This window comes from Adiantum capillus-veneris, chromosome 3 (genome assembly GCF_014529385.1).
Source record: "Adiantum capillus-veneris isolate H3 chromosome 3, ASM1452938v2, whole genome shotgun sequence".
In the NCBI taxonomy this organism is placed as follows: Eukaryota; Viridiplantae; Streptophyta; class Polypodiopsida; order Polypodiales; family Pteridaceae; genus Adiantum; species Adiantum capillus-veneris.
The window spans coordinates 97,859,420-97,924,964 of record NC_140933.1 but is presented as its reverse complement, the minus strand read 5'-3'; the positions used below and the strand labels follow the sequence as shown (position 1 = coordinate 97,924,964).

The 65,545-nt window shown below is 44.1% G+C and overlaps 1 protein-coding gene across 2 annotated transcripts; it reads right to left on the bottom strand.

Annotated features, from left to right (window-relative positions):
- Window positions 1–5,937: 5,937 nt before the first annotated feature.
- LOC147461364 (folylpolyglutamate synthase-like) lies at window positions 5,938–48,089 on the bottom strand. 2 transcript variants are annotated; one of them, XM_086508934.1, is made up of 15 exons: window positions 47,779–48,089; window positions 22,607–22,672; window positions 21,548–21,657; window positions 21,389–21,449; window positions 9,158–9,241; window positions 8,953–9,009; window positions 8,637–8,697; window positions 8,520–8,566; window positions 8,330–8,407; window positions 7,967–8,131; window positions 7,532–7,864; window positions 7,369–7,447; window positions 7,090–7,248; window positions 6,693–6,874; window positions 5,938–6,592 (listed from the first exon to the last, which is right to left on the bottom strand). In XM_086508934.1, the coding sequence occupies exons 1-15, from the start codon at window positions 48,055–48,057 to the stop codon at window positions 6,476–6,478; spliced, it is 1,878 nt and encodes a 625-aa protein (XP_086365060.1). In that variant the 5' UTR covers window positions 48,058–48,089; the 3' UTR covers window positions 5,938–6,475. The 2 variants fall into 2 exon arrangements, with proteins under 2 accessions (XP_086365060.1, XP_086365061.1); XM_086508935.1 differs by lacking the exon at window positions 47,779–48,089 and adding an exon at window positions 47,268–47,594.
- Window positions 48,090–65,545: the final 17,456 nt, after the last annotated feature.

The window sequence follows — 65,545 nt, the reverse complement described above, 5'->3', positions numbered from 1 at the left end:
TTTGCACTTGTTTGGAGAATGTTTTCAGATTAGATTTGTCCATGGTTCAAGCAAGTGCCCTGAAGTATGCTTTTTGTTTTGGTGTGAACTTGTCTAGAAAATGTTTTCTTGCATAAATTAGCAATGATACCTGTGCTCATGCTGATGCACGTGTGTGTGCAAGTGAAGCACTTTAAAAAAATGATCATTTTTTGGGATTGCAATCTTCTCATCACTACAAACTTAAAGGGTTCTCATTGAGAAGTCGGAGAAAGGAAGAAGAGATGATGGTGTTGAGGTGTTATGTGGAGGACTAGGTAGTCAACATCAAACACACTAGAGCGCAATGGTTGGACATATCTCGTTGACTAGTGGTAAATAAGACGTAAGAGTGTAAAGGAGCTATAATTGTCCTAGGTATTGCAAAGAAGATTAGGCCACCATGGCACGCCACAACCTATGCTAGTTGAATGACCTGAGGACATCTAGCAATTTTGTGGTGATGCTAATGGTGCTACTAGACCACAACTAAAGAGCATGAGGAGCCACCTCATGCATGAGATAAAAGTATAGATAAAATAGGTTGAAAACAATGTAGATGAGTAGGATCACAAAAGAGCTAGCTAGCCAAGCTGCAATGTCAGAAATTGTGGTGCTAGAGAAACAGTCGAGGTTTGAATCAAACATAACACGCAAGTTAACCAAAGATGGTTGATGGTCAAAAGATAGGGATGTGAAGACCAATTACAATGGCTAATGACAACTTTGCATTAGATGATGGTCTTTACAATTCAAAAAACGCTCGAAAGACATTGAAGCATTGATTGTTCCTTACTTGTAGATGTTACCACTTCAACCTCATAGGTTTGCGATAAATTGCAAACATTGTGCTTAATAGATCATACTACAAGGCAACAACTCAAAATGTTGGGGAATCATGGAAGTGACCCAAAACGTAGATTTTTCTAGACTTACAAGAATAACTTGTGAGACCTGTGCATCGAACAGAGACTGTTCGCGATGTTTGGCTAGAGCTGATCCACACTCTCAGAGGACAGCTCGAGGGACTCCAGGGCAGCTCCGACCGCATGCGGGAGCGTAGAGAGGCTTTCCTTCTACTCTGGCGTCCTGGGCCTTTCTACACCATGGTCGAGGGTGTACTCCGTTGGCACTACCGACCAACTGTGTGGCTTTTCCCTCCCCCCATTTCTTGATTTAGCCCCATTGTACACATGCTGGTTTTTTCATTGGGAGAGTCTCCCACCATGGTTGTTGTAGCCCTCTCTTGAAGAGGTGGTTGTAGCCCTATGGGCAGTTTCAGTAACTAATAGAAGGATCTTTTTCTCGGAAAAAAAAAACTTGTGAGACTTGAGAAAGTATTTGTACCTTTTGAGCATCCATTACTTGCCTAGAAAAAAAAAACAATTATCAATTCTTTTTATTTTAGTATTTCTAGTGTCATATAGACTGATGTTTGTTGCAAGTGTCTTGAAACATGCGACAGTACACAGCTACAAGGTGCTTCTCAAGGGTGCAAAGTTTGCTCATTTCTTGATAGCCTCACTATAAGTTTGATGAAAGAATCGGAAGTTTCACTTGATGTGGTCTCAACAAGATTAGATACTCTAAGGCAGTGTGTACAAAGAGGTTCATGCTTCTTTGCATCAATAATTAAAATCAAGAGCTTGATTATGTAGCTTATCCAATCCAAAACTACATGAAAACTATATGCCATGGAGCTTAACACACACACATGACCCCTAATCGGGGGGGGGGGGGGGGGGGGTGATATATATATATAGCCCTATAAATTGTTCAATATACGCATTTCCATCCACATGTTGATTCACATTATTCAACCAAATCTTCCCAAAATAATATGATGTCATAAAAATTTGGTCAGTTAAAAGCAATTCTACAAGTCATTGGGATGGATTATGAATCATATCATGCATGCCCAGGTGATTTTGCTTCTTTTTTTTAATGTGAATATATAATTGTCCAAAATGTAGGTACCTCATTTATAGGGAATATATTTAGCATGAACTTGTTCCCCAATGTGTCATTTTTAAATAATTTTGACATATAAGTACAAAAAGATAGCCTCTCTTGTGACATGACAGAAAAGGCACAAGATTCCTAGACAACATTATGTGAGTGCAATACATTGATCTATTTGAATACCTATGCACGATACATAGTAAGCTCTAGAGCATCAAAGCCTTCATTCTAAGATGGATGGTGTCAATTCACTAGTTTCATGAAAATTTTCCTTGTCAAGTTTTGTCTTGGCTTGCAATAAATAAATGAAACATCATTCTAGCTTTGATTGCCCCTAGAAAATGCAAGGTTAAAATATGAATGTATACCTACAACCTCTTAAGAGAACATTGCAACTGTATATGAGATATTCACATATATAATATAAATAATTTGAGCAAAAAGACATGACTATTCTTAGAATCCTAACATGGATTATGCATTCTTTGCAAGCCTATCCTAAGAAGACTGAGGCGGTTGAATAGACTATAGTAAGCTTGAAATAGTATATTTGTGGAAATTTGTGCATCTCTTGCAAGATTCACATGTCTAACCTCATGTAGATTCTTTGGTTGAGGCCACTCTTCTATTACCAGGCTTGGATATAGTATGGCCCAAATACTCACTTTGTTCGCCATTAATAATCTTATCGTGCTTGAAAACTTTGCTAATGGCTTAATCTCAATTTCCTTAGAGAGTATTTAAACCTTGCTTCCTAACCAAGGCATAGAAATAGCTTTCAAGCACAGTAAGAGGTATGATTAGCTTTAAGAGAGATTTTATGGGAGTATTAGCATTCATCCAAAGCCACAAGGAAGGCCTACATGAGCAGCAATGGACAGAGTGGAAGGGGGGCCTCTTTTCTCAAGCAAAGAGCTCTTTTCCCTTTTTCTTCCCATCTACTCTCATTCTAGGCCATGTTCCCCTAGCTCTTTGTGGATTCAATTAGAGAGAGGAAAGCCACTCATCCTTTCCTCACTTTGGGCCTTGTTCCATTTACTCATATGGCTACAAAGAGAGCAAAAATGCTCAAGCTCATTCCTAGAACATTTGGTTACCAAATACATTTCAAAGCCCTCTGAAATTTTCTTGGTTTTCTTTGAATGCTCCAAAAGACTAATCTTCTTAGACTGTGGTTTTGCTATTGACACCAAATTATTTTACTATTATGAGCGAGAGAAGGCTCGTTTTTAGGTTGTTTTTAGGTGATTTTGCCTTCTAAAAAGCGTGTCAAAATTCCTAAAGAGTTGCCTAGCAACTTATGAATGCCTTTGGAAAATTTTTAGACTTACTAGCACCCTCACTACCCATGACCTAGCAAGCAAAAATTTAGTGCATTTTATTTATGTTTCACTTTGCAGCATTCATCTCCTAATATTCTTTGGCAACCACTTGTGTGTATTAAAGTGCAATAAAATTGTAGCATAAACCACATTAGCCTCAATGCTGCTACTTGAAATTGTAATGGATCCATACACCTTGATGTGGCTGCTTTTGAGGATAGTTTCACTGGGAGGGACATCATCTTCTACTCTCAAACACATCATGCCCCTAGGCAATCTATGCCACATGTCAACGGATACAGATGAGAGACATCTTGCAGATAGGAGACTCGATCAGAGCACAGAGGACAGGGCTCGGGGGGGAGTGGCAATTTTATTCAGGGAGGAGTTGCAACCATTGGTACATATAGCTCGCAGGAATGAGCAGGCTAGGTACATTTGGGTGAGACTGAGGACAGTCCCCCTTTTCTATTTTGGATGATGACATATGGGAGTTCTCTCTAATCCCGGGGAACTTCAATGCTAGGATTGCCCATCACTAGACGATATTTTATGATACTTTAGAGGAAATGCTGAGGGAGCTGGATATTGCAGAGATGTGCCTATCTAAACTATCACAAGATGTGGAGCATACTGAGTATGGACAACACTTGATAGACATGGGGATTGCACATGGATTGGCCATTTTAAATGGCCTACAGAGATTCCCATTGCGAGAAGTTTTACATGCTTTCCACACAAACATGGAGCTAGCATAGTGGACTATGTCATGGCACAGCCGAGCTTTTCCTCTAGTATTAAGGACCTCACAGTTGGACCCAGCTGTGGGTGTAGCGCTAGATCATGCCATGGTGTCGATGACCATCTCTTTCCAGTTTAGTGTAGCACACATGCCACAAGTAGCAACCCTCACTAACTACACCTTTACACGGGAGACGGACTCTACATAGATGGGATCTACAGACGCTTGTGCACTAAGGAGCCATGACGACCTTTGGAGGACTTGATATTAGACTGACACAGACATTGCATGATGCAACAGCATAGGCATACCCACACAGCCAGCTTGGGTAGAGACGACATTCTCGGAGCATGCCCCAGAACAACTGGTATAATGAGGAGTGTCGCAAGACTAGAGCCAAACTTCAGAGGGAGGTGCCTTTGGGGGACATCACTCAGACAATCTCGACCGACGCCTAGTGCAACACAAGAGGGCTTTTTTGGCTCAACTAGAGCAGGATTTATATCAGCTTTTCTTGAGTCAAGGCTCACGTGAGGCATGGCGACTCTTTCATGAGCACTACTTCTACAGAGGCCTGGACAGTATGCATCATCTCTATTCGCCATTCTTGGACAGCCGCCTCTTCCCGATCCCCCTGAGCCATGCCCATACCTGCTTTTTCCACTGCTGTGATGGTGGATGAGGACTGGGAGATATGATCATGATGGGTTAGTGATTGGGCATTTTATACATGCCAAGGATCTACTTAAGAGCTTCTAGTAGTGACGTTCAACCTTACCATGTGTGAGGGCATTGCATGATACTTGTAGTTTATCTACTATTGTACCTATCTTCAAGTTAGGAGACCCTATGGAATTATCGCACTATCATGATTGGACACACATTGGCACGGTTGTACGCATCCATTCTTGAGCAATAATTGAGTAAATGGATAGAGAGGGAGGCCGTACGCTTAGTTGAGCAAGCAGGGTTCAAGAGAGGTTTCTCTACTCTTGACCACATTCTGACACTCAGAGCCATTATTGAGGTGGGCACATCACATTAGAGACGGATCTATTGTAGCTTTGTGCAAAGCATTTGACAAAGTGCCTACAGCTAGATTGCGCTATTGGCCAAATACACACATCATCTTCACACCAGCTTTGAGTCGAGACTGGTAGATACGACAAAGTACCAACAGAGGCCAGGACATGCCCCCTATGTCACGAGCCTGAGACCGAGTTGCACTACGCATGTCACTGCCCAGCTTACTATGAGATACGAGCCCACTTTCACTGCCTGCTCCGAGAGGGCTTTGGAGAGTCGTGAGGTAAGAGGACCATAGATGACTGGGACTGTTTTTTGGCTCGAGTTGCGCAGACACGGAGAGAGACTGATGAGAGGAGAGGCTAGACAGTCTCAGAGACGGATCACGGACTTCTTTAGAGCGGACATTGGGCAGCCCGAGGAACAGCTACCACTACAGTGCTCACATCCTTACACCAAAGGCACACTGATCGCTCGAGCGACCAAGCTAGGGAGATCCAAACGCCCACGACTGCGGAGGACTACACAGCATCGCCGGAGGCTGCATGTCACTTTGGTCCGACGTGCACACCACCCGGTCAAACTACTGACCATAGAGGAGATTGATGAGAACCGTTAATATAACATTTCATATCTCTCTCTCTCTCTCTCTCTCTCTCTCTCTCTCTCTCTCTCACACACACACACATACACACACACACACACACACACGCACACATGTGGAGGCCCACACAAATTACACAATTTGATCTCACCCCCACCCCTCACTCAGGTCTTTAGGGATCAACACTTCAGGTAATTCAAAACACAAAAGAAACGTGCCAATTCTCGTGAACCAAGGTCTAAAAGAGATTTAAGGAGCGAGAAGAAAGCAAAACTACTTGAGCCAACTTTTGTATCTCAAGAAACTCCCAAAGCTGTCAGCCTGTTTGATGCCAATGCATTTGCATTATAAGAAAAGGCACTCTTATTATAATAGGGATGAGCCAATTCAAAAAACTGTTTATGGGTTACCCTCATCAAAAGATTATCCAAACTTTTGCTCATCAAGAAACTTTGTTAAGGTTAGTGCTTGACCAGTCGTTGCCTTCCTCGTATACTTTCTCAGATTGTTATTCAAGAATTAGACTACATCTGTCATCCGTGGAAACATGCTCTTGCTCACATCAACCCACTCTAATTGCTGTGAGCTCCAAGCAAAAGAATTATAACCTAGGTGCAGTCAACCAGACACCTGGAATACTCAGAAGAAACCCTGCTATTAACTTGCAACCAGCCAAGTCTTGACCCTATGTCATGGTCTTGTCCTTGCTTGGGAATTTCTAGATCCCCGACCACATATATCAAACAGGTAACAATCGCCTGCAAAGAAAGACGGCATTCCTCAACAAAAAAACAATGAAAGCTATGCAGTAGGCTGCTTGCATCCATTAGCAAAGTCCGACTCTATGTCTTGATCTTGTCCTTGCTTGCGAATTTTTAACAGATCACCGATCAGATACAGTGAGCCGGTAACAAGCACCTGCAACGAGAGACCACATTCTTTAACAACAAGGGAAGCTATGCAGTTAGTGGCACGAATCCATTACGTTAAAGCGCGATAATAGTGAAAACAGACATACCTGAAGTTCGACAGGATTTTGTGAAGCCCAGAATCTGAGCCAATTCAAAGCTGCTGGGAGAGAAGGCATAACAGCACTTGTAGTACCAAGTACGCACTGATGGAATAAATGGCCATGCTTTTCATCCTGCAAGTAATGCCTCAGCTGTGACAGCCCCATTATTGAAGAGTGCACATTTGAGCCTGTCACCAAGGTAGATAGTATATACACAGCTGAATCAGGAATTTCACTCTTGAAACCCACCGAAGTCATCCGCTAATGTGTGCGGACGTGCACCCACATACAGACTAGCGCACACACATTGGGTAGTCAGTCATCCTTAGTTCACCAAATACATCAGTTGCAGGCCTTTGACAGTCAAATCAAAATTATTCATCATCTTCTAGCCCAAGTTTACCATTATGCAGCGCTTCCCAGGTCCTGTGCAGAACAATTTGCCACGATAAATCGGGCTCTGCCTCCATTGCATTGGCACATATATCTGGCACACTGCGAGTTTCAATTGCATCTGACGTTGATAGTAGCGGCACAAACAAGGCCAGATCTATAGTCAGCCCTAACATGAAAAAACAGAAACTTTCTTTCAGTAGGCTGTAAGGAAGCAAAAATTTGAAGAAGAAACTGAGTTCATAGTAAATTGTCCAGCAGTTCATGTTATCTTTGCATTACAACTCACCATACTGTGTGCATGTTTCAACAAAGCCAGGCAACAGCAACTGAGGGTCGCGCTTTGGCATGCAGCTAAACAATAAGACCTGCAGTAAAATGTATCCAAGTGGGATATTCAATAGGTTTTATGAGAAATACCAATAGCAATACAGCAATGGTCAATCACTCACCCGCTGAAAATCCACCCCTTTTGCAGTATGATGTCCATTGCTTGCTGTGCACCCGTTGCCGTTTATCGTATTCACATCAGTTGTATTGTTGCCCTTTGTGCTCCCTCTCAATGCAGACGATGAAAACCACTTTGCACATGCTTCTAAGCTTTCTGGAGTGTGTGCCCCATCCAGGTACCAGGTCAGCCTTCCAGTACCCATTTTCCCATCACAATGCTCAGAATTAGCTTTACTGAGCTTTTTCGGATAAAACCCTATGTCATGGATAATCTGACCCCTACCAGGCCACGAGGTAGACGCCAGTCCCTGAAAGTAGGCATCAGGAAGTTGACCCTGCAAACAAGATAGCAAACAGAGGACAGGCAACCAAAGATTTAGGAAATAGATAGGTCATCTGACCAAGAAAGCTGGCACACAACCAAACGAGGCACTGACATCTTGAAGCATTGTAAGGTCCTTGCTTGCACAAAGCTTCTTCTCCCATGCAGCACATAGAGCTACAGCCAATGCTGCATTCACACGCTGGTGATCACCATTCAGTCCAAGCTTTACAGATTGTACCCCATAGGACTCCAAAGCTGGTGCTATTTCCAAAGGTACCTAGAGATTTAGAGAAAAAACACGTCAACCTGAAGCAGACATCCAAGTCCAGTAGCCTTTGACCTAAGCACCAATTCACTTAGTAATGTGAATATCAAGGCTGATAACCACTGCATGCCTGGTTACATGTCATTGGTCTTTCATATTTAAGTTTGGATCTAGAAACTACCCAGCCAAAAATAGGGACCTGAAGGTTACCGATAGGCGCCTTGCTTGTCCATAAAGGACTTCCAGCGCTTCAGGTGGTTGGGGAACAGAAAAGGCTGGCACACCTGCCTTCAGAAAACTCCAAATAAATCAAACAGTTCATGGTAACCTCGCCATGCTTCAATAGGAAATATTGGTAACCTCGCCATGCTTCAATAGGAAATATTGGTAAATCCAATACCTTGAAAATTCCAGCTTTCTGAGTTGCTATCTCTGTCAGTGTATTCCCTGCAAATCAAACAAACGTGTACAGGTCAGCATGAATTTTCTTGAAATGGCCGAGTCCTTCAATGCATACCTAAGACATCCATGTGATCATATCCAAGAGAAGCTATTCCGCAAACAGAGGGAGTTCGAACCTGTAGAGTAAGTCAAATCCCACAATGAATAAATATTTTGAAACAAAATAAGAAAGGAATAAGTAAGTAGAGCAATGTAGTACAATTTAGCAAGCGATAGTCTTAAAGAGAAGCTTTAATGAGAAAATTTACAGAATGAGTGTGTGCTTGTGCGCCTCAGTGTGTGTATGCATGCATATGTGAATATGTAGGTATGTCCATTTGGTGTATATGTGTATGTGCACCTACATTAACATGGAGCACCAGAGAACTCACAACATTGGTTGCATCATAAAGCCCCCCAAGACCAACCTCAAGAATAGCCACGTCCACCTGCCAAAGCCAAAATCGCACTGAGAATTTTGGTAAATTCGAAAGGTTTTTACTATTATTTGCCACATCCTATGAGGACAAAATTTCTGACTACCAAAATTAAGTACCCCCAATACTCTCCATACTGTCTTCACCCGCTGTAGCTTACCTTCTCCAAAGTAAACATCTTGAGAGCTAGAAGCGTCAGAAACGAAAAAAACCATGGCATGGGTAAAGTTGAGCTTGTTACAGCCTGCAAGAAACCAAGGCCAAAAAAAAAAGTGTGTCCAAATCAACCTGAAAAGTAATCGAACTTGTTTGCATGTTTGATGTGCAATAACGAAAAAAGTCCCAAACAAGGCATGAGAACATTGCTAAAATTTTCTTTAAGACCAATGAAATCTTCAAGCCAATAAGCAGTCATTTAATTCTAAGTTTGGACATACAAGTTGAATTTCCAAAAAAACCGGATTAGAAGACGGTGTCAGTTATAAAAAAAGGGCCATGTGCCCAACCGACCGCCCAACCACTACTGACCATTCTAACCATTGATTATTTATTATCTCTACAAGCAATAAGGAGCTGAACACTCCACAGTCACTGTCACTGTGATAGCAGGAAAGCTCCGCCCACACAGTCTCACTCTTCTCTCTCTTCCTCTCGCTCTCCATGCGTGCGCCGCCAGTGCCAACAAGAGGTATCAGAGCCTGGAGACGGCTGGACGCAGCCGGGAATTTTGAGCTCAGTGTTGGAAGCTCAGTTAAGAGAGAGGAATTCTCAATACAGATTGAAACATGCTTATCCTGTGGTTATGGGAGCTCTTCTTAAGCTCGATTTAAAGAGCCATCAAGCCAATGAAGAAGACACACGCCTAGTATTTTGTTTGGCAATTGTTGTATCGGACCAAGCAACAAAAGCATAATCCGACAGATGACCGGATTTTCATGCTTATCTGAATTCTCTTTATCCTCCTGTTCCCCATGTGATCCATCAACAAAATTCTCAAATCCCCTCTTCTCTTGATCCTAACCCTTCTCATAATCCCCTTCATACATCTTCAAAGCAAAGCTCTAGCGATGCTCCTCAGTTCTTAGGTCTCTTCAAGCATATGGCTTTGAGAGAGCGAACACTTCCTGCTCAGGAGGTGCAAACGCCGTCGCCTCCTTGACCTCCACCTTTGACATCGCCACGACCTCCTGAATCTAAGTGGTCATCATCATTATTATTATCAGGCTTCACTACCACCTTCTGCACCAGCACCCAAAACTTTCAAAGATGGTGAGTCTACAATGAAATTCTTTACCTTTTCGAGTGTTCAAGGATCCAAGAAAGCTCTCAAATTCCTTCAGTAGTTCCATGCTATGTTCCGCACCAGGAATTTCGCTGAGGAATCCAGATTGATACGAGTTACCTCTTCCCGCACAGACAGAGCTATGCAAAGGTTGGCTGTCTTTAGTCTCCAAACCACATGGCCCAAAAATTTGACAGTAGTTTCTACCAAAACTTCCTCAATGACACCTTTGGGTCAGATCTTGTTTCCACTTGAACTTATGGATGTATCCCATTACCAACTTGGAGACATACGGTCAGAGATTTCATTCACCTCTCCACTTTTCGGGGATATAGTTTAGCTATCAGATCGAGAGATACATAGTGGGATTGCCCCTTTTTTTTGCATGAATACTGCATCAGCAAAGTCATTTCTGATATGCACCAACTGTGTCTCATGCTTGATGGGCTATCACATTGCGAAGGACTTGGTTGTTTGAAGAAGGCTCCTCAACAAAGACACCGCATCGCAAAGGACTTGGTTTTTTGAAGAAGGCTCCTCAACAAAGGCATAACCCTTCCTGGCCCTGCACTTCACCTTCTCCTCAGTAGCGACCTTTTAGACCTCCACAAGCATCTCCTCGCCCTATGCCTTAGGAAGTGAGCCTTGGGAGCCCACCTAGAGTCAGTGCATGGTTGCACAGTTGCAAAGTGGACTCCCCAGCCGTTGTACTCTCTGACTTACTAACATAAAAAGAAGTACGAAAAGGGGTGGCTCAGGGCTGACTTAGGGGCCAATGCATCGGGTAGAGAACTATGCTCTACCGTGTCTCGACTACGACTTTTTTGAAGTTAAAGTGTTATCAGTTTTCAAGTTCCAACGTGTGTTTGCTGTTGATTCACCACCTTGCCAATGGCTTGTCGATTTCAGTGAAACCACGGCTTCAACAATTCTTCTTCTACAGAGAATCGATTCAACTCTTTGCAACACACGCCATGGATTCTGACAGAGAATCTGATAGGGAACATGACAACGATACTGAATCAAAAGAGAGAGATTCTAAAAGAGAATCTCAAGGCACAGCAGAGGAAACTGCCAGAGAAGCTGAAAATGATCAAGTCGACCAAGATGATGAGCATAATGAAGGAAAGCAGGATGGTGAGGCTAAAATGGAGGCTCAACATAGGAAACCTGCAGAAGAACCCAGTACCTGATTGACCTACTCCCATTTCCACATATAAGCAAGCCTAGGGGTTATCCTTGGGCATCAGAAGACCATCACAACTAGTACCCCTTGCAGGGGGCAGTCAATACCCGTAGTACCCAGTACTATCAAGCACCAACGTTTTTAGCCATCTACCATCAGCATTTTCGCCTATAGCATCAGATCCAGCCTCAGCATCACATCAGCGCTAACGTTTTGCATCAGATCAACCTTGGCGTGTAGCGTGCATCCATTTTCATCGACATGGAGCCATTGGAGATACCTCCGAGCACCCTTTCCTTTCATCTTCACCCGCAATGTTTTTATGGCATGACTATTTGGATGGCAATACTTGCTCGCAAGGCAGAGTCAACATCAAGGTTGATATTTTGCGATAGTAGTAAGGCTGCCTAATAACTCGTATGGTTGGTGTTTACAGAAAAGCAATACCTACATCTACAATATCCGTAAGTTCGGAGGAGTTTTCATCGGTTTATGCATCCACATGAAGAAGTTCCGCAATTGTGTCTCACCTTTAGTGGGGGGGGGGATATGTCACATGTGCATTGCAATTGAGCCACATGGACAAGCTACCGCTACAAGTCAGCATCAATCTTAGTTGGTATAGCTTAGAATCTAGCCTGGCACCTTTTGAGCCTCTAGAAGGACATGCATGCCCAAACAGGTCAATAGTTGCATACCCTCACTTGCACAATATAGTTATAAAGTCACTTGAGCATATAGGCATATGAACATTCACTAAACTTTAAAGTCATTTATTAATAAATAAACCTAGATGAATCCAGGATAAGCCCAGATTCACCCTTTAAGGAAAAAGCAAGGTATAAATAAGCCTCCTTTTAGTGAAGTCGTGGGGTTCTAGACTGTGCTTGACCTACTCCCATTTTCATATATAAGCAAGCCTAGGAGTTATCCTTTGGGCATCAGAAGACCATCAAAACCAGTACCCCTTGCAAGGGCAGTCAATACCCATAGTACCCAGGCAAGCCTAGGAGTTATCCTTTGGGCATCAGAAGACCATCAAAACCAGTACCCTTTGCAAGGGCAGTCAGTACCCATAGTACCCAGCAACATCAAGCACCAGCATTTTCAGCCATCTACCATCACATTTTTGCAGTTCATCCACGTCAAGCATTTAGCATTCAGCATTCAGCATTTCAGTATTGCATCAGCATTTGTGCAAGTAATCTAAAGCAAGTACTTGCTCTGGCAACAGAGCGTGGAGGCCCTTGAGGGTGTTTGGGACCCGACATGTGGTGTCGTCTCTCTCTCTCTCTCTCTCTCTCTCTCTCTCTCTCTCTCTCTCTCTCTCTCTCTCTCTCTATGTTCAACTCCTCTCAAGTGTAGTAAAGTAGCCTTGTCTTTGTGCGAAGTACTAGATCCGAGTAAAATCCCTGAATCCTTCCGTTGCACCTTACATTGTTCATCTTTGTGATACTCGGGCACGCGAAACGTATGTTGGCTTCTCGCATTGAGAGCCAAAATTTGGAGCAAGGTGGCTCAACTAGTTTCCCAAGGAGTCTCCAACTTTACCTATGACCTATAGCTATTGATGACATGTCCACATGGCATACTGTAAAAGCAAAGGAGCTCTAGCCTGTACGGCTTACAAAGGTTCCATGGACCTTGCCGACACTGATGGTGGTGATGGGCCCTACTTGTTTGTAATTGCCATTGGTGAACAAGATTGTCTATCCTGGTGCCTTGCGGTATTTCTGTAGAGAGGTTTACTTAATGTAGTGGTTACAGAAATACCGCAGGGCGCCAGGATAGACAATCTTGTTCACCAATGGCAATTACAAACAAGTAGAGAGGTTTACTTAATGTAGTGGTAGATTGGACTTGTAGATTCCTTCGTCACCCTTGGATGCCTAGTCCCCTGGGCTTCTTAACTTGAGAGGGGGTTTGTGTCAAAGGTGCAGCGGAAAGAAGGTGAATCAGATAAGGCTTGTTTGCAACTGCAATCAAGACACCTCACTATGACGGGCAACCAATAATCTCGAATCTGTCGCGATGAATCTCCTCGCCGTGTAGGCACAAGCGCGTACCGCCCACCGAATGGGCAATGGACCTGCAGAGGATGCACAACCACTACGGAGCGGTGGTAACAGGCCAGAAAGGGAAGCGCTAGAGCTAGAGAGAGAGATCGCAAGCTGATGTCACCTCCTGCAGAAAACGCTAGAAAGAGAAGGTACAAAACGCTAGAGAGAGAGTGCTCGCCACAAACTGCAAACGCTAGAGAGAGAAAAGCTAGGAGAGGAGAGAGCCCAAACTCTGGTAATCTGCATTCAACAACTTGCCAAAAGTAAGGGGGGGGGGGTGTTGCTTATATAGGACAAACTCCAGTTTGCCCTACTCAGCTAGAAAACCCCACGATTCTGGAAATTGGCTAAAATGGCTAATAAATATGTAAACTCGCTAAAAGTGACCTGGAACACATATTTAGTGGCCTAAGTGCAAATGACTCGAGACTCTGATCCCGGGAAACCCTAGGAACATGGGTCCTGCCTCGTGACAGCCTATCGGATGAGCAATACCATGATGTGCACCGCCGAGAATAGGTACGTCTACCTAAAGGACAAAATGGTACTGAATCTCTATATGCTTGGTCCGAGCGTGAAACACCGGATTCCTCGCCATGCCAATACAACTCTGGTTGTCCGAGTACATAATGGTCGTCTGCTACGGAAAGCCCATCTCCAAAAGTAGCCTCCGAATCCAAACTGACTCACATGTAGCACTACAAAGAGCACGATACTCTGCCTCTGTGGAAGACAAAGCAATTGTTGGTTGTTTCTTGCTGCTCCATGAAACTGCTCCTGAGTAGCTATATTAGCTCTCGCCTTGAGGCATGCTCGTGGCCTACCTTGTACAAGCCTAAACCATTACACCTTCTTACTGCCTTGGGGACAGGCTCCCCTTGAGCATCTCCAGGGGTTATTATTAACAGAAATCAACGGCCAGCCCTATCTTCCTTGCAAGACACAAAGAAAGAAAGAGAGAGAGAGAGAGAGAGAGAGAGAGAGAGAGAGAGAGAGAAATGAAATGAAATGTTATATTAACGTCTTCAAAAGGCCAGAATGACCTAAGAGACCAAATTGATACAAAAGTGGTGAATCTGTTACAATGTCTGGGTACCTTAGTACTAAAGTACTAAGTGTGAAAGTGTGAAAATAAATGTGAAAAACTAATTACAAAGTATTAAATAAACTTCTTAGGAGCATTCTAGGTGTCTGGCTAGAATGCTTCTAATTCTTTGTTGTAGTCTCCTCCGGTGAAGTGTGCTTCTGCATCTTGGTCGTGGTCGTCTCGATTTCCTAAGCTCAGTCGCTCTGTCAATTAGCGTGCCTTTGGTATGAATATGGGTACTCCTTTGTGCTGGCTGTTGGCCTCTTGCTTCTCCTTCCACTCCTGCTTCTCTCGATCCGAAGAAATCTGTGATCTGCCTCTGAGGCTGTAGTGCTCTTTGTCTTCTCATTAGATTATCCATGTGCCGATGTAGTTCCAGTAGGTACAAGCCTAAGCATCTTTGATCTTGGTATTGCATGATTCTATCTAGAGGTCCAAAGCCTTCTTTAAAGAGGCAATGAAAACGCCCCCGTATCTCATAGTATACTGTGCAGTGGCATATATAGTGTAATTCTGTCTCCGGCTCCATTCCGCATAACTTGCAAATTCTGCTCTCAGGTGGGATTCCCCTAAATCTGCCAAATTCAATTTCCAACTGGTGTGAGGATGTACGAATCTGACCAATAGCACATCTCAAACCATGAGACAGGTGGGTATCCATGTAACTCGGGCGAATCACAAATCCATCTTCAGATAGTTGTAGGAAGTTTTCTTTGTAGTCGGCCATCTTCGTGCCCAATTCTTGTGTAGGGTCTACCCATGTCCTCTTAGTATCCAACTGTATAAGATCCTGTCGGATGATTTTATTAATCTCCGTTCGTGTAATTGCCAGTGATGGAGCCTCAAGAGAGTATTGGAAGGGGGGTAATCTTTCCATACTGAACCCGTGTCTCTGAAACCACGAGGACAGTTGCCCATACCAGCATGATGTATCCCCTTTCATTGCTAATTGTCGAGAGGATTCGAGGGCCAGTCTAGTATATCGGCAATTATTTGTATCCCACAAACCATGTATAAAGGACACTGATCTGGTAAGAGCTTCAATTTCTATCGGAGGGGCCGCTAGTTCCGCTCGGGTAATCGCGTGTGGTACGGAGGCCTTGGCTCTAATCATTCGGGAAATCATAGATACCAAAGGTCTCTCCATTGACTTCCAATTATCCTGATCCACAGATGGTCCCCAAATCTGGACCCCATAAAGCATAGCCGAAGCCACCACAGTATCAAAGAGCCAAAGTTTTGTTCGTGGTTCTTGAAACTGCACTTGTGAACACATCCTCTCCAACCCTCCCAAGGCCGCAGAGGCTCTGGATAATCTAGCATCCGCTGCTTTCTTGAGAGAGAGAGAGAGAGAGAGAGAGAGAGAGAGAGAGAGAGAGAGAGAGAGAGAGAGAGAGAGAGAGAGAGAGAGAAATGAAATGAAATGTTATATTAACGTCTTCAAAAGGCCATAGTGACCTATGAGACCAGAAAGTTACAAGGTGGTGGATCTGATACAAAGTCGGAGTAACAAAATAACAACAGTACAAAACAAAGATATATACTATGGGATCCTAGACTGGTCGATGTGAACTAAGCAAAAATGGGCGGCTTGCTGGGATAGCTGAATCACAGGAGATCTAGCATCGGTCGTTGGCGGATCTCATCAATCTCCTCCATGGTTAGTAGTCTGACCGGGCGTCGTGCATGCCTGGCCAGCATGCTCCGAATCTTTTGACATAGCCTCCATCGACGCTGTGTAGTCCTCCGCGGTCCGTGGGCGCCTGGATTTCCCCAGTTCAGTCACTCAGTCGATCAGTGTGCCTTTGGTGTGAGACGAGGGGGAGCTCTGCTGTGGGAGTGGCTCTTGCGGCTGTCCCGTGCCTGCTCTGAAGAAGTCTGTGATCCGTCTTTGAGACTGGGTAGCCTTGCCATTCATCAAGCTATCTCTGTGTCTGCATAGCTCGAGCAAGAACAATCCCAGGCATCTCTGATCCTCGTATCCCATGACTCTCGAGAGTGGTCCAAAACCCTCTCTGAACAAGCAATGGAAGCGGCCTCGTATCTCGTAGTAGACAGGGCAGCGGCATGTATAATGCAGCTCTGTCTCAGGCTCCATGTCACACAAGGGGGCATCTCCTGGCCTCTGCTGGTACTCCGCTGTATCTCCCAGTCTCAATCTGCAGCTGGTGAGAAGATGTGCGTAACTGGCCAATAGCACACCGTATCCCATGAGACAGGTGGGTATCCATGTATCTGGGTCTCATCACAAAACCATCTTCCGTAAGCTGGAGAAGGTGGTCTCTGTAGAAAGCCATCTTTGTGCCCAGTTCTTGTGCTGGTTGTATCCATGTCTTCCTGGTGTCTAGCTGGGTCAGGTCTTGGCGGATGAGCTTGGTGATCTCCGACTGTGTGAGAATGAGAGATGGTGCGTCCAATGAGTACTGGAATGGTGGCAACCTGTCTATGCTGAACCCATGCGCCTAAAACCATGATGCCATCTCCCCATACCAGCATGTTGTATCTCCTTGCATGGCTAACTCTCGAGAGGACTCAAGTGCTATGCGAGCATATTTGTCTCTAGGGAGTTCCCATGTGCGGTTTATGAAGGAGACTGATCTAGTGAGCGCCTCCACCACTACTGGGGGGGCCGCTAGCTCTGCTCGGATAATGGCCCGTGGTACTGATGCCTTGGCTCTAATGAGCCGCGAGATCATAGAGACGAGAGGTTTCTCCATGTTCCCCCATCCATCTGTGCGACCCGGCCTCCCGTGGTGATCCAATGAAGGTCCCCATATCTCAGCTCCATAGAGCAATGTTGAAGCCACCAAACTGTCAAAGAGCCAGAGCTTCATCCAGGGCTCCTGAAACTGAACTTGCGAACACATCTTCTCTAATCTACCCAATGCTGCGTGGGCTCTAGTCAGTCTGGTCTCTGCTGCTCTTCTGAGTGAGAATGCAGTCTGCTAAAAACCACTCCAAGGTAAGTGTAAGCATCTGTGTACTCCACAGACTCCTGGCCGTATGTGAATGTAGGTGCTGACCTCCTGATCCACTATGGGGTGGTATTAAACACCATAACCTTGGTTTTACCAAGGTTGACAGACAAACCACTTTCGTGGGCAAACCTATGCAAAGCATCCAATTGGCGTTGCATTCCCTCTGGAGATTCGGAGATCAACACTATATCATCAGCATATAACAAAAGTAGAATCCATGTCCCTGCCAACTGTGCACTTCTATCACCATCGCTCTCAATGTAGTAAGAAACCTCATCCACATACATACCGAAAAGAGTAGGAGAGAGCGGGCAGCCATGCTTCACCCCAATAGTGGAGTGAACCGGTGTAGAAAGTCCCTCAGGGGTACATACATGCCCTACTACTGATCTGTACAATGCCATGATCCCCCAAATGAGCTCTGTGGGTACTCCCATTTCCTGTAATCTGCGCATCAATCTAGCTTTGGGTACTGTGTCAAAAGCTTTGCGGAAGTCCACAAAGCTACAATAGATCCGTCTCCCATGAGATTTGCCCTCCTCGATGATGGCCCTGAGTGTCAAGATATGGTCGAGAGTAGAGAAGCCTCTCCTCAACCCTGCCTGCCCAGCTGCACGCATTCCTTCCCTCTCTGCCCATCTACTCAGTTGTTGCTCAAGAATGGATGCATAGAACCGTGCCAGTGTGTGTCCAATCATGATAGTGCGATAATTCCCAGGCTCCATGGGGTCTCCTGACTTGAAGATAGGTACGATCGTAGATAGGCTCCAAGTGTCCGGTAGGCCCTCACACATGGCATGGTTAAACATAACTGCTAGAAGCTCTGCTAGTAGGTCTTTGGCATGCATGAAATGCTCAGCGACTAAGCCATCATGATCATATGCTCTCCCAGTCCTCATCCTGTCAATAGCTTTCTTCACCATCTCAGCGGTGAAAAAAGCACATGTGTGTGTGGGCATGGATCGGGGGGGTTGGGAAGGGGCGGCTGTCCAGGTACTGTGTACAAAGATGATGCGTACTGACCCCAGGTCTCTGTGGAGGAAATAGCACGGGGGGGGGGGGAACTGCTCATGAAAGAGCCGCCACGCCTCACGCGAGTCCTGACTCAAGAATAGCTGGTATAGATCCTGCTTGAGTCGAGCCAAAAAAGCATAGTAACAGGGAATGGCCGTTTTCAGGTCTCCGTTCCCCGTTCCCATTCCAAGTTCCCGTTCCGAATCCCCGTTCCGTGTTTCAAGCGTGAGTACCCGTAACAGGGAATGGCATTTTGTTCCGCGTTCCCGTTCCGGTTTCCCGTTCCTAGTAACTATGCAAAAAAGCCCTCTTCTTCCGCCGCACCAGGCGTCGGAAGTCAATGTGACTGTCTGTGAGTGACATCCCCCAAAAGCACCTCCCTCTGAAGTCTGGCTCTAGTCTGGCGGCACTCCTCATCGTACCAGTTGTTCTGAGGTATGCTCCCTGATCGGCGGCTCTGCTCAGGCTGGGTGTGTGGGTATGCCTCTGCTGCTGCATCATGTAATGTCTGTGTTAGTATAGTAGTTAGCTCCTCCAGAGGTCGCCCCGGGTCCTCAGTGCATAGGCGTCTGTAGATCCCGTCTATGTATACAGAATCCGTCTCCCGTGTGAAGGTGTAGCGAGTAGGGGCTGCTACCAGTGGCCTGTGTGCTACACTGAATTGGAAGAAGATGGTCATCGACACCAGAGCATGATCCACTGCCACCCCGACCAGTCTGGGCCCAACTGTGAGATCCTAGATACTAGAGATGAGATTCGGTTGTGCCATGACATAGTCCACTGTGCTGGCTCCATGTCTGTGTGGGAAGCATGTAAAACCTCCCGCAGCAGGAAATCTCTGTAGGCCATTCAAGATGGCCAATCCATGTGCAAAGCCCATGTCTATCAGCTGTCGCCCATACTCAGTATATTTCACATTGTGTGATAGTCTGGACAGGCCCGTCTCTACAACATCTAGCTCTCTTAGCATCTGCTCTGAAGTATCATAAAACACTGCCTCGTGATGGACAGTCCTAGCATTGAAGTCCCCTAGGATGATAATGTCACCATCTCTAGAGAACTCCCATATGTCATCATCCAAAATAGAGAAAGGGGATTGTCCTCTGGGTGATGTATAAACTGATGTACTCGGGGAAAAGTAGCAAATAGCAAGGTAGAGATATTTTCCTGTCTCTGCTTTCAATCTCACCCACATGTACCTAGCCCGCTCATCCCTGCGGGCTATATGTATCAATGGCTGCAAATCCTCTCTAAATAACATTGCCACTCCCCCCGAGCCCCATCCTCGGTGCTCTGAGCGTGTCTCCTGTCTGTAAGCTGTCTCCCACCTGTATCCACTGATGTGAGGCATGGATTGCCCAGGGGCCTGGTGTGTCTCAGAGTAAAAGATGATGTCTCTTCCAGTAAAGCTATCCTCAAAAGCACCCACATCAAGACGCATAGATCCATTACAGTTCTAGGCAGCCACTTTGAGTGTGGTCCCATAAGTCTCGCACCGTCATGTGGAGCATATCTCTAGTATTACCACTTTTCCATCTCGGTAAAAGGCAATCTTGCCTTTTCCCCTTGCCGCTCTAATCTCCGGCATTACTTCCTGCATATGAGCGATCTGCAAGAGGGTGAGATCATCCCCGAGAAAGATGCCAGTCTCTTTAAGAGTTGGTCTTTTCTTCAAGAAGGAATTCTTCGCTTCCATGGAGGTAAAACGGAGGATGAGTGCTCTTTCTTTTGAGGTTTCCCCACTGCTTCCATTTTTCTTTATGTTGCCCACTCTCCATGCTCTTGTGTGTGTCGGCTCATGAACCCCCATCAAGGCTATGAGTTATTTTACCTCTTCGTCCACATTGCCTTTGTCTTTAAGACCGCAAATTCTCACATGTAAAGCGCGCACCCGTCTTCTTTGCTCCTCCTCTAGTGTCTGATTAATGTTAGTGGGTGTGGACGTGGGCGTTATCTCCTTGCCTTTTCCTTTCTTGGCCACCTTGATCCATTTCTCGGCTTCATCGTTGAGTTTTGGTAAGAACATCCACCCAAGAAGTCGTCATTTCTTTGTGTTGCTCTTCTCCCTCTTTGATGGCCCGTACTTGCTCCTTGATCGTGTTGATTTCTTCGATTACTGAGGGTTGCAGTTCGCCCTCTTCCAGTCTGTTTCTTGATCGTGCTTCGGCGAGATCTTTCTTGAGTGACGCAATCTCTTCATCTTGAGTCGTCACTCGGTCTTCCAGCGTATTTATCTTGCTCTCTTGGATCAGCACGCGTCCTTCGAGCATGCTTATTGTGCCCAAGAGATTGCGGTTCATCTTGGTAATGGTCTCCGTCATTTCCTCTTTGCACTTTTGAATGGCATCCTCTAGGGGGTCGGCTTTATCGTTCAGCTTCCTCATGCTTGATCGCCGTCCGAAAAAGAGCCACTAAACGCACGTTGCATCCACACTAGCAGCGGACGTGGTAGCTAGGCGAGTGGGGGAACGCGAGGAGGTATGGCAAGGGGGGGGGGCAGCGATAGAGTACGGACGAGAGAGAGAGAGAGAGAGAGAGAGAAAAATGAAAAATGAAAAAATGCGATAGAGTACGGGCGAGAGAGAGAGAGAGAGAGAGAGAGAGAGAGAGAGAGAGAGAGAGAGAAGCAGCATGATAAGAGTTAAAAGTTAAAAAAAAGTTAAAAGTTAAAATAGTTTAAAAAAAGTTAAAAATTAAAAGTTAAAAAACAATAGAGTTAAAAATATAGAGAGTTAAGAGAGTTAACTAGTAGGTTAAAAAATTAGAGAGAGAGAGCACAAATACCTGAAGACGATTCCAGCACCACCAAAAGTTTTTCGCAAATACTTCTTCTGAAACTAGATTCCTGGAAGGCATTGTCAAGAAAAACCATTTACAAATTTGAGGACGGGGTAGATCTAGCAAACATTGCTATGCTAACAACATAATTGTGATCTTCTTTACCCATTGAAGCGAAATCGCTCGCGAATATCAACAAGATGTGGTGAAGTGAACAAACCAGTTCGATACCCACGAGAGCGCAGGATACTCTCTGTAAACGCACATGTGGACCCCTAGTAACAAAGCAAACAAATAATAGCATCGAGCTAATCATATGCAAATCAGGAGCTGCCACTTCATTTGGCAACTGAGTTGATACGACACATTATGCCTCACAAGAAGAGTGCCACTGCAGAATATTGACTAACCACTACAACAGCATGCATCACTGGAAAATTTTCAGCTAAAATAGTCAACTGAAGAAGTTTTGCATGAAAAAGCCAGATCAATGACTACTGTGCATCAGCTGGAAGATCAAGGCCTAGAATGTTAGCACGAGAGCTTAGATGGCGCTATAAGTCACCCCTTTTTTTGAGTCAATGTTAAACAGATTACTGTGCTCGGAGAAACGAATAGCTACCAATCCTAATCATCACATACTGATGTGCAATATCCAAACTTCCATAATGTGTGGAAGCAATGTTGCACCCACACCTATTCAGGCCCTGCTTACTATCAGAGCAGCAAAACTATGTCAAGCACTCCCTTGGTGAGTAGCTTTTGGCAAATGGAGTTCCATAAGTAGCAGAGCACAGCACACACACAAAAGTGAAATTCATCTGTAAAAAACATAGCCCATCATGTTGATGCTCTACTAAAACTAGTGCACACTTCACACATGTTCAAGGAGAATCAATGCCCGTTTAGGCTGTAGCACATCAATGTTTTGTCTCAATATCTGAGAAAGTCAAAGAGATGTTGGTTTTATCTTGACATGACTCCATGGATTCAAATGGCTCTCAGATGCTTCCACCTTCACCTGAACTCATAGTGCCAGGCCCCGATGGAGATACTAATAAATGTCTCTTAGTCATTTTAAACATACAGAAACAAAGGGATACTTATTGAAAATACAAAAATTATACAATACAGATTAAAAAACCTTGACAAAATTATGTTTCTCATGCGTTTCACAGGTCATGAAGTTGAAAAACACAAGAAACGACTACCTTCTTATCATACCTTTCCCTTGGTGCCTGCGACATGGATTACACTAAGGCGAGAGAGTGGCTCCCGCAACTCCAAAGCCTGTTCACGTTCAAAACAACAGACACGGTACAGATCAGCAATATCCACTGTGGTCAGTTCAATAGGTTCAATACATGAGAACAAAAAAAGTGTAATGCACCAACAAATGATAAACGTGACAAAGATATCATATCACGCAAATATAATCCCTGAAGTTTGTTGGTTCTTCTACTTAGTAAATGTTTCATGACCCTTATGTAGTAAAGAAACAGAAATAAACTAACAAAACAGGGGGAAATGTTAAGAGTTACGACACCTCTCTGGAATCGTTTAGTCAGTCCTAGTCTCTCCCAGGGACAAGTGTTAGGGAGTGGGGGCTGTTTTATGGCTGTGCCCGGCCAGTGTGAGGAAGTTTTCTCATGTTGGGATGTTTTATCCATGTTTAACTTTGGGTTTTGGTTTGTTTCCATGGCCATGTGGGCTCCTACTGCCTTTGGGTATTTTTCCCCCGCTGTTCCCCCCGCTTTCCAGGGCCATATGGGCTAGTAGGCCCTTTCTCTGGCATTTCCCCCTTCTATTGGGGATTTTCCTTGTCATGATGTCACAAAGTGATGACGTGGCGGACAGCAGAAACCCTAAAATTCCTGCAAACCCTAATTTTTGCCAGAAACCCTAATTACTGGAAATCGCGGAGGCTGAATTTTTTATTTATTTTTTTGGAAAATGATGAGCGATGCGAATTTTGCTAAGACTCTCTAAGAAAGAGAGAGAACTGATGCTTTTTATTTTAAAAGCTTTTGGGGCTCTGCTTTTGGGCATCCCTTGTAACCTTTAAATTAGTGGGTGAGGGCCTCACTTCTCAGAGCAACTGGACGCAGAGTCTGAGAGTGAAACCCTAACCGCTCTCTTGTACTTTGATGATTGATTAATACAAAAAGAAATACCGACAGGGGCGCCAATCTTTGGGGCCAATATCTCTAGGCACGGAACTCCGCCGGGCCGGTGTAAATCTATTGTGATCTGTGAATTGTTTTGAAGAGGTTGTTTGGTGCTGTCGCGGTTGATTCTTGACTTGGAGTGTCCAACTCTGTTACAGTGGTACCAGAGCACGGCTGATTTCTCTTCTACGGGAAATCCGATCCCCGAAATTTTTTTCCGCGGCACCTATGGCTTCAGGCAATGATAAGTCGACTCCCTCTGCATCTGGAGATGCGGGCTCGGATCACAACGAAGATTCAGACAGAGAGTATGGCCCGCCTAGGCCTACTCCAGCGGAGCAGCGAGAGATGGAGCGTCGAAAATTGATTGATGATGCAACAAAGATGATGCTCAATTTTGCCAAGCACCCGAAGACGGCAAAATATATGAGCCAGACCTCTTTGGAAGAGGTACAGATGGAGTGGCAGAGAACCACAACACCACTCCCGAAACCCGCTCTCAAGAAACCTTCTGCCTCCAAGAAAATATACGGAGAAGGAACTGGAGAACGTGGTTGATGCACGGATTGCTCAGCTTTTTGACGCGCAAAAGAAAGCCAAAAGGCGCGGCAAAAAGCAGAAGAAAAGCACTAACTTTCTAGGTTATTTGGGTCATCAGTCGACATTTGACAAGGCAAAGAAACAGAAGAAGCGTGTTCGATTTGAAGGAGTACCCAGTTCTTCTTCTTCTTCTTCTTCTTCTTCTTCTTCTTCTTCTTCTTCTGACAGTTCTTCTAGCTCTTCAGATTCGAACGAAGAAGATAGAAAAGGTAAAAAGCGAAGCAAGAAACAAAGCTTCGGAAAGGGCAAGAAGAAGGCTACATCTCGCCCAGAGAATGACAGTTCTACTGAGGACTCGTCTACAGACAGCTCAGATTCCGATGAGGGAAACTTTTATGCGAACAAGAAGAATTTTTACAAAGCCAACCAGTATGACTTTCTCGAAGATAAAAGCAAGAAAGTCCAAGAGTTTAAGGAAGGTGGCCACTCGATCAAGTTTGATACTTTCTCAGGATACTCAAATGCTTCGAAGGCTTTGTCTTTTATACATCAGTTTGACATCGCTTTCGCGGGAGGACGTTTTTCAGAGCACTCCAAGATTCGGAGAGCTGCCTCTTATTTTAAGGGGAATGCTCGCACTTGGTGGTCCACGCTTCTATTAAGCAAGACTGTGTCAGTTAATGGCTGAAATTTGAAAAGCTTTTTATTTCTTCTTGGTTGACGCAAGAATATGAACGAGATATACGAGCTGCTTGGAACCATCTTCGGATGACCAAGAAAGACACAATCAATGCTTATTGTGAAAGATTCTGGAACTCTTTTCTACCCGCCTCTTCATTCAAGAAGATCTCGTTCAGAGAATAGATTGAGCGGTTTACCTTGGGTCTACCTACAGAGATCCGAGATCACTGCTTGGAATAGAAGTCAGCTTCTATTCAGGAGTTGATGAGTCATGCGAAGCGGGGCTTTTCCATTCACTCTGGCAGTCTGACCTACCCCACAGATGAGGCCATGACACAACGAGCCGAAAAGACTTCTGGGAATGAAAGTAGAAAGAAAAAGATCAACCCAGAGAAAAAGGATGCACGACCCAAGCTTACTCCTGAGGAGAGAGCTCGCTTCATCAGAGAGGGGAAGTGCTTTGGATGCGGGGAACATGGACATATCTCCGCGAATTGTCCTAAAAAGGCACAGAAAGAACAGAATGATAAAGACGACGACAGATCCGAGAGTTCGAGAGCAGCTGAGGAATGTGGCAGAAAAGGCAGATAGAAAAGCAAAACTGGTACCACATGGCGTGGGACCTGCGCCGAATCTAATGAATGAAAGTACAAACTTTACCGCTTTTGGGGCAAAGTGAAGGATCAGGAAGCTCTTTTGAAGGAGCCAAGGCCAACTTCTTTTCACTTGGAATTGGCGGCTCAATTTGGAATTACGCCCGACAGACTGACGCCACATGCGGAGGTAGTTCGACTGGCACCCGGATGGGATGTTTCCATTACACCGAGCATTGGCAAACTTGTTTGCAATGACAGGGGTGTTCAGGGCACGCGAGTGACGTTCTACTCAGGATCCCTTGGTACCACAAGAACTACGCCGTGGTTGACTACCGGGCCGAGAAAGTGACTTTGATAAATGAAGAGCTTAGAGATTGTACTCGATGAACTTCAGTGTCTTACTCATTCTTTTGGGAGAGAACTGAACGATGGATAAAGGTTGAATATGTTTTGACCTGATCAAAAGAACGCCAAGTTTTTTTTTCTCTACACTCATGCCGATTGCTTTTCAGAGGGCCTGAAGATCAGACCATTGATTTGATATCTGGAAGCACGCCACCGAATCGGCCACCTTATCGTGTGAGCCGAGTACAGAATGAAAAGATTATGAACCCAGTGAAAGACCTCTTGGAAAAGGGTCTTGTCCAGCCTAGTACTTCACCGTATTGCTCTCCAGTGTTGTTGGTTTTGAAGAAAGACGGATCTTGGAGAATGTGCATCGATTATAGCGCTCTCAACAAAATCACCATCAAGAACAAATTTCCAATTCCTAGGATCGATGATATACTTGACAGGTTACAGGGATCCTCGTGCTTCAGCAGGATTGACTTGAAGAGTGGATATCATCAGATCAGGATAGCGCCAGGAGATGTCTATAAGACAACTTTTCGGACGACTTTTGGGTTATTTGAGTTTTTGGTGATGCCTTTTGGCTTAACCAATGCTCCTGCGACATTTAACCGGATGATGGACACGATTTTTCGAGAGTACAGGCTATTTGTTGGCACTTTCTTTGACGACATCATTGTTTTCTCCAAGAATGAGGCAGAACACAGAGATCATCTGCTTCAAGTCTTTCAGGCATTACGAGATCACACGTTAGTGATTAATGCAAAGAAAAGTGAATTTTTCCTACCAGAGATACACTTTTTTGGGACACATTGTGTCAACGCAGCAGGAGTGCAAATGGACCCGGCCAAGATAGAGACTATCCGTGATTGGCCCGATTTGAGGAATGTCCATGAAGTTAGAAGCTTCGTGGGACTGTGTTCGTACTACATGCGGTTCATAAGAAAGTTTGCAGAGGTTGCTTCCCCGTTGCATACCTTGACACAGAAAGGAATACCTTTTTCGTGGGGACCCACAGAGGTGACTGCCTTTCGGACATTGAAAGAGAAATTGACTACGGGACCTATTTTGACTTTGCCGGACTTGCAGAAGTCATTTGAAGTATATTGTGATGCTTGTGGTCGTAGTCTGGGTGCGGTCTTGATGCAAGAAGGCCATGTCATAGCTTACGAGAGCCGTTTGTTCTCTAGGCCGGAGATGACATCACAGATCTATCAGAAAGAGCTTTTGGCGGTTATCCATGCTCTTACTCAGTGGCGGCATTACCTACTCGGAGCGGATTTCACTGTCTTTACAGACCATCAGAGTTTGCGCTACTTCTTGTCACAGAAGCAGCTTTCGGAAAAGCAGATGCGGTAGGCGAACATCTTGTCACAGTTCCACTTCCAGATTGTCCATGTGCAGGGACAGAAGAATGTGGTGGCAGATGCTTTGTCTTGGAAACCGTTGGTTCTGGCTGTTTCCGCGATACATCATAGGAGCTTCGAGGATATGGTCGATCAGTATGCCACAGATACAGATTTTGCAGATATTTTCACACGGATACGGGATGAGGAGACAGTAGCTGGATACTCCCTTCGGGAAGCCTACTTGATGAAAAAGACTATGTTGTGCGTTACACAGCCGTTGAGGGATAAGGTTATGATTGAATGCCACTGTCCACCTTTTACAGGTCACCGCGGCATTGCTACCACCATGAAGGGGGTAGAGAGAAACTTCTTTGGGCCGAGACTCAAAAAGGATGTGGAAAAGTTTGTGCGCAGTTGCTTGGTATGCCAGAAGGTCAAGTTTGACAGGCATAAGGCACAGGGATTGTTACACCCTTTACCCATACCCACCCGCCCCTAGGAAAGTACTGAAATGGATTTCATTTTTGATCTCCCGATTACACAGAATGATCACGATGATTTTCCGATTACATGGCACGTATGAGACGATTGTCCCTGACGGAGACCCCAGATTTATGAGTTTGTTTTGGAAGGCAATTTGGGAGAACATTGGCACGCGGTTGCAGTTCTCGTCATCGTTCCACTTGCAGACTAACGGGCAATTTGAGATTGCCAATTCAGTGATTTTAGATTTATTGAAGTCTTGTATCTCGGATCAGAAGACTCACTGGGAAAAGAACTTACCTTTGGTGGAATTTGCCTACAATAACACGATACACTCTTCGACGGGGAAGACGCCATGTGAGATTGTTGAAAGTGCTGCGAAGGTTCCATCCTTCCTGAGCACGGAAGATTAGATATTTGAAGCGGATGAATATTCGCGAGATTTGGATACGGCTTTTGCCAAGGTTCGCGAGACTTTGCAGGAGTCTCAAGAACGACAGAAAAAGGCAGCGGATCGCAATCGTTGCGACTTGAAATTGAAGGAGGATGATTGGGTGCTCTTACTTTTGAGAAGGCACGCCTATGAAAGAAAAAGGGAAAGGAGAGGCTTTTTCCAAAGCTTAGTATGCGATACTACGGACCTTTCCAGATCACTGACAAGATAAATGATGTCTCCTTCCGATTGAAACTGCCAGATACTTGGAGGATTCATAATGCATTGCATGTGAGTCTCTTGAACCCTGTTAAGGGTGATGTGTCTGATGATGGGGAGCCTGATGAGCAACCCGAAGTGGAAGAAAACGAGGAGATCCTTTTTCTTGAACAGATTTTGGCACATAATGATACGAAGAAAGGTAAAGTCCGAAGGCGGTTCTTGGTTAAGTTCAAGAACTTTCCTGCATTTGATGCGAAGTGGATGGAGGAGGAGGACCTAGCAGATACTCCTCGGATTGTGAAACTTTACCTCGATGTTTTGGTTTAGCATAGTCTACTCCAAACGGAACCCAGAATTCAGCTTGGCCGGAGATCTGGTGCAGCGGGATGCACAAGAGGGGAGTCACTCCGCTCCCTTGTCAACAGATGCCTCGATTTTGATACTAAAGTCGTTGATGTCTCTTTGAGCTTCAGGGATACTGAGAGCTGACAGTATCCTGCTGGATGACTTTATGAAATGGAATTCCTGATTATGATACTGATTTGTTCTTGACTTCTTGTGAGTGCAAGAACTGATAGACAAAATGACTGCAGCATTTTGGTCTACTTGATCTCAAATAGACATGGTTGCAATAGGGGTTAGTCAGTCGGACATCGATGAGGTCTCGATTGGACCTAGATGTGATTGCTAGCTACATTGCCGATAAATCACGGTCTAAGATCAGAATGAATGTTGAATGTCATGTGATGTCCTGTGATGTCGTGTGATGTGACTGTCGATTTTGTACATGTGCTAGATGTGTGTTCCTATTACGTAGGTACTAACAGTTAGTGTCTGCTAAGACAGTTTATGGCTTTTGTCGGTTTTGCAGGCGTAATCGCGATCGATTACAATGCTGTAAAGAGGGGGGTATGTCTCAAAGTGATGACGTGGCGGACAGCAGAAACCCTAAAATTCCTGCAAACCCTAATTTTTGCCAGAAACCCTAATTTCCGAAAATCGCGGAGACAATTTTTTTTAATTTATTTTGGAAAATGATGAGCGATGCGAATTTTGCTTTTTTTTTTTAAAAAAAAGATAAAAGACTCTCTAAGAGAGAGAGAGAACTGATGCTTTTTATTTTAAAAGCTTTTGGGGCTCTACTTTTGGGCATCCCTTGTAACCTTTAAATTAGTGGTGAGGGCCTCACTTCTCAGAGCATCTGGACGCAGAGTCTGAGAGTGAAACCCTAACCGCTCTCTTGCACTTTGATGATTGATTAATACAAAAAGAAATACCGAAAGGGGCGCCAGTCTTTGGGGCCAATATCTCTAGGCACGAACTCCGCCGGGCCAGTGTAAATCTGTTGTGATCTGTGAATTGTTTTGAAGTGGTTATTTGGTGCTGTCGCGGTTCATTCTTGACTTGGAGTGTCCAAGTCTGTTACACATGAGGACTGGGAGTCTGGGTCGGGCAGCCTCCTTCGAGAGGCATATAGGTGGGGGGAGTTGTGGTGGTCGTGGTGGTGGTGGTGGTGGTGTGTGTGTGTGTGTGTTTGGGGGGGGGGGGGGGGGGGGGGGGGGGGGGGGGGGGGGTGGGGGGGTGGGGGGGGGCGCTTAGGTATTGCATTTTAGCACTAGAGGGAGACGACCTCCCTTGGGGCCCCAGGGGGCTTGCGGTTAGAGACCAGCGGGCAGCAGCCCTAGCGTTTTTGCTAGGCATGGGCAGCTTGTAGAGGGGGCAGCCCTGGTGTTCTTGGGGCAGCCCAAATCTGCGTTCTTTGGCAGCCAGCCAGTAGCAGATGGAGAGTACACGCAGCATGAGGGACAGCCAGTTAAATACGTGACAGTTCTTCCACATATGCTGTAGATGCACTCGGACTAGCAGAACTAGGTCTGGTCATCCTCAAGGCCTATCTTCTCTTTGCCAGGATGTGATCTAGATCTGCTATCCCCGTGCTTTCTTGGTTGGTTCCCAGTTGTTGCCAGGGGTCTCATGTGCAGCAGCAGATGGCAATAGAAGTTCCAGTTGTGAGTACCTCAGATCTAGCCATTCAGACATGTCAGTTCTTGCCAGACCACCCTTGGTCACTTGTATGAGCAATTGTAGCCTTTCCCACATCTCTCTCTTATTTCTCAGATGTCCCGTCTCTTTCTACCTCAATGAACTCTCTTCTCCACAACTGCCTTGTTCATGTATGTGGCATTGCAGGTGTTCTAAATCGGAGTCAAGGTGTTCTAAATCAGGTCACGACCAACTCATCTTCATTGCATCTTCCGTTGCCTACTTTGACATGGTATCAGAGCCCTAGGTGACACGACCACCTTGGATGCTTGGATTTGGCTGATCTAGTCCCGTTTTTATTTCCAGCCTTCTTCTTCAAACAAAAGTGCTTGGATAGTAGCAGGATCTTCTTCAACACTTCTAGAGCAGGTTTCTATGGCTGGGTTTTTCTTCAAGGAGATGGATTGGTAGATTTATTGTGCCTTTTGCAAATGCACGTCTTTCTTGGAATTCTCGACAGAGCTACCCATCCGGTGGATAGCAGGTTGATGATTCGGTTGTTGCACTTTTGTACCATATTGTGGATTATGGATGACAGAGGGGGCTCTCTTTCCTCCTTGAAGCAGAGGATCTTTTTTTACATGATCATTTCCATCCAGAGATGGAAGTTTTAGTTCCCACTTCAGTTGACTCTTATTCATCCAATATGCAGTAGTTCAGGCACATGTTCCAACAGATGTGTTGGAGTTGGCTTTGACAGGTAGAGGGGGATTCTCTCATCTCTAGAACCACTCCTTGTGTGATTATCCAACTACAGTGGATGAGGTTTAGAGGTGGAACATGTGATGCCATATGCTTAGCCAACAATAAACAATTCGAGGAGGTTTTGTTGGAGTGCGGACTACTCTTATCTCCATGTTCTCTCTTCACCGATGGTAGTGTGGCTTTGGTCACTCCTTTGCTATTTTGAGAGCTTGTCAATACCGATTGTGGGATAGGTTTGCAATACTTTTGGGGCGGTAATCTTTATGATCGACACCAGACTTGTCGAGACCCTATGGATGACTGCAGCATGGTGGAAGAACCTCCAAGATATCTGCCTGTAGATCTCTTGCTGCGTGCCTCTCCAGCTGTCGCTCATGGCTGGCTGCCCAGAAACGCTAGGCTGCCCCCCTCCTGCTAGTTGCCCGCCGGCCTCTAACTAGTGCCCCAGCAAGGTAGGGCGCCCCCCTCTGGGGCTGATCTCCATACCATAAGGGAGTCCCTCGTGGATCCATATACAAGTCCAGACCAAGGCTAGCGATCCAATGCCCAGCCCTCACAACCCAGCAAAAATCCCAGAGAAATGGGAAAGAAGCAGTGCAAGGGGGCCCACACGTCTCTAGGGTCCTCGGAAGCCAAGAATGGGGCTGGGGCAAAAATACCCAAGGCAAGCAAGAGCCTGTATGGCTAAGGAACAAAGCCAAAACTTTGAGCGAGACATGGCTAGAATATCCCGACATGAGAAAACTCTGGCCGGGCAAAACCAAAAAACAACCCTCACTCCATAACACCTCTCCCTGGGAGAAATTGGGACCCACTGGACGAATCTAGAGAGATGTCTGAACTCTAACACCCCCTCTGAGCTCCTGAAAAGGAGGACAGACCAAAAAGCTAGAGTGAGCAATCTGCAATTGTATAGAGAGTGTTTTGTGGACAAGGATATCTGCTACAGAACGCCGAGGTTGAATAGTACCTAGCCAGTATACCATCCAACCACTACCCCAAAAGACGTCCAAGAAGTAGCATGTTGTGCGTTGAAAGTAAATCCAACTCTATCAAGAATCTCCTCAACTCAACCAACTCACAAGTCGCACAACCAGCATCTGCAGAAGGTACTATTGCTGACCGCTCCAAGAGAATGCATCAAAACTGAGGGTAAAGGCATAAACTAATAGTATCCAGATCATTTCCCAACTCTAAAGTACTCCACCCACGAGGAAAGAGTCGGAAGCATGCACCTCCGATCATATACCACATGCCCAAATCTCCAAGATGCTACGAGAAGTCCAAAGAATGGGACAACCAAAGCTACTAAGAAATCAATTGTCCAATCAAGAAGAACCAAGAACTGCACCAACCACCATATACAATGATGAATTGCAAACCGTATCTGAAGAAACTTTATCAAAACTGAGAGTGAAAACTGCTTTTCATTTATCTGGAACACATCCCGAGAGGATATCACCCCACTCTCAAAGTGAATCCGGAACAACCATGTAGCAGAAAGGAACGCACATCAATACTAAAACTGCAACTAATATGGCAAGATCAAGGGACCTTGCACCCAAGCTTTGCAAGAGAGAACAAGGTGCTATAGAAAGGCAACAAATAAGATTGTCAATCCTCTCCGCTGCACATGGAACCACTAGACCTCAAAGGAAATAGTCTGCAGAAACTGACTCCCAAGCTGGCCCCACATTCCCCTTTCTTTATCTCCTAGGCGACCAATGTAACAGGCTTGGACACTCCAAGCGAGAAATCAATAGCAACACACGACCAGAGACTTCAAAATCATTGAACTTTAACATATATACATGTCTCTCTCTCTCTCTCTCTCTCTCTCTCTCTCTCTCTCTCTCTCTCTCTCTCTCTCTCTCTCTCTCTTCATCGGCTAGATCTTTAAGGTCTCTTGGGATAGTTTCCTACGACGTTAAAACTCTCTTCTTCTCGGGTGTGTGTGTGTGTGTGTGGGTGTGTGGGTGTGCCAATAAAAAAGAGGAAAATGGTATAACCTTTCTATCACCCAAGTGTGGTAGATTGGTTATGCCATTTCCCTCTTGAATAACAGGTCTTGAGTTCAACTCTTCGTCGGCTAGATCTTTAAGGTCTCTTGGGATAGTTTCCTACGACGTTAAAACTCTCTTCTTCTTCTTCTTCTTCTTCTCTCTCTCTCTCTCTCTCTCTCTCTCTCTCTCTCTCTCTCTCTCTCTCTCTCTCTCTCTCTCTCTCTCTATATATATATATATATATATATATATATATATATATATAGGCCCCAAAGACTGGCGCCTCTTTCGGTATTTCTTTATTTATTGATCACAACAAGGTACGACTCGTGAGGGTCCTCTACTCTCAAATTCTGCGTCCAGATGCTCTGCAGAGTGAGGCCCCAAGGGCTCTTATAAACTTCACAAGGGATGCCCAAGAGTAGAGCCTCAAAAGCAGCACCCCAAAAGCAATCAGTTCAAAAGCACTGAACCTCAAAAGCATTTGCTCTTAAAAGCTCCTCCAAAAGCGGCCAACTGTCACAAATTGATGACATGGCTATAGTAAGTGTCCCCCAACTTATGGGCACCTTGTCGACAGGGCCTAGGGACACTTGGGAATAAAATCAGTAAGACGGTCGGATTCACGCTGACTACTGTACGGACGCCCGCAAACTGCGCTGCTGAGGCATGTTGTACGGAATGCCGCAAATCGTGTTGGCTGTTTTGGGCGGGAGCTTTTGGCACTAGATGCTTTTTGAACTGAAGCTTTTCATGTAAACTGCTTTTCCAAGGCCAAGGGCCTTTAAATAAGACCCTAGGCCCTCTCTCTGGTTCATTCAGTGTTGACAAGCCGATGAGCAGAGGAGAGCCCAGGGCACCTGTACTTGCTCGATTCTTAATACAAAAAGAAATATGGAAAGGGGCGCCAATCTTTGGGGCCAATCTCTCTGGGCACGGAACTCCATTGGGCCATGTCGACTCAATTGAACTATGATTTAATCTTGTGATGTGTTTTAAGTAATTCTCTCTCGTGTCGCAACAGATTCAAGACTCGAGGTGTCCACGTTTGTTACACCAACAGTCAGCAGCACAAAATGTGGAAATCCGTACAACCTGCCATGTCAGCACCAACAGCGCAATTTACGAAAATCCATACAATGTGCCACATCAACAATTCCGTACACCTGCCACGTCAGCATGCTAGCGCAATTTTTTGAAAATTGCTTTTAGAGGCCAATCTTTTGGTATTTATGGTTTTAGGCCCCACAATCGGTGCTCTGAAGTTCGTTTAGGTTCAGTTCCAATTGTGCACTCGGCCATTCTCTTCTAGTTGGTCATACCACATCATCACTTTGTGACATTTCCTCCTCTTTAAAGAATTGTAATCGCCCTCGATTACACCTGCAAAAACAGCCAAAGGACAAAAACTTTCTTCAGTAGACACGAACTCTATGTACTCATGCACTAGACTCGACCAATCTAGCACTTCTACAAAGACATCATCCACTAATCAATCATATTTCTAAGACGGGTCTCAGATACAAATCCTAATCATTGTAACCATTTAGCAATCACATCCAGAACACACTGATCTTTTTATGGATGTCCTTGATGTACTAAATCGGGTTACTATTAGATTCATATCTTTTCATTTCACATTCAATCAAGCAAACCATGGCCATGACCATCCCCTCCAGACAGTACATCCACATTGTCACAAAATGATGACATGGCAATGTCCAATCGGACAAACCCCAAAGAAACTGACTTATAAGTTGTCCTAACTTGGGACCCCGTCTGATGGGGCCCAGGGGACCCAAGAACCCTAAAAATAAAGCAAGGACCAAGAATTGTGTAACGTGCTGACGTGGCACGGCTGTACGGATGTCTCCCGCAATTTTCGTTGGCTGTTGAAGTGGCATTGTACGGAATTCCACCATATGCGCTCGCAGCTTTTGGGGCACCAGTTTTGGACCATACGTTTTTGAAACTCAAAGCTTTTCATGTATTGCTTTTGGGGCTTTGCTTTTGGGGCATCCCTTGTAAGAATAAAAGAGCCCTTGGGGCCTCACTCTGCAGAGCATCTGGACGCAGAGTCTAAGAGCAGAGGTCCCTCGGGAGTTGTACTTTGCAATGATCAATGATAAAGAAATACCGAAAGGGGCGCCAGTCTTTGGGGCCAATGTGCCATCTCTCTCTCTCTCTCTCTCTCTCTCTCTCTCTCTCTCTCTCTCTCTCTCTCTCTCTCTCTCTCTCTCTATTAAAGTTCAATAGTTTTAAAGCTTTTGTTCGTTCTTGCTATTGATTTTCTTGCTTGGAGTGTCCAAGCCTGTTATAATGGTATCAGAGCTCGGAAAGAAGCATCCCATCAGGAAAGAAAACCTTGAAACACTACAACAGGACAATATACCCAAGGTAAAATCTGAAACATTTGTCGATGAAGTGTTATCGGTTCTCAAAGAGAATGAAAGAGCGAAAAGCCTGAAGAAGTACATCAGAATCGGGGGTCTACCAGAAGGTTCGTCAATAGGTCACAATCCTGACGAACAACTAGAAGGATACATCTTGGACGTAGACATAATCAAAGAAAGACTCGGTAAAATGGTACCTTTTGTTGACCTTGGTGACCCAACCGACATTCAAATCAAAGGGAAACAGGCCAGAGTACAATACTATCACATAGATGACAAGATCAAAGTTATGAAGCAGACCATGTCACTACAAGGCACATCAGTGTGGATCTCGGACGAATTGACACCCCTACAACTAGAGAATAGAGCCAAGGAATTGGCCAAAGTCAGAGAAGCAAGGAAACAAGGAAAATGGGCCGTCTACAGAGGAGGAAAAGCTATCATCAGAGATTTCAAGACCCCACCCCCCCTTGTAGAAGACATGAACACATCTAGTCACATTATGCACGTGGTGATCTACCATTTGTAATATCTAACTCTCATGAGTCATGAGAGCTTTGAGGATAGTTAGCACATGCACGTTTCTTTTTGGTGATACCCGAAGTGGATTGTAATCAAAGATGTATCTGCTTTGTCCTATAGGCCAGCTTTGGCCTCGACAAGGACGTTAATAGAACTCTCCCTCCCTCCCTCCCTCTCTCTCTCTCTCTCTCTCTCTCTCTCTCTCTCTCTCTCTCTCTCTCTATATATATATATATATATATATATATATATATATATATATATATATATTAGTTCAGTGGTTTTAAAGCTTTTGTTCATGTGTTGCTACTAATTTTCTTGCTTGGAGTGTCCAAGCTGTTACAGTGGTATCAGAGCTCACAAAGATTCTTCTTCTACAGAGGATCCGATCTCTTCTGCAGCGCGCACAGATTCTCCAGGAGAATATGACAAGACAATCAAGATTTTATACTCCCACCCTTCGTCCATCGCGCATCCGGCACACAGGTTCTCGCGGAAAATCTAACATAGGTAGCACCACTCAAGGGGGAGGCAAAGAAAAGTTGCGATCCCGCGCGGGAACTGAAGAAAAGAATGAAGATTCGGGTAAATTTTTGGCTTGCTAGAGCGGAGTACAAGCGTCAACTGTAGGCTGACATGTGTGTGAAAAGATTGATCAAGTACTCCAGAGACCCGAGATTTGTGAAACACCTGAAGGATTACCCAATTGATGAGGTTCACTCGAGATGGTGTGAGGCCATTGATTCTCCTCTCCGGTCAAGAGAAAGGGTGAAAGGACAGACGAGTGTAGAAAAGTGGAACATGTACCCGTAGAAAGAGCTAGACAGAACTCTTGAAAAGAAGATGAACTAGAGGACCACCAGAAGATAAGCCCGAGTTCCAAAGCAGCAAACGAGCGCGGAAGAAAAGGAAATACTAAAGCAGAATTGGTACCAAACTGTGTGGGGACCCATACTAATCAGATGGATGAAAGTACTAAACTTTGCCGCACATGGGGCAAAGTGCGAGACCAAGAAGCCCTTATCTTCTTTGAAGGAGGAGCCAAGGCCAACTTCATTTCAACCGTATTGGCAGCTCGACTTTGAGTGACGCCCAAGGAAATGGGGCCACCAACCGAGGCTGTTCTAGAGGCACCCGGACGGGATGTTTCCACTACACCTATCATTGGCAAACTACGTGTGCATTATAAGGGGTATTTAGGGCACGAGGACTATTCCATCATGCCTTTGGAAGGGTATGACATCCTCATAGGAATTCCTTTGGTTCCACAGGAACAACGCCATGGTCGATTATAGGGCAAGGAAAGCCATCTTGAAGAATGAGAAGGGCAAAGAGATTGTACTGAGGGCGAGTCCATTCCATTGGTATCAACTTTGTTTCCAAATTAATGAAATCCAGTCTTTTTGTTTACTCGATCTTCTTGAAACAACTGAATGATGATCAAAGGTCCAATATATCATACCTCGAAAAATAACAGCAAGGTTTTTTGCAAACTCACGCTGATAGTTTCTCTGAGAGCTTACCAGGCAAGTTACCTCCTTCACGTCTTGAAGATCACACAATTGATTTGATTCGCGATAGTTGTAATGTAACGTGCACATCTAACCCTATGTGTACGTGGACACGCTACTTCATGGCATGGGTTCGGTTCAGTTCAGTCAGCATAGATTAGAAAGTGTTCTGGCACTTTTGTGAGTCTGCTCGCAGACCGTGCATGTCCAAACACTTAAGAGTAGATGCATATCCTCTGGTTGCACACAGCATGACCATCAGATTTCGGTTGAAACCCATTAGGAGCATTTTTATAGTGCATAGACCTATTTTAGCTAATTTTCACTTATTATTTTTAAGTGACTTTTATTGGGAACTGGGTAGGCAATTTAGCAAGCCAAGTATATAAGAAACCCTAGCGCTAGCACTTTCTGGCAGAAGAGGCAGCAAGGACCAGACATCCAACAGGCACCTTCTCAGAAAGACCTTCCCCAACAGCACACCTAGCGGTTTTGCCAATAGCAAAAGCCTAGCATTTTTCATCGACAACAAGCCCTGGCATTTTGCACTGCAGATCAGCCCCGACGACAGCAAGACCAAGCAAAAGCCTAGCGTTTTTGCAACAGACCCCAATTCAGCCCTAGCGTTTTTGGAGCAGCACAACAGCCCAACATTTAGCAGTTCCTCGGCGATAGAACCCAGAATAGCATCAGCGCTTTCAGTTTTCAGCATCAAGACACCGCAGAACAAGTCCCAAACCTCGCAGATCTCACCTTCGCGCAACAAATCCTCGCCGCACGGTCTTATCAGCCACAGTTTGCAGATTCAGCCCGGAAAACGCAGATTTTCAGCATCTGCGTTTTCAACGTGTCGTCGTCACCTCGTCGTCATCGTCATCGTCACCGACATAGAGTCAGAATTCAGCAGATAAAGATTTGCAGATTTCAGCCATTAGCATTTTCAGATTTCAGCCCGTCTCGTCCTCGTCCTCGTCGTTGTCGACATCGTCGGCAAGTCCATTGCATTGTAGAGATTTGTGCAATCAATAGTAGACCGCTCTCGCCATAGAGAGTAGGGCCTTCGGAGCAGGGTTTGACAACATTCTCGTGTCGTATTCTTCTCTCTCTATCTCTCAGTCTCAGCACCTTCATTCACAGTGTTTATCCACTTTGTTTGTGATCACTTGCACTCTCTCACTAAAGGAACGGAAGGCTCTCCCTTCCGTAAGTAAAAGGAACCCTTGAGCACAGTTCGGAGCACTCATCTTGAGCAAAGTTCAACATTCACTTCCGTTGCACCTTACACTATGTGTGTACGTGGACAAGCTACTTCATGCCTAGGGTTCAATTCAGTTCAGTCAGCCTAGATTAGGACGTGTTCTGGCACTTTTTTAAAAATAATTTATTTTTTCCACCTCCGCGATTTTCAAAAATTAGGGTTTTTGGCATAAATTAGGGTTTCTGTTGTCGGTAGTCACATCATCACTTTCCCCCTCTTGAAAGCATTGTAATCGACCGAGATTACACCTGCAAAACCGACAAAAGCCATAAACCGTCTTAGCAGACACTGACTATTAGTACCTACGTACTAGGGACACACATCTAGCACATGTACCAAATCGACAGTCACATCACACGACATCACAGGACATCACTAGACTTCACAGGACATCACATGACATTCAGCATTCATTCGGATCTTAGACCATGATTTATCAACAATGTAGCTAGCAATCACATCTAGGTCCAAACCTCATCGATGTACAATTGATAACCCCTATTGCAACCATGTCTATTCGAGATCAATCAGATGAAAATGCTGCAGTCATTTCGTCTATCAATTCCTGCACTCAAAAGAAGTCAAGAACAAATCAGTATCATAATCAGGAATTCCATTTCATAAAGTCATCCAGCAGAATACTGTCAGCTCTCAGTATCCCTGAAGCTCAAAGAGACATCAGTGACTTTAGTATCAAAATCAAGGCATCTGTTAACAAAGGAGCGGAGTAACTCCCCTCTTGTGCATCCAACTGCACCAGATCTTCGGCCAAGCTGAATTTCTGGGTTCCGTTTGGAGTAGACTATGCTAAACCAAAACATCGAGGAAAAGTTTCACAATCCGAGGAGTATCTGCTAGATCCTCCTCCTCCATCCACTTCGCATCAAATGCAGGAAAGTTCTTGAACTTAACCAAGAACCGCCTTCGGACTTTACCTTTAGTCTTCGTATCCTTATGTGCCAAATCTGTTCAAGAACAAGGATCTCCTCGTTTTCTTTCACTTCGGGTTGCTCATCAGGCTCCCCATCATCAGGATGACTACCATTCTTTCTCCCTCTATGGCCGCCATTTTTTCTGCTTGTGTTGCTTCACGCTCGTGCTCCAAGGCGGCGCGTTGCACTTCTTGGTGTAACTTTTCCCTGTCCATCATCGTCTTGATCAAAGCCTCCATAGGATTTGGTGTAATCCTTGGCGTAGATGGGAAAGGGGGAGAGTCAGAAAAACCTCCTGGTGAGGGAAATTCTTCTTCGCCATTGCCATGCTCATCACCTCCATGCGAAGTATCCATTCTGCTTCGGGTAATGACCATACACTGAAGTCGTGGGTTCTTAAGTTCACGAGGAACTTGGATTCTTGTGGGTCTTGGGTTCTTGGGGTTCTGGAGTCTTGAGGTTCTTGAGGGTCTTCTTTAGCTTGCAATCTGTGTTAAAGAGGATCTTCTCTTTACCCGAGCTCTTCTCTTTCCCGCGGGCGCACCCCTTGGCGGCCTTGCGCTCACACCAAGGTTGCTTTTTCCCACCTCACGTCAATTGGCCGGTCGCTGAGTGCAAGGTCCGCTCTCAGAGACAAGGGGAGGCTGGACAAGCCCTTCTTTCTTGGGTTTCCTGTCACTCTTCAAAAACACGATTAGGAATCGACACGCCCAAGTGGACTTGGGCTACGTGCGACCGCAACAAGTAAAAAAAATTATGTGGTTCTTTCCTTGAGTGAAACAGAACACTGCCAAAGCTCTGATACCAATGTAAGGTGCAACGGAAGTGAATGTTGAACTTTGCTCAAGATGAGTGCTTCGAACTGTGCTCAAGGGTTCCTTTTACTTACGGAAGGGAGAGCCTTCCGTTCCTTTAGTGAGAGAGTGAAATGGACACAAGCAAAGTGATGAACACTGTGAATGAAGGTGCTGAGACTGAGAGATAGAAAGAGAAGAATACGACACCAGAAAGTTGTCAAACCCTCCTCCAAGGGAGAGCCTTCCGTTCCTTTAGTGAGAGAGTGAAATGGACACAAGCAAAGTGATGAACACTGTGAATGAAGGTGCTGAGACTGAGAGATAGAAAGAGAAGAATACGACACCAGAAAGTTGTCAAACCCTCCTCCAAGGGCCCCTCTCTCAATGGCGAGAGAAGTCTACACTATTGATTGCACAATCTGGTACAAGATGCTGATGCAATTTTAAGTGATGCTGTGTCGAGGTCGATGATGCTAAGGCTGAAAACTGAATGCTGTGAGTCGGATTCTGTTGCACCAAATTGGGGCTGTCCCGTGTACTTGATGCCTTGCTGAAAACGTTGCTTTAGGGCTGAGAAAACGCTGATGTAGATGGCCTAATCTGCTACAAGTCTTGACTGAAGAACGCTGTTGTGCTGGATACAAAAACGCTGATATGAAGGGCACCAAAACGCTAGCTTTGCTGCCTCTAAAAACGTTGAAGTCTCTATGCTGAAAAACGCCAGGTTTTGCTGCTTGAAAACGCTGCAGAAGATGGCTGAAATCGCTGATCTATATGGCTGAAAACACTGTGTAGTCATTGCTGAAAATGCTAGGTCTTCAAGGGGGTGGTTCTTGCTTGAGAAGGTGCTCCAGAGGGCTTGCTGCATTGGGTGCATGTTGCTCTCCTTCCTCTGCTACCAAAAATGCTAGTGTTAGTGTTTCCTTATATATTAACTTAGGCAATTTGCCCTACCCAGTTTCCCAATAAAAGTCACTTAATAAATAAGTGGAAAATTTGCTAAAATAGGGAAAATAGGTTTAATGCACTGGAAAATGCTCTAGATGGATTCTGATGGTAATGATGATGATCATGTTGTGTGCAACCAGAGGATATGCATCTACTCTAAGTGTTTGGACATGCACGGAACAGACTCACAAAAGTGCCAGATCACTTCCTAATCTAGGCTGACTGAACTGGATTGAACCCTTGCCATGAAGTAGCTTGTCCACGTACACATAGGGTTGGATATGTCACGTGACTGTACACATAGAGTTAGATGTGCACGTGACATCCTGTCCTTTTTGAAGTGAGGTACTAGTACCGAACTGTATGGCGTCGAGGGAGATCGCCAATAGGGTCTGGAATCCTGGAATGGACTCTTCGCCGGCCCACTCTGATGCGTAGATCATGCGATACTTGAACTTCATAAAGGTCTGCAACGCTTGCTTCTTTGGGCCGCGCCGAAAGCGACACAAAGTCATATGTGGCTCCTTCAATGCTTCAACTTCATCTATAGTCATGCGTCTACCTTCTTCAAGAATCTCCGAGGCTGAAAATTCCTGACACCACTTCCAACACAAAAACATGAACATACCCATTCCACGTAAAGTGAGTGAAAATTTCTAGTCTTCTTTAAAGACTGTGCATGCAATGTAGATGAACATATAGACGGAGTGCCAAATCATTCATCAAACACACACAAACAATGGAATCGAAACTTGTCTTTCTAATTTAAATCAATCAATTGTAGCAAATCATAATGGAAATGCCGATGCTTGATGCTCAATCCTTCTTGTGCTCTTTTTATAACTGTGTCATGACAAGGAAGAGACATGGAATGTGAATTCCTTGGGTGCAAAATTTTCATCTTTTCATGAGTAATCCGCATACATCCGTGCTCATTCATGAGTGAATCGTGTTTATCATACAATATGTCATGCCTATGAAAAGGGATCACATAAGGACGGTGACTAAAATTCAGGAAAGCATCACAAATGAAACACTCGAACAATGCGTGCTGACTTATCATTCGTACACATACTACTTCCTATGGGGATTCTTTGGACCTCGACTCGAGAGCCAAGATCGGTTCTTCGTGATTGATCGAATCTTCCTGTGGGGGTTCTGTGGACCTCGACTCGAGAGCCAAGATCGGTTCTTCATGATTGATAGAATCAGCAATGAGGTTAGCTTCACTAGAAAAAGTATCAACTACACCATCATCCTTGTGAACAATCACATCATTATCCTACAAATCACCATGCTCGTGAATAATCACATCTTGATCATGCAAATTATCATGCTTATCATTATCATGTAAATCATGTGTGTCATGCTTTGGAAAAGAAGAGACTGAGAGAGTCTCCTTCTCTTGATTCTGTTCAATCTGTGCCTGCACATTAGAAAAGAGTCGCAACAACTCTTGCATGTGTCGGTTTCTCTGTTCGGCTATCAAGCGTGCTTGCTCATGCTCACGCTCTATGGCTATCATTCTTTCTTCGTATTCACGATCTATGGTTGTCATTCTTTCTTCGGCCGCCAAGCGCACTTACTCACACTCACGTGCAACAGCTGCCTTTCTTTCTTCGCGTTCTAACTTCCTTACTTTGCGTTCTAACTTCCTGTCCATTATCATCTTGACAAAAGCCTCCATAGGAATTAGTGCAATCCTTGGCGTAGATGGGACAGGGGGACGGTCGGAAAAACCTCTTGGTAGGGAAAACTCTTCTTCGCCACTCCCATGCTCACCACCTGGATGCGAAGTATCCATTCCGCTTGGGGTGATGACCATCCACTAAAGTCTTGGGTTCTAAAGTTCACGAGGAACTTGGGTTCTTGTGGGTCTTGGTTCTTGGGTTCTTGAGGGTCTTGGTTCTTTAGGTTCTGGAGTCTTGAGGTTCTTGAGGTTCTTCTTTAGCTTGCAATCTATGTTAGAGAAGGATCTTCTCTTCACCCGAGCTCTTCTCTTTTCCGCGGGCGCACCCCTTAGCGGCCTTGCGCTCACACCAAGGTTGCTTTTTCCCACCTCACGTCGATTGGCCAACCACTAAGTGCACAGTCCTCTCTCAATGAGTGAAAAGAGAACCAAGGGAGGCTAGACAAGCCCTTCTTTCTTGGGTTTCCTGTCACTCTTCAAAAACGCGACTAGGAATCACGCCCAAGTGGACTTGGGTTACATGCGACCGCAACAAGCAAAAAAAACTTATGTGGTTCTTGTGGTTCTTTCCTTGAGTGATACAAAACACTGCCAAAGCTCTGATACCAATGTAAGGTGCAACGGAAGTGAATGTTGAACTTTGCTTAAGATGAGTGCTCCAAACTGTGCTCAAGGATTCCTTTTACTTACGGAAGGGAAAGCCTTCCGTTCCTTTACGTGAGAGAGTGCAATGGACACAAACAAAGTGGTGAACACTCTAAATGAAGGTGCATGAGACTGAGAGATAGAGAGAGATGAATATGACACCAGAGTGTTGTCAAACCCTCCTCCGAAGGCCCCACTCTCTATGGCGAGAGCGATCTACTGTTGATTGCACAAATCTCTACAATGCTTGGACTTGCCAACGATGTCGACGACAATAAGAACGGCGACGAGACGAGCTAAAACCTGAAAACGCTAAGGGATGAAATCTACAATCTTTATCTGCTGAATTCTGACTCTATGTTGGTGACAATGTCGATGTCAACGATGCAACGACAAATGCTGAAATCTGCGTTTTCCGGGCTGAAACTGTGAACTACGCTGGATCTGACCGTGCAGCGAGGATCTGTTGTGGGAAGGTGAGATCTACGAGGTTCGGGACTTGCTCTGCGGGATCTGACTACTGAAAACTGAAAACGCTAGTGCTAATTGAGGTTCTGTCGCAATGAATCTGCAAAACACCGAGTGGTCAGGCTGATCCAAAAACGATAGGCTGAATTCTGTGTTGATCTACAAAAACGCTAGGGTTTCTACTGTCTTGCTGTTGTCGGGACTAATCTGCAATCCAAAACGCTAGGGGCTGATGTAGGTGAAAAAACGCTAGCTGAGGTCTGATGCAGAAAACGCTAGGTCTCCTGATGGGGGAGTCTTGCTGAGAAGGTGTCTGTTGAACAGCTGTTCCTGCTGCCTCTTCTGCCAGAATACACTAGCACTAGGTTTTCTTATATATTGGCTTACTGAATTTGCTCTCCCCAATTCCCAACAAAAGTCACTTAAAAATAATAAGTGAAAAATGTCAAAAATAGGTCTATGCATTGTTAAAATGCTCCTGATGGGTTCTGATGGAAATCTGATGATCATGCTGTGTGCAACCAGAGGATATGCATCTACTCTAAGTGTCTGGACATGCACGGTCTGCGAATAGACTCACAAAAGTGCCAGAACGCTTCCTAATCTAGGCTGACTGAATTGAACTCTGAGCAATGAACAATCTCGCTAAATGATAAGGCTTGACTGTTTTTTTTACTAGAATGAAGTAAGAGTGCTTGCAAAATCTGTCGATGACCGTCCAAATGCCATCGTGCCCACCTTGAGTCTTGGGAAGATCAAAGATGAAATCCAAAGGCTGTAGTAGTCCATGTGCCTTATACATGTCAAACTTGACCTTTTGGCATACTAAACAACTGCGAACAAAGTTGTCCACATCCTTTTTGAGTCTCGGACAATAGAAGTAACGCTCCGCACCCTTCAAAGTGGTGTCGATGCCGCAGTGACCCGTAAAATGTGGACCATGGCACTCTGTCAAGACCTTTTTCCTCAAAAGCTGTGTAACACACAACATCGTTTTCTTCATCAAGTAGCCATCCCGCATGGAAAACCTTGGAAATGTCTCCCCATTCTATATTCGAGTAAAAATGTCCGTAAAGTCCGGATATGTGGCGTACTGGTCAACCATATCCTTGAAGCTTTTATGGTAAATTGCGAAAATAGCCAGAAATAAGGACTTTGGAGATAATGCATCTGCCACTAAATTTTTTTATGTCCCTGAACATGGACAATCTCGAAGTGAAACTGTGACAAGATGTTAGCCCATCACATATGCTTTTTCGAAAGCTGCTTCTTTGACAAGAAGTAGCGTAGACTCTGATGATCTATAAAAACTGTGAAATCGGCTCCTGAGTAAATAGTGTCGCCATTGTGTAAGAGCATGGGTCATTGCCAATAGCTCTTTCTTGTAGATCTGTGCTACTAGTTTTGGCCATGAAAACATTCTTCTTTCGTAGGCAATCACATGGCCTTCTTGCATCAAGACCGCTCCCAGACTACGGCCACAAGCATCACAATAAACTTCGAATGGCTTTTGCAAATCTGGCAAAGCCAAGATTGGTCCAGTAGTCAATTTTTCCTTAAGTGTCTGAAAAGCAATCTCCTCTGTCGGTCCCCACGTGAAGTGACTTCTTTCTTAGTCAATAAATGCAAAGGTGAAGCTATCGAATGAACCACCGATAATAAGAGCACGAGCCCAAAAAGCTTCGAACTTCATGAACGTTCTTTAGGTCGAGCCAATCGCAGATAGTCTCCATTTGGGTCGGGTCCATCTATACTCCTGCTCTTGAGACGATGTGTCTCAAGAAATGTATCTCCAATTAGAAAAACTCGCTCCTTTTGGCATTGATAACCAATATGTGCTTGCGCAATGCATGAAAGACCTGTAGCAAATGGTGTCTGCTCTGCTTCATTCTTGGAGAAAACTATAATGTCGTCATAGAAAATGCCGACAAAAGACCGATACTCTCGGAAAATTCTATCCATAATTCAATTAAAAGTTGTCGGAGCATTTGTAAATCCAAAAGGCTATCACCAAAAATTCACATAAACCAAAGCTTGTCTGAAAGGTTGTCTTGTAGACATCTCCCGGAGCGATTCTGATCAAATGATATCCGCTTTTCAAATCAATCCTACTGAAACAAGAGGATCCCTCAAGTCCATCAAGAATATCATCGATTCTTAGAATAGGGAATCTGTTCTTGATGGTGATTTTATTGAGAGCTCTGTAATCAATACACATTCTCCAAGATCCATCTTTCTTTAGTACTTAAAAAACCGGAGAACAGTAAGGTGATGTACTAGGTTGGATGAGACCCTTTCCTAGAAGTTGTTTCACTGCCATGATACATGCATGCCACAATGTTCGAGTAGCGATTTGAGAGCTTAGCATCCTCACACAGAGGAGATATTGAGCATGTGCGAGGCAGAGTTACTCGGAACATGGAACGGGAACGGGGACGGGCCTTCTCGCAGAATGGGGGAACGGGAGGGACCCGAAACGGGAACGGCACGGAACGGGAGACATACAAAACATCCAAATAATGCAATTTTTAGCTTTGGGTGATTAAAAACAAGTAGTATTAGAGTCCTTTGACTCTATTACTCACAAAAACCTTAATTTGAAGACCATTTAACATTACTATGGAAAACGTGAACGTGTGCCGTGTAGACTTGAGAGCTTGAGAGAGAGAGAGAGGGGGAGAGAAAGAGGGAGAGGGAGAGAGAGGAGAGAGAGATAGAGAGAGAGCTTGTACTATGTAGACTTCAGAGCTTGAACGAGACTAGAGCTTGAGAGTTGAGACTCGAGAGGATAGAGCTTGAGCCTTGGTCCTTGAAAGCTTGTGTGCATTGTGAAGGTAAGGGGGGGGGGGGGGGTGGCGCATTTTATAAGCCAGAGAGGCTCACAAGATAGAAAATCAAAATCTGAAAATTTGGCCGTTCTGACCCGTTTGTTCCGATATCAAATGCTTGTCTGGAACGGCCAGCCATTCTGAAACGTTCCCTAGCCAACCTTTCCAAAACGTTCTCCGGTAACTATGGTGTGAGGACCTAAGGTAATCCTCCATTTTATTAAAACTTCATGACTTGCATCATGAAGAACAAAACTTGAAACTGAGAACTCCGATGGGCTGAAGGATTGATACATTGGTTGTTCAGATTGTGATACATTACCTGGATGGGTTTCTGGGAAGTTTTCTCCATTGATGTCCACCAGTAGTATTAGAGCCAAGATGCTGGTTTGCCGAGCGTAAAAGTTGGTTGGCAGGCTGGCATGCCGGGCGCTGCAGGAAAGGATGGAGGCAAAGCAGTCGCGGGCACATCTAAGCAAAGGGCGGGGAAGTGATAGCTGGGGTAGGGGTTGCGATGCGCAGGAAGGAGGCCAATGAGCAGGGAGGCAATAGCCTGGGCAGGAGGTCACAACAAGTAGGAAGGAGGGTAGTGGGCAGGGAGGACAACACAGATGCAGACGAAAACCCAGCACAGGAGCTTTTCTCTCTCTCTCTCTCTCTCTCTCTCTCTCTCTCTCTCTCTCTCTCTCTCTCTCTCTGTGTGTGTGTGTGTGTGTGTGTGTGTGTGTGTGTGTGTGTGTTGCAATGGATCTATCAAGTTGGAACAAGCATGATATAATTACAAAAAATGCAGAATGCAGAAATGCGTGCAGTGAAAATAGATAGAAGGAAACCTCGATATACTTGAAGAGGAGACTGAAGCGCGCAACGACACGCTGAGAAGGTCCTACGCTGTCGGGGCCACGGACTAATGGTGGGGGGCGCGGCCTGGCAAGGTAGTCGTTAAGAGTTGCTATGGCATCTTGGAAGGACATGGAGTGATGTTGATGCAGCAGGCGCGCACACAGAACTCCTCTCGAAGGCGCTGCTGGTGGTCGCCTCCTACAAGCTTGCCAAGCCAAAAGACACGGCATAGCAACTTGCAAGCTGAGGCACTTCCATAGGGCTCGCATAGGCCCGTTACAGGTAATAATAGGGGGCCCGCTAAACGGAAAATGCATGTCCAGAGCCTCCGCACTATTTGGACGGGGGGGTTTTCACATGGAGTGTAAATTCGGACCGATTTGTAAATTCGGGTCCACACGTTAAGCCTCCAACCCATGACTTCCTCCGTGCGATGCATGTGCTCTAACCATCAAGTTCACATGCGTTCATTGAAATATGTGGCATTTCAATGTTACATATCTAAATGCGAGCCGATCTGTAAATTCGGACCGCATAATCTTGTAAATTCGGATCACGTGAATTTGTAAATTCGGGCCACCCAATCGCATGTACGCGCCTCACCATTCTCACCTCCACCCTTGATCCCATTTGAAGGGACCCATGCCACATAGTGCTGAAGCAGAGCCTAGAGCAGGGCCATAGGCTTTTTTGAAACGGTGCGAACATGCAAAAGGCATTTCCCTGCAGCTCCCGGAGCCGAGAGCAAGGTGGAAGCCGCATGTAGCGCTTCCTGCACATGTGAGAGAGTTTTCCTATAGTAATTTAGCCTTCAAGTCCAAAATTAGATTTTGTTGCGTTCAACTACATGCGAAATCCTACTTTCACGGATTTAGACGTTGCGGACGAATTTTCAAGCCACATTAATGAAAATTGCCACAGCGGCTAATTTTCTTCAACATGTGCGCACCCTTTGAGGGCCCTTCCAAAGTGAAGGGCTCCCAACCTTTTTAGAGAACCTTCCCATATGCCCTCTAAAATTGTCGTTGGGGAAGAGGACCCACCAATGAAGACCCGACAAGCCCATAACACCTTTGATTTCCAACCCAAATCTCCTTTCCAATCACTGCGATGCAGTAACCCAACCACAGGCAATAGACGATGTCGGAGGTGGTTTGTGGTTGTAGAGGGTGGTTGGAGGACCCTCCAGGTGTAAGACGAATCTCTTTGTGAGATGTGTGGGGCAACGTTTTCGTTGTGGTATGGTGCTGCTTCTTGCGCTTAAAGGGCCTCCCAAAACCACTGCTAGCGAGCTTATGGGGGAGCAGTCTTGCCATCAAATGTAGGGGGTCCTTCAACCAACCCCCTTGCCCTTACTTTATAGAAACGCCTTTTGGAAGGGAGATAGTAGGGTGAAGAACGTGAAGGGCTTTCTTTTATGGAACCTTCTTATTATTTGAATGACCATGACTGGACGAATCCATTCCCTCTTTCGAACGGGGCTCCTTTCCATTTTAGAAGGGCCCAACAAAGGTTCCCATTCCCCCAATGGCCTTTTTAAATGGTGTATGGAGGAAGCACTCTTACCTTTCACATGTTGTAGACTAATTTTCCTTTCCCATTGTAGGTTGGAGGACCAAAATAATGAAGAAGACTTCTTAAAGGTAAAGGCTAATAAATTTTCTTAAACGTTAAGGAAATCTCACCCCTTGTACAATTGAAAACCTTTGCTTTTGTTATACCTCAATAAAGTCTTTCTTGCTTACTTGGCTACAAATTGCTGCAATGAATATAGTCAAACCTAATGATTCAATCGTGGGACCCTAGTGTGCACTTTTCCTTCATTTTCTTTTATGATGTCAAGTACGGAGGCTTCCACATAACAACTAGTAGAAAAGACTCTTGAACTAGTTGTTGAAATAGCCACTCTACCTCTACAACCTCCTTGTGAGCACCGACCTTATCGCATCGTCGCTTCTTCATGTTGTGTGTGGGTCCAAAGTTTGTGTCATGCTAACACCTTTGTCGGCAATCTCCTTAGAGGGTGTTGGTAATCTCTTGGCCGTCGTAGACACTTGAGTAATTAAAGCTTATTGGCTGAAAATATATACAATTCATATCATGGTGTGCACAATATAAATTTAACGGCACTTTAAAAATCACTTCTACCTGAGAATGATTGATGTACTTGGGTCTTTCACCTACATCACGATTGTAGAGAATAAATAAGTTGGATATAGTAGAATAGTAATAGAGTAAAGAACCACATAAACAAGGCATTACTCTTACTAGGTTTTGTATGGGCTACGCCACAATGGTTCCTACCACTATAGCATGTCTATGTCATTTTTCAATAGGTGGCACATGTGGCAACGTTAGATCCGTGCTCTTGATGGATATCCCTGAAGTACCTCTTGGGAGATATCTCCCATCTAGCTTCTTGTGGGGTAGTGACTGCACAACCACTCCTTTCCCTACCTCCATTCCTTACTAAGAAGCAATATAGATTCATTATTGGCAAATGATACTACTATTTTAGTTGTTATATGCCATTGGGTGGGTGCAAAGAGCTAAAAGAAACACAGTAAGTAGAAAATCATAGTCTACCAGAATCTATCATATTAATTAACAATATATGAAACATAGCCGACAATGAGCTATATTCTGAAAAAAGTTGAAATGCCTTAGATAGATGTTTGGGAAAATAAGATTATTGTCACCACGGTTTTGTTGAAAAGCACTGCAAGTCCACAACACTCTAAAACTTTGCAAGGCAAACATTCGCAATAAGAGGGAGAGTGAGAGAGAAGGGATATCAAGATGGATGGAGAGCACATACAAGAAGAGAGAGAGAGAGAGAGAAAGAGAGCATACTTTGATAAAAGATAACCAAAAAAAGCACAAATTCTCTTGTTTCTCTCTTTATATACCCCTCCCCACCAATGCTTGTGTTGGTGTCCTTAAATAATAATAATAAATTTTTATTTTTATTTTGTGTAGTAGCGAGTTTGCTGGGGCTGTTGGACCAACGACACTAGCAAGCTCCCTACCATTTTTTTATTTATTTTTTAAGAGCAACAACAACCTCGTTGGTGGAAGAGGGCATTCTCCCTTGGCCCTCTACCCTTCCCTTTCCATCTCCTCACTCCCCCTAAACCTCTCTCCCTCTAAACTTTTTTCTTCAATTTTCACTAGAGACACAAGACTAAGTGCATTCATTGATGTCAAAGTACTTAATGATGTAGGTGGACTTGTTAGTAGTTAATAAGGGTTCATTTTCCATTTGCCACTTTCTTACTATTAATAGTATCTCTTTGAAGCAGCCTCTTAACCATCTATCTCTCATTCCTCTATCTATGGTTGTCTCTCCCCCCTCCAATCAAATTCTCCCGACCTCTCTCACCCCTATCCTCTACTATACCACTATCCCCTCTACCTCGCTCCTCCATAACGCTCTATCTCTCTACCCTCTACCTCTCTCCTCCCTCCACACTCTACATCTCTCCTCTCTCTACGGTCTACCTCCCTTGTCCCTCTCACCCTTCATCCCTCTACCCTCTACTTCTCTCCTCCCTATATGTTGTTTCTCTCCCTTGTTCTATATACCCTCTACATATCCCCTCCCTCCAGCCACTACTTCTCTTATCCCTTCTTCTGTATCCCCTCCCTCCAGCCTCTACTTCTCTTATCCCCTTCATCTCTCTACCCTCTACTTCTCTCATCCCTCTCACCCTTCCTTCACCTCTATCCGAATAGAGTCCATCTCACTACTTCTATCCTTCATATACACTCTTATGGTGACGAGTCTTAGTTCCTGGTGCATGTGGACGGTATGGGAGAAGCCGCACAGTGTTGTTTTACCATACAAGGCCTTTTGTTTGTTCTGAACAGATCGAACATTGAGGTGCCATCTAGTTTTAGCGTCTATGCGATCACTCATAAGAACAATAGAGAGATTGGCTTGGTGCGACTGTAGAATGCGGGCAAAGATGACAATTCTCCATTGTACATGCTAGATGCCAAACTCTCTTTTGAATATGTGGCATTCATGGATCGCATGGGTTTATAATCCACACCACTACCTATAGAAAAGAAATAAGAAGTAATGTTTGTCAATATCACCTCCGAAGACGAGGCAAGCCACAAGGACCAGGGAGAACCCTGAAAGGTGACAAGACTTGAAGTAATTGATTACCACTCTCTTGAACCAATGTCAAATATAGGTAATCAACAAGTAAAACCTCAAGAATCTAGCATCATTGAATTAACATTAGATCCAAACATGATATTACCAAAATGGTAGCTTTGTCCACATGGAAACGGGTGAATGAAATTGCATGTTGCTACAATGGCAACGCGTTCTTTGATTTACGAGCACAATCAAATGTAAAGATGGCATCTATAGAAGGAATGGAGCAAACCATAGATGGACATGTGTGGACAAATCCAACAACCACTAATATCACATTTCTAGCAACTATACGGAAAAGCTATTGCGGGGGGGGGGGGGGGGGGGGGGGACTTTGAATGTGTGTTTGATGGATGTGGAAATATATATATATATATATATATATATATATATAGGGAAACCAAAAAAATTGGTATGGATAGGTATATGTTGCATGCTATATTGCCCTTTGTACCCTTGTAAAGATGCAAAGGTGTGGCAAAAAAATGTTGCATATATTTTTTTGTAAGGAAGTTGAAACATGCTTCACAGAGATGTGGAACATTGGAACGCTTTTATTGCCAACACTCTCTAATTAATTCTTCAAAAGACTTGTGATTGTCTGGTGTACTAATTAATGCCAATAGGCACATGGTTTAGTCGTTCAATGGTGCACCAAGGGTTTCATGATGATGAGGTTGAGCTTGAATCTTCAAAACAAGCTACTGAAAAGATAAAAATCTTAGTGTATCAAATGGTGGCATCACTTGGCAATAAGGCAGGGCCCATACAAATCCAAACGGAGGTGGTCAAGCAATTGTCAGAAGTTGTGCTATTACCAAGTGAAGATGATGGAAATGAACTTCGTATGGTGGAGCTATCCGTGCTTTTGAAAGAACTTACCCTTCTTGCATCGAAGAGCAGGTAATTAACATCTCATGTTATTTTTCTGAAGCTTGTGTGGATTTTCAAGGTTCAAAACAAACTTTCCTCATTTGCATGTTGGTTACAAAGTCAAGGATTGGGTGCACAAGTTCAAAGGCAAAGTGGGGAGTCATGGGGACAAATCATTGCTAATAGAAATAAAACATCAATTAATGTTCCCATTTATTCACAGTAGTTATTTCTCAAGCCAATCACACATAGAAGAGGACCGATGTTTTGTTCTCAAGATGTCAACCATAGGTCCAGGGTTGGGCATTGACCTGCTCTACATTACTTTTTATGATTCTCAATCAAATGTACGATTTGACACAATCAATTCTCTATGAAACCTGGACAAGGTTGATTTTATTTTGCCATGACGACAATATATCAATAGTAGCTGGTGTGATGAGCATGCAGACTCCATCATGTCTTATGTTTTTGATGTATTTATGTAAAGCAAGGCTTTTATTTTAGGCATCTTGTATAGCAGTTTCCAAAGTTTGGAATATGCTCTTAGCATATGAACTTGGAAAAACTTTGCAACATGTCTACATGATTTTCCGTTGGAGGTCGGTATGAACCAAGGTGAATCTACAAGTTGGACAAACTGCTAAGTCTGAATCTACAGTTCGAGTTTTGAGACTAGCTCAAAATAGTATGTGCACCTGATCTTGTGCTTCTTTGTCAGTGTTATCAGTGTTGCAGATTGAGTTTAAGATTCCCATCAACAGAGGCTTCAATTTCCTTTTCCTGGGTTGAAATCATGGCAAGAAGATTGCAAGAAGCTTGAGGGTGCACACAATTTTTCCATATGGCAGAAACAGTGTTACAATGTCTTGATGCAGAAGAAACAGGTGAACCCTATCAAGACAAAGGGGGTACGACCAGGAGACATAGAGCAATTGGATTGGGAAGATCTAATTGATCTTGCAGGATCTACGCTAGAGCTTTTAATTTTTGACTCTTTGCTATTCAACATAGAGAAGTTTAATCTATGTGGACTAGACTTGAGGAGTTGTATGCTTAGAAAAATGATGCTAGTAAGGTTTAATGGTTGAAGAACTTGAAGGACCTTCGAATGAAGGAAGGTACATCCATGATTGTACATCTTAATGAGTTCAATTTTCAGCCAGCTGGTTGCTCTGAAATTCAACATTGATGATGAATTTAAAGCTACTTTCCTACTATGCACTTTACCTAAAAGTTGGGATACATGAGCAACTCCAATGCGCAGCTCCAATGCTATGTTGATGTATTTTGATGTGGATAGCTCTTTGCTAATGGAAGACCTGAATATACAAAATATTATAGCTAATAAGTCTTCCACTGCATTGCATACCAGAGGTAGATCTCGCCAAAAGGGGAAATCATAAAACAAAGGCAACAACAAATGTCGTGGGAAAAATGTTGAGTGCCATCATTGTGGCAAGAAAGGACACTTTAAATTATTTAAGTGGAAGAAAGAGAAAGGCAAGGGTAAAAAATCATGACAAAAAGGATGGTCAACCGAAAAGAAGAGCATGGTTAAGATAGAGGAAATTAATGTAGTCAATCATGTGGACAACGGCGATGATATTCTCTTTTGCTACTTCTTTTAGTGCACAATCTTTGGTTGTTGATTCTGATGATGACATATACACGTGGATTTTGGGTTCAGGTGCTTTATTCCATGTGACACCACATCGGGAATGGTTCTATAGCTACAATGCTGGCAGACAGGGTGTTGTTCATTTGGGGGACAACCATGCATGTGATATTGAGGGAATTGGTAATGTGCAGCTGAAATTTTAGCATGGATCAGATTTTACATTTCATCATGAGAGGCATGTACCCGAGCTTAAGAAGAGCCTGATAAGCACAAGGTAGCTAGATTTTGATGGTTATCACACTACCTTTGGAGATAGCAAGTGGAAAATCAACAAGGGATCTAGGATCATTGCTAGAGGTCCTAAAAGTGACACTCTATATCCACTTCGTGTATCTAGTGTGAGAGACCATGTAGTCACCATAACCGAGCAGCCAAGTGTTTCCTTATGGCATTGTAGGTTGGGACACATGAATCAAATTGGAATGAAGGTGTTTTCTCATTTGGGGTATTTATCATGCTTGAGGTATGATGATTTTGACCTTGTGATCATTGTATCTATGGCAAGCATACTCAAACTCCTCATAAGAAATCTCTTTTATTAAAGGCTTCTCCCTTGGAATTGGTACATTCTGATGTATGTCAGATGACGGGGCTATCTCTAGGGGGAAAGCAATATTTTGTTACCTTTGTTGATGATGCTACCCACACGAAGTGGGTATATCCAATCTAGCATAAGGATGAGGCCCTGGATAAGTTCAAACAATTTGTGATAGTGGATTTGAAGGCAAAGTAAATTCGTGAAGAATTTTCATGTGGTAATAAAAGGCAAAGTTCGCTCATAGCTCAAAAGTTTACTGCCATTTTTGTGCACACTTTCTCTACACACAACTTTGTTGGCACTGCCTTTCGACAGAAAGGGAGGGTGCATGCCCACCGAGGAGTTTTGACCCGTGTACAGTAGTGATTTGGTGGTGTGTTGCCTTCACCTATTGAGCTTGGTGAATGAAAAAGTATATGCATGTGCGCACACTCTCTCTTTAATCTATAGTCTCTCTTGTTCCCTCTCTCTCTCTCTCTCTCTCTCTCTCTCTCTCTCTCTCTCTCTCTCTCTCTCTCTCTCTCTCTCTCTCTAATCGGAGTGAAAGGCAGTGCCAACGTCTGGAGATAGACGCCTAGAAAATTTTCATTTGCTTTCACCAAAGAGCCATGATGATCACTTGGATTAAGGCTATCCCGTCCCGCATCGCTAATGATGCACACTAAAGCTCACTTACACGTACCCATCTTGCAGCATACCATGATACCCCCTTCCATCAACAAGAAGTATGCAAGGATCTTGAGAAGATTACTGCCAATGTAGACAACACTCACAGCATGCTTAAGGCAATGGGTGAGAGGTGCTCATCACGTTAGAGTATGTAGCTAGACACCTTAAATTTCTATTAGATGGCATCTACAAGAAATCAGAACTATCGAAGACTACAACAACAAATGTACTTCATCCAAGAGCAGCAAGGTGAGTATTTTGTTTACTACTTCTCGAGGAGATCACTCTAGATGAAGAGAGTAGCTCTACAGAGCCTTTGAAAAAATTCAAGAATGTATTAACAGAATTGGCACCGGCTGACCCCAAAGTGAAAGGCAAAGTATGGAGTTGAGATTCTGTATGTGCAAGAGGATGCACTACCACCCAAAGAAGAGGAAGACAACTGTACTTACCGGTAGCCTTGCCAGCTTACTAGCCTTTGCAAAGCCTATAAGCAAGCTCAAGCACTCCTCCAGTGAAGCTACTAAAAGAAACGCCGGAAAGCAAGTTGCAAACACAAACAAGCTTTGGACCAACTCCCGTGTAGCAAAAAAATATAATATAGCTAGATGTTTGCTAGCTTAAACTAGCAAGTGTGAGAATTTGCTAGATTTTAAAGTAGCATCAATGAATACCCAATACAAGTACATTGAGAGAAAAGAAGCAAAAACCATACGCTTTGGTTATGAGCTTGACAAGAAGAAGCTCCATAGGATAGTAGTATATGGAATACTAGTGCAAATTCTTGAAATGCTATATAGTCTTTGATAATCCCATTAGATGACCTCTCTAGTCTCCAAATTAGCTTTCAACTTCTCTACATAGTTGTAGAGCTTGAAAAGAATTTTATTTTGATTAGAAAAGTTTTGTGAACCAACCTCACATGAGCAGGTTATGACCGATTTAGTGAAGACTACTTTTCCACCTCTTTTCCAAATTAGTGACTTTGAATTTCTAAGAGGAGGTGGAAGTCCAAAGTATGGGAGTATAAACGTGGATATTTAGCCTCTTTTGGGATTTTAAAGAGGCAAATGAACTTTCTAGGGCCTCATGCCCATCCACATGCCCTTCTATCCACTATCTCCCATTCCCACTCATCGTGTAAGCCATATTCTGCCATTTTGAACCACATAAATTTTTTGTGAATTCTTAGAAAAAAATTCCATGCACTTATAAAGTGGCATTCATCTTTTGAAACTTCCTTAGCCATGAGTGCACTTCCTTGCATGCCTCATTGTCCTTTGACATGTGCTTTCTTTCGATTTCTCTCTCTAGTATAGAGAGAGAAAGACCATGACGAAGCCTACAATACATCAAAATTCAATTTTGATGACTCACAATTTTCAAGCACTTGAAAATGCTCATTTACTTCTCAGTCAATTGACATCACAAGGGCTGGAGTTTGGCAACAAAATGCGGTCAATCTACTTAGTATGCTTTCTAATCTCTTCATGGGACATATTTTGCATAATGATTAGCAACTTTGCGCATTGTGAGTACACGTGTGGTGCGTGCAAAGTGCGAGTGTGTGTAAGGAAGAAGACGGTTGCATAGAGTGTTCGTGGAGCTCAATGTGAAGATTGACCCCTTACCTCTCCTTATTGTTCTATATTACCAAAGATAGGGTACGATCAGTGTGATGGGTGTTTAGACAATTGGCCTGAACCCTAACAATCTTCCACTTGAAGACCAACATGGCCCAAGTGGCTATTTCCGTAAGTATGTATATTTATACAACTATGAAGCAATCTTGGGGTTTTTCTTAGGTTTGAGGGTTATAGCGGGTGATGGCGTGCAGACATGGTGAGCAGCAAATACAGAACGAGAGAGAAAGAGAAGACTTGATAAAATAAAAAAGAAACTCACGCTATGCTATTGATTATTTTTCTTTGTTAAAAAAGCTTACAAAAGCAAAAGTGGCCATGCAAACTGGCTCTAAACTAAATTGTCCTCTACATGCTTATAAGGGGGTTTCCCACGAGTAGATGACCGACAAGGGCTTGAATCCAATAACCCCCCCCCCCCCCCCCCCCCCCCCATCAAGCCCAAACCACTGAAAATGGACTTGAGACAAACCATGGTAGAGTTCAATCACCTGAAACTATGAGTAGAAGGCCCCCCCTTAACAATAACATAGGTGTGTGTGTGTGCACTTCCCTCAAACAACTATCAGTGTGAGACAAAACAACACTCAGAACCAAACATAAAAGGGCGGTCTTACCCACTGATGTGTGGCAGTGTCTATAACCCGTAACATTTTATTGACAAATGACTGACATAAAAGGAAACATAAAATAGAATAAAAACTACAGAACATCACTCTACAAGTGTTGGTGCATCACCATCTTCATCACTTTCAACCATGTTAATTTGTCGCTTATTCTTCTTAAAACATTTATCCGAAGGATGATTGGTCTTTCCACAATGGATGCAAGGATTTTGCTGAAACAATCCTTGGTTTGATGATTACTACGGCCACATATCGCACAATGTCTAGTGCTGGTAGTAGGCCTGGTTGAAGTTGCACTCCTGGTTGAATTTGCAGTCGAAGTGCAACCACGAGCTACATATGCAATTGGTATGAAAGAACTAATACGTGCTACTCATTTCTCTTCTTCCTGCAGTGAATTAAGAATACCATCCAAAAAAGGCAACGGATCCTTCTCTTTTAAAATAGTTACAATTTGACAAAATTCTATAGGTAGGCTATTAAGTAAAACCGCTATAAGATCTTCATCTCGGATAGAAGCTTCAACATAAATCAGCTGAGTGTGGATGCTTTTTAGTATGTTAGCTAAAGTTACAATATTCATCATCATGCATAGAAAGAGAATACAGCTCCATTTTAAGGCTCATTTTATAATATTTGGCTTTAGCATCAAACACTTTCTCTAGTTCCATCCAAGCCACGTTTGCAGATTGCACGTCATCCAGATAATGAATAAAATCATCCTCAAGAGATGTCAAAATAATACCTAATGCTTGTTCGTCCTTGCATTATTGCTCGACAGATAACGCTCTGGTAACTGCAACTGATGTGCCAGCTTCATCAGTTGACAGAGGCTTGACCACGCCCCGTTAAACTTGTTGACTTTCGTTGCCATGTTGAAGTCTTTAAGAAGCCTGCTGATTAAAAGATTGTATTGTTGATTATTACACCGGCTTAACCTTCAAAGAGGTTGTCCAAGTGTCTTTGCATGCACCTCAAGAAGCGTATTGAGATACTGCACAAACTAGAAATTGAAGGGTTTGGAAAGATTCAACCATATCACTGCAATTTACTGTTCCTGAGCTTGAAAAGACGCCTTCAAATTTACGAGCCAATATGCTACTGAGCCGAGCACGGAAGATGGCGTGCACCTTGTAAGCATGGAATAATCGAGGGTGTGAATACCCACTTGGTTAGAGGCCTAAGACCAAACAAGGCAAATAGGTGACCCTTTTAAATATAGTATGAACACACAATTAAGAGGATTCTGTTGTTGCAAACAGTTGACGATGATTGCGTGGATGACAAATTGCACTTGCAGTATGCTAAAAAGGCAGAAATTGCACGAGCTATAGTGTCAAAAAGTGCATCTCAAGCCAGGGCGAGCTGTTTGATGCCGGTCATGAATGGGTTGATGCAGGTCGACACACAAGTTTTCCCCTCTGCAAGCAATGGTTCTCGCATTCGAGTCGAGTCGAGGCTTCCAAGATCTTTGTGCCCTGATACCAATGTTAGGTTTGAGGGTTATGGTGGTAGGTGATGGCGTGCAGACATGGTGAGCCAAAAATACAGAACGAGAGAGAAAGAGAAGACTCGACACAATAAAGAGGAAACTCACGCTATGCTATTGTTTATTTTTCTTTATTAAAAAAGCTTACAATATAAAGCAAAAGTGGCCATGCAACTGGCTCTAAACTAAATTGTCCTCTGCATGCTTATAAGGGGGTTTCCCACGATAGATGACCGATAAAGGCTTGAACCCAACAATTTCACCCTACACCCATTATCTCTATGCAATGTGAAAACCGTTTTGAGGTAGGCTCTTTGTGAGAGCATCCACAAGGTTGTCATCCGTATGGAACTTGACAAGCTCAATTCGCTTTTGTCGTGTATCACATGATAATAGACTTCTATGAGTTTTGACTTGGAGTGAAACACAAAGTTATTATTAAAGATAGGATAATGTTAGTACGGTCAATGGGATGGGTGTTTAGCCAGTTGGCCTGAACCCTAACAATCTTCTACTTGAAGGCCAACGTGGTCCAAGTGGCTATCTATGTAAGTATGTATATTTGTACATATGTGAAGCAATCATGTGGTTTCACCCTGCACCCATGCAATGTGAAAACCGTTTTGAGGGTAGGATCTTTGTGCGAGCATCGGCAGGGTTGTCATCCATATGAACCTTGACTAGATCAATGCGCTTTTGTTGTGTATCACATGATAACAAAGTTCTATGTGTTTTAACTTGAAGTGAAACTCAAAGTTCTCTGCTAATGCAATCTTACATTATCACAATGCAGCACTAGAGTTTGAGTAATGCCAAGATCTCCCACTAGACGAGCTAACCACACAGCTTCCTTGCTAGCATAATAAACTATCACATATTCTGCCTCTACGATGGAAGATGATGTACAATCTTTGAGACATGATCTCCATTGCACAACTTCTCCAACAAATAGGAAAACATAACCAAAAGTGGATCTTCTAATGTCACAACCTGCATAATCCGCATCCGTGTAACCCACAATGGATGCATCACTATTCCCAAAGCATAAGCACTTCCCTATCGTATCTTTCACATATCTCAAGCTGTACTTCCCTGCTTCCCAGTGCTTTCTTCCAGGATTTACTATTAAATATGATTACCACTCCCACTACAAAAGCAATGTCCGGTCTTCTGGCTACCATGGCGTCCATAAGACTACCAACAACTGAAGAATATGGCACCTTTGCCATTTTTGCTTTGTCAACATCAAATTTGGGAGCATCATTCTTGCTAAGTTTTGCATATGTCTGCATGGGGTACTCAATGTAGCTTCCCCCCCCTGCATATTAAAACATTGCAAGACTTTGTGGATATACTTTTCTTGTGACAACTCTAGTATTACACGCTTCTAATCTTGCTTGATTCGCATACTAAGAAAGTGATTCGCATCTCCCAAATCTTTCATAGCATGTTGTGTGCTAAGTGAATTTTCCAAGATGGCAATCTCGTCTTTAGACTTCTCGGCAATGAGCATATCATCGACATAAAGTATAAAGATGATAAGTGAACCATCGTTCAACTTTTGGAGTAAAGCCCACTGTTTTCATCATACAACAAATCATCAAGCCAAAAAGCTTTAACTCTTCAACACTCTCACTTTCTTATAATCAAAGTATCATCATTTCAAAACTCACACGCTCTTATCTTGGCTAGCAAAACTAAAATCACAAGGCTAAGTGAGGGATAGAAAATGCCTCACCTTTAAATAGAAAAGGTGGCATCATGCCAGGTCATCATCCTATTCCACAAGCTAGTGTTTTGATAAGCAAGGCAATAGGAGCAATCCTATTAACAACATATTGTACCTGCAAATAGGCACAGGCAAGTAAAAGCCATAATCCCTTGATAGGCACAAATGGGTCATGACAATAACATAAGCAGTGAGTCCCATAGAAGGAAGAAGTTTGTTGATAGGCATTCCAAAGTCCAAGCTTTCAAAGAAGGAGCTTAAGTGTTAGTGTTTAAAATGAGAGCGGACAAAATGCTAGAGAAATTAATTCTCAAATGGATTGGTCCTTACTTAGTGCATAAAGTTGTTGGTGATGGCACATTTGTGCTTTGGCAACTTGATGGGGAATGCCTTAAAAATTCAATCAATGGATACATGCTCATGCCATATCATAACAACACGTTGAAGGCGATGGATATCAATTCCGAGATCAAGGTGTCCGCCAACTTGATTTTGTTGTACCTCAGCAGTCAAATTGGCATTTGGATGTAAGATTATTTCATGCTTCGTAGAGATTTTCCTCACTTTGTGCAATGATTAAAATCGCCTACCGTGGATGTGCAATAAATAGCACCGTTAACTTTCATTATCACCAAGGCCCACAAATTCATGCAAGAGCAGGGCGTGATTTGTTGGGGTAAATCCCCATGTGGCCGGTTAGGCCAGGTACCTGCCCACTATACTTATTCATTATGTACATAATAGAATAAGGGGGCTCACATGTAGAGAGTGAGTTTTCAGCCCCTGCAAACACAAGGTCTCCTCTTCTCCTCTCTTCTCCATCGCTGCACACACTCACACACGCTCTTGCTTGCGCACCTCAACTGGTATCAGAGCTCAGGGATTGGGAGCACCATTGGAGCTCAGCGGGGAAGCAGGCAGAGAAGCAGCAAAAACTGCAGCACGTTTTTGCAGATTTGTTTTGGCCTACCAAAACGTTTTCATTCAAGCCGATTCTCGGAATGGTTGACCGGTTTTTTGTCCTCTTCAACTTTATAGAAGAAAATTTTCTCAAAATCTTCACCAATTTTGAGATACGTCACTCAGACTGCCTGCACGTCTAGGGTACACAGGTGCAGATTTTTTACAGATCTGTTTTGACCTGCATAAACAACACATTTCAGGTCCATTCCCACACAACCCAACCGCTTTTCGCGTGGTCTACAACTTTGCAGAAGGAAGTTTCTGCAAATTCTGAGCGATTTGCAAGATATGAGCTGACAGGCTGCAGGGTATTCGAAAGGTTGAAGATTATGTATCCATATTGTGGTGATTTGCTACATTCGGAGAGCTCGGATTGAGCTTTGTCATTCTCTTATTTTGCGCATTGATGTTTTGCTCTCGGTGAAGAGAGTGTGGGTTGATATTTTCAACACATTTATGCGCACACATTGAGAACGCTTTGTGGATGTATGCATTCTTGTGGACTCTCAGGTTCGAGAGTGGCTTCATCACAGGTTATGTGCATTGACTTATGCGATTGAGTAGCTTTCAGAAATATTGCCATGTGGATGCACATGATGTGCGCTTTTCGGCAGATGGTATTCTTCACCTTGCAATGGCATATGTGGGGTGATTTTCAGCTATTTTGAGCATCAATTTGTGTCACTTTTTGGTTGGTTTGCATCCAAGTTTATGCTAGTATATGCTTCGCTTGTAGAGTGCGGTTGATGCACTTTATGTTTCGGATTACAGGATTGTTTTCCAAGTTTAAGGAGTTGAGACTTTGGGACAACTCATGCATACTTGAGTGCGAATTTTGCGCATGATTTGCTCATGGTTTTGAGCATGTTTATAGCATGTATGGTTATTATTGTTAGATAGCCAAATGAAACTCTGCCGGATTTTTCTTGCAAGTTTATTTGTTTATGCGCATGGTTTGCAATCGTGTTTTGATTGCATTTGGCACTCAATGGTTGCTTTGCCATAGTGTTTTGGCATCGCATTGTGAGAGTGTTTGCTCACCGGATTATGTCATTTGACATACATGTGGTAATCTCTTCAGGAGGGAGATTGTTGATGATAGTTTCATCGATTACCACATAGTGCTCTTGGATTAGAGTGGGTGTTTTGGCATTATTGAGCGATTTTGCTCACTTGTTTCATTATATTGATCGCCATATTTAATGATACTTCTCTTAGACAGCTTATGCCAGCTTATGTTGTATTTTGATAGTACTTGGTGGATGAGTTAGCCAGGCTTTGGCTATTGTCAGTTGATCGATTTGTGCTTGGTCTTGTCACAGGTTATCGCCATGGATTTGGCATGTACATCATTTTCAAGGTTTGTGCTTTTCCATACAAAGTTTGATGGTTCAAACTTTGAGCATTGGAAAGCAGGTATGCATGATGCATTGAATCAGTTGGGCCAAGTGTTGCCACTACAGGGCATGGATGCTAGGCCAGAGTCAATGATTGACGACGATGAGTGGGAGGACTTGGATGAGCTTGCACGTTCGACAATCATGTTACACCTTGGTGAGTCTATCTATCGCATTGGTTTGGATGCATGTACAGCTAGAGAGTTATGGCAAAGATTGTGCAATGCTTTTGGCACAAATGAGTCTAGAGAGATGCCTACAGTCAAAGGACGATCTTGCAGACATAAAGATATTCTGTGTTGGCATTGTGGTCATATAGGGCATGTACGTAGGCGTTGTTTTTGGCGGATGAGACAGCACAGGAGGGATGCTATCACTTTGGATGATGTGGGAGTAGACGTAGCGTATGTGGCTACGCATGATGGAGATGTCGCATTTGCTTCCATGTTTACTCTTGACTTTCTTATGTCGGTTTTTGACGACACATTACCTTCGCATTGGATACTAGATGTGAGTGCTAGGTTTCACGTCACGCCGAGTCGTGAGTGGTTTAGCACATATGCTAGTGGTATGCTTGGATGTTTGTGTCTAGCTGATGGTTCAGTGCATGACATAGTTGGTGCAGGAGATGTTAGACTATCGTTGCCGAGTGGTGCATCATACATGTTGCGAGATGTACACCATGTTCCAGGTTTGACACAGAGCTTGATCTCTGTGAGTCACTTAACGAGACAGTGGATGCCAGGTAGTGCTGGATGAGCACAGTTTCCGATTGCATCATGGACAGCTAGTCATAGCTAGAGGTGCTAGTGTTGGCACGATTCATGCGATGCGAGTACGTCATGTGCGAGATGGCACAATTTTCATGAGTACGCAACCATGCAGAGAGATGAGGCATGTCTCCTTTGTGGATAGGTTGCATGATGCTCCAGTTTGTGAGCATGTTGAGCCAGTTGTGCAGATAGTTGTGCAACAAGGCATGTCATTTGTGGATACGATGACATATATGGATGGCTTGAGTGTTGAGGATTCAGCCGTGATTCAGTCATTCATGGATATGCTTAGGTCAGAGACTGATGTATGTGAGTTAGAGCTAGGCATTGCTCTTACCACACAGGGTTCAGGACAGACAGATGCTCTTGGTGCGCATGTGACATGCGATGGACACGAGGATGGATTCCAGGGATCGGAGTTCGGGTGTCAGGGTGATTTCCATGAGTGGAGTTCTGAGCCAGATTTGACTGAGATGGTCAGATTGGCAGATACTGCTAGGATTGCATCAGCATTCGGGAGTCTCATGTACGAGATACTCATCTCGAGACCCGAGATTGCATTTGCAGTAGGTGCATTTGTAGTGGGAGCAGTTAGTCATGCAGTGATGACTGACGTTGGCCTTGAGCATAGGGGTACTTTGCAGCGTATGGTGAGATACCTGCAAGATGTGTGCGACTTTGGTGAGGAGTATGGTGTCGATTGCTTTATACTTCCTCTACGATTAGAGATGGTGCACACAGATTCAGTGAGCTAGTGGGCGTTCGCTAAGGTCATACTTGTGATGGCCTTGTATAGGTTTTGTACGGTTTTCTTTTCTCTCTCACGGCCACATTGGCCTTTACGTGGGAGGTTGTCGGGGTAAAGCCCCATGTGGCCGGTTACGCCAAGTGCCCGCCCACTATACTTATTCATTATGTACATAATAGAATAAGGGGGCTCACATGTAGAGAGTGAGTTTTAGCCCCTGCAACACAAGGTCTCTCCTCTTCTCCTCTCTCCTCCATTGCTGCACACACACTCACACACGCTCTCGCTCGCACACTTCATGATTTCATTAGTGGTTTTTAAGGTGAAGTTAAATCCGTGAAGAATTTTCATGTGGTTATAAAAGGCAAAGTTTACTCATAGTTCAAAAGTTTACTTCCATTTTTGTGCACGCTTTCTCTACACATAACTTTGTTGGCGCTGCCTTTCGGCAGAAAGGGAG

Excerpts from the sequence above, each read along its gene's own strand:
- LOC147461364 (XM_086508934.1), bottom strand. The coding sequence starts at position 48,057 with ATGCGAGCCCTATGGAAGTGCCTCAGCTTGCAAGTTGCTATGCCGTGT. Across the intron at positions 8,698-8,952 it reads TTTATGATGCAACCAATGTT|GTTCGAACTCCCTCTGTTTG; the intron begins GTGAGTTCTCTG and ends CTTACTCTACAG. Across the intron at positions 7,249-7,368 it reads TGAAACATGCACACAGTATG|GGCTGACTATAGATCTGGCC; the intron begins GTGAGTTGTAAT and ends TTTTCATGTTAG.